The sequence below is a fragment of the Pristiophorus japonicus genome, chromosome 15, assembly GCF_044704955.1.
Source record: "Pristiophorus japonicus isolate sPriJap1 chromosome 15, sPriJap1.hap1, whole genome shotgun sequence".
Taxonomy (NCBI): Eukaryota; Metazoa; Chordata; class Chondrichthyes; family Pristiophoridae; genus Pristiophorus; species Pristiophorus japonicus.
Genome location: NC_091991.1, coordinates 114,697,840 through 114,769,928, shown reverse-complemented (window position 1 = coordinate 114,769,928; position 72,089 = coordinate 114,697,840). Strand labels below are relative to the sequence as shown.

The 72,089-nt window shown below is 47.4% G+C and overlaps 1 protein-coding gene across 1 annotated transcript; it reads right to left on the bottom strand.

The window, feature by feature from the left end:
• Positions 1-33,767: 33,767 nt before the first annotated feature.
• On the bottom strand, positions 33,768-47,674 carry sbk1 (SH3 domain binding kinase 1). The gene is made up of 4 exons (XM_070856695.1): positions 47,619-47,674; positions 45,899-46,095; positions 37,034-37,236; positions 33,768-34,569 (listed from the first exon to the last, which is right to left on the bottom strand). The coding sequence occupies exons 2-4, from the start codon at positions 46,086-46,088 to the stop codon at positions 33,781-33,783; spliced, it is 1,182 nt and encodes a 393-aa protein (XP_070712796.1). The 5' UTR covers positions 46,089-46,095; positions 47,619-47,674; the 3' UTR covers positions 33,768-33,780.
• Positions 47,675-72,089: the final 24,415 nt, after the last annotated feature.

Below are 72,089 nucleotides of genomic sequence, written 5' to 3'. Positions count from 1 at the left end.
TTTATCGGAAACATGGGATTTCCATCCCATAGCCTGTACAGCTCGGACTTTAGCTCCCATATCCCGATCTAATTGGTTACATCGATCCACCAATGCTGCAAAGGTAGTTCCTCTACCTTCCCAGTCCGGTAACACTACCTTAAGCATTTTGGACAGTTCTGGCTTTAGACCTGCCACGAAAGCTGCTTTCAGGGGTCCAAACACTTGTTCATCCATTTCCTCATCCGTATTATTCATACCCGAATGTTCTAGCCACGTGCATCTAAACCGCTCGTCATGCTCCAGGACCTCCTCTGTTCCTTTCTGTTGGCAGGCTGCAATTTTTCCCCAGTCTGTCTTAGCTGGACTGAAGGCTTGCAGCCAGTGTTTAATCGCCTCCCATCCTGCGTCTAATTCTTGCTCATTCTGCCCCAAAGCTTCATCTACCTTGTCGTGCAATTTTCTTCCCTGTGTTTTTGGCACCATTATGGTCAAAATTTGCACTCCATCCCAGGGATGAAGTTGATATATATTTCTTAAGCGGTCCAATTGGTCCCACGTTTTTACTCCCCCTTTCTTTGGATTGGGCAATTCCTTGGACCATTTATCAATTTTCTCTGGGTCTGCCGGATCATGAAATAAGTATTCTTCGTACACCCTTCTCTTTGTTTTTTTGGTTCCGCCCTCATCCGCAGTCTCTTCTGATTTGACTACAACTCGTCTTTTTTTAAATGGGGCAAAGCGCACCCCTAATTCTTCATCCTCCGACACTGTATTGTCGGAGGATTCAGAATCCGTATCTATTCCTCGGTCGTGTCTTCGGGTTTGCGCTTTTAATTTATCCAAACATGGGTACCCTGGGAATTGATCAATACATTTTCCTTTTCCTATTACTGTCTCTTGACCTAATGATTTTTTCCATTCTTTAATTTCACCTTTAAGATCTTTAACTTCCGCTTCCAGCTTTTCAAGTTCAAGCTTTTTCTGTCGCAGCTGTGCACAAACAGCTTGCAATTGATCCTTTGTACTGGTCAGTTCTCGATCATGTTGGGAACGCATTATAATTTCATTCCGGTTTCGGATCTGGCCCATATTCGCTAGGGACCATCTAATTCGCTCCTTATTTTTCATACGGGTCGTTTTTCCCCAGACCCTTTTAATCTCGTCCAAGGACCATTGTCCTTTGGAGGTTCCGTACTTTTGTTCGATCTTAATACAGGTTTTAGATAAGTTGAATTGTTGCTCTATGTATTCTTTCAACTGTTCGAGGATTTCATCTAGCGAAACTTCAGATGGTGCCTGCCCACCTTTAACAGTTGTAGGCAATTCTTTGCTCTTATCTCCTGCTGCCATTATCTCTTAATTCTTTACTGGGGTCTCGAGTTGTAGGCTTGCTAGCCGATCAATAGGTCGGTGATTAATTAACTAACACACCGCCGAAGTTTAGACGTCTATGGGACCTCGAGCCGACTATCAACCAGAGGGTTCGCAAACCAGAGGCTTTCGGAATCGCGTAGAAGGAAAGGCGAATTTAGACTTTTGACCGAGGACTTTTTAAAAAGAGGAGTCCTTACCTCAATATGTAGATCCGATGTCCAAAATTCAGTTTCTTTCCTCAGCGATCCTGTTCGCAGCGCCAAAATTGTTAGATCTCTTAATTTCCAATGAAATACGAACTCCGATGGTAGTTTTAACTTTTTAATCTTGGCAGAGAGCAACAAACTTCTTGGCTTCAAGCCAGATCTTTGTTCTTACTGAGACACATGGTCAAAATGGCTGTATTTTATACCGAGTTCAATTTACAGAAAAGAACTCGCCTTCTTTGACCTTATTGGCTCAATCAATATTCTTTTAACGTTTTAATTGGCTCGCTACCCAAGGTCCGAAAATGTCAAGTTGATTGATGAGTTAATGCAACATGCCGAACTGCATGTAGCAGCCTTGACTTGGGGGTCTGTGAATTTTCACAGTCTGTCTAAATGAGCCTGTTTGAATACTCTATCAAACCCCATCAGAATTTTATACATTTCAATGAGATCCCCTCTCATTCTTCTAAACTCTAGTGAATACAGGCCTAGTCGACCCAATCTCTCCTCATACGACAGTCCTGCCATCCCAGGAATCAGTCTGGTGAACCTTCGTTGGACTCACTCTATGGCAAGTATATCCTTTCTTAGGTAAGGAGACCAAAACTGCACACAATACTCCAGGTGTGGTCTCACCAAGGCCCTGTATAACTGTAGTAAGACATCCTTGCTCCTGTACTCAAATCCTCTTGCAATGAAGGCCAACATACCATTTGCCTTCCTAACTGCTTGCTGCACCTGCATGTTTGCTTTCAATGACTGGTGTACAAGGACACCCAGATTCCTTTGTACATTGGCATTTCCCAAGCTATCACCATTTAAATAATACTTTGTCTTTATATTTTTCCTACCAAAGTGGATAACTTCACATTTATACTGCATCTGCCATGTTTTTGTCCACTCAATCAACCTATCTAAATTGCCTTCCAGCATCTTTGCATCCTCCTCACAACTCACAATCCCACCTAGTTTTGTGTCATCAGCAAACTTCGAAATATTACCTTTGGTTCCCTCATCCAAATCATTTAAAAATATTGTCACTAGCTGGGGCCCAAGCATAGCTGATCCCTGTGGTAGCCCACTAGTCACTGCCCGCCACCCCAAAAAAGACCCGTTTTTTCCTACTCTCTGTTTCCTGTCAGTTAACCAATTTTCAATCCATGCAGTATATTACCCCCAATCCTATGTGCTTTAATTTTGCACACTAACCTCTTATGTGGGACTTTATCAAAGGCCTTCTGAAAATTCAAATACACTACATCCACTGGTTCTCCCTTATCTATTCTATCAGTTACATCCTCAAAAAACTCCAGTAGGTTTGTCAAACATGATTTTCCTTTCAGAAATCCATGTTGACTTTGTCTAATCCCGTTGATATTATCTAAGTGTGCTGTTATCACATCCTTTATAATAGACTCCAGCATTTTCCCTACTACTGATGTTAGGCAAACCGGCCTATAGTTCCCTGTTTTTTCTCTCTTCCTCCATTTTTAAATAGTGGGGTTACATTTTCCATCCTCCAATCTGCAGGAACTGTTCCATAATCTATAGAATTTTGGAAGATGACAACCAATGCATTCACTATTTCCATGGCTACCTCTTTTAGTACTCTGGAATGCAGATCATCAGGCCCTGGGGATTTATCGGCCTTCAGTCCCATTAGTTTCTCCAGCACTATTTTCTTACTAATAATCATTTCCTTTAATTCCTCTTGCTCACTACACCCTTGGTTCCCTAGCATTTCTGGGATGTTATTTGTGTCCTCTCCCATGAAGACAGAACTGAAGTATTTATTTAATTGTTCTGCCATTTCCTTTTTCCCCAGTATAAATTCTCCTGTTTCTGACTGTAAAGGACCTACATTTGTTTTCACTAATCTTTTTCTTTTTACATATTTGTAGAAACTTTTGCAGTCGTTTTTTAAGTTCCTTGCAAGTTTACTCTCATACTCTATTTTTCCGCTCTTAATCAATCTCTTGGTCCTTTTTTGCTGAATTCTAAACTGCTCCTAATCCTTAGGCTTGCTACTTTTTCTGGCAACTTTGTATAACTCCTCTTTGGATCTAATACTATCCTTAATTTATTTTGTTAACCATGGTTGGGTCACTTTTCCTTTTGTATTTTTGCATCAGAAAGGAATGTATAACTGTTGCATTTCATGCATTTGTTCTTTAAATATTAGCCATTGCCTATCCACCGTCATGCCTTTTAATGAATCTTCCCAATCCATCATAGCCAATTCATTCCTCATACCTTCGTAGTTTCCTTTGTTTAGATTTAGGACCCTAGTTTCGGATTGGACTACTTCACTTTCCATCTTAATAAAGAATTAAGATTAAGGATTGGGCCCAGAAGAGGCGAGGGCCAAGGGGCAGCACGGGCCAGCCCACACTGCGATATGTGTGCGCACTAGGTCTGTACAGCAGAGCTGGTCTCCAGGTAGTCTTGGGTAATCCTTGCCACTGGACCAAGACCTAGCTCCGTCAAGCTCGTGTGGTGGCTGATGTGCAACGGCCACTCCCACACCAACCTCTGAGCCACGCATTCATCTCCCTGATTCTATTGATCCTATGCCAATTTGCTCATGGCTCAGGTAATAATCCAGAAATTGTTACCTTTGTGGTTCTGCTTTTCAGTTTAGTCCCTAGCTGCTCAAACTCTCTCAGCAGAACCTTTTTCTTAATCCTACCTATGTCATTGGTACCTACGTATACCATGACAACTGGCTCCTCCCTCTCCCACTCCAAGTTATTCTCCAGCCCAGAGGAGATGTCCTTTACCCTGGCACCGGGTAGGCAACACAGCCTTCGGGACCCACGCTCTCGGCTGCAGAGAACCTTATCTATCCCCCTAACTATACTGTCCCCTACTACAACCACCTTCATCTTTACTCCCTCCCTCTTTATTCCGTAACTCTTGCGATGAAGCCCAGATTCCCCATTACCTTTTTGATCACTTTTTGGGCCTGTGACCTGCCTTTTATAGGCTTATGTGCCTAGCCCCCTGCACACACTGGTGGCACATTAACCGTTTAGCTTTTTCTGACAGAGAGCACACACTCTACATCAAACAGGAACGCTCCCTCTGTGGACCTCTCAGTTTGGAGACTCTGAAACATGTGCATGTCAGACAGCCAACCGAGCAAACCAAACTACTCCTTACGTTCTTGCTTAAAACTACAACTGAACTCTCAACTCGCTCTAGTTTCAAAACTTCAGAATAAGAGAGGAAATCAAGTCCATTAAATCAAAGCAGAGTCTTACCAAGGAGAATATTGAAAAAATCATTTGAATCAGTGTCGAAACAAAGGGTGAATCGATAGCTGGTCAATACCAGAAGCAATAAAACTCTACTGAGTCATCCTAGACTTCAGTTAATGTGTGATCAGATTAAAAAAGTTGTATGTTTTATTGTATTGCCAATTAACTGGTAGAGAGAATATTGATAGTTGGATACTGTATCATTGTACTGCCTGATAACAGAAATATTGATTCCATTATGAAATATACATTAAAATATTGATCATAATTGGAATTGCAATAATTGGAAGTGTGACAGTGGGAGTTTATTAGAATACTGCGGATGGTGACATTCAAATGTCCTTCTTGTGTTTTGGGTTATTTGATCATTTTCCCTTGGAAAAGGTTTGGATATGATTAATGCTAACCTGCTGCTTTTAAATGAAAGTGAGCTCACTAAAGTTTTAAGCCTACTGCACAACCCTGTGCTGGAGTCACAGGAACAAATAGACCATTGATATTTACTGAGCTCTCATTGAAAAGCTTCCTCTTCTATTTACTTTTTCTCATACATTCAATGTTAACCATTTCCACACTCTCTCTTGTGTTTAACTCTTGTTCTGAGAAATAACTTTCCACGCATGGTTCGAAATTAGCTTGTGTTTTCTGCTTAGTCCCAATGGGCTCAATTTTTCCCAAGCCCGTTTTCTGGCGTATTGCCAGAGTTACGCCCGTTTTTCTAGGCCAGAAATGCGGCGGAAATATTTTGCTAAAGTTTCCCCGATGTATAATTCGAATTTGGTGCCACGCAGCGTGTCCAGTCGCCTCGGGGGAGCCTGCTGTCTGCGCCGAAAAAACGATGCTGCACCTTCTGCGCATACGTGACAAAAAAAGTGATGCTTTTGACATCATTGCAATGGACACGCATGCGCAGTACAGATCCTAGTTGGCAATCGGCCATTTTTAAAGAGCCAGTTGTGTGAGGAATGCTGTTGGAAAAATCGGAGCTACAGCAATACAAGATGCAACGCGGTGCAAAGATTTCTTGCAGAATGAAGTGGAGGCACTAGTTACTGTGGTTGAGAACAGATGGCAGGAGCTGGACACCAGCAGAGGTCGCATAAAAGTTCCACCCAAAGAAATGAAGAAACGCTGGAACCAAGTTGCAGAAGATTACTGTGCAGTGGTGACCACCACGAGATCTGGAGGCCAGTGTAAAAAGAAGTGGCAGGACCTTGGTCAAGTAGTTAGTGTAAATAATATTTTCATTTATTCAATGCAATTGCAATTGTAAATGTGACCAGCTGTATATGTCCCACCCAGCAGAAAGACACCCTCTCTAAAAAGTTATGCTTTCATCTTTGCAGAAGAAAGTGGCACACAACAAATGAGAAAGAACCCAAACAGGAGGGGGCCAGGCAAATCTGCAGCCACTGACACCCTTGGAAGAGAGGGTCACTGCTTAGATGGGTCCTGCCTGGAGAAAAGCAACCACCACTGCATAAGCTGGGCCCACACTCGAGGGAGAGGGTAAGTCCTGCAAATTCCACAATCTGGCTTTGCTAAATGTTAAGTACTGCGCGGGCTAGCTAAGCTTCGGTTCCTGGGGATGTCTCTGTCAGCTACACATCGATTGAAGCAATGTGCTATCATTCATCGTAGTCCTTCAAATCAGCGACCTGGCCTGCGTTGTGTGAGCCTACTCATGCTGCCCATCCTGCCCCCTCATCTACTGCTAACCATTTGACTGTGTTCTGTTATATTTTGCAGAACTTGAGGCCGACCCTGATGATGTAGAAGAAAATTCAGACGAGGACCAGCCTGAACAGAATAACATCTTCGAATCCAACCCTCCAGACAAGAACATGGGGGTGAGAGGGAGGAGGAGGGGGAGGGGATGGAGCTGGATGGACCCCCCACTGTTTTACTGACTTTGGAGGAGGTGCCGCTCATTGCGGTGACAGCCCCTTCCATGACTCGTGGTTTGCGTGCTCGTGGGACATTCCATGGTTTACGAATGTTCGAGGCTGCGGGTCCCAGTGCTGTGGTGCAGCGAGGCACACCCAGGGCCCCACTTTCTCAGGCTGCAAGTCCCAGTGGTGGGATGTGAGCCACACCCATGGGGAGGAGGGGAAGGAGAGCTCGACCGTGCTCTCCTGAGGTGCAGTATGTAACAGATGTGGTTCAGATGATAGCAATGAGTGGGGGAGAGCATTGACCTTACCCGATCACTCTTGTACACCAGCAGTGGGGTGGGTGACGAGGTAGCGGGACTGTCGGGAGAAGTAACAGCAATCTCACGAGAAATGGGAATGATGTCGGTGACCATGAGGGAGAGAACATCACAGGTAGCTGATGCGCTGTCAGTGAACATCAGAGAGGGAATGTCAGATGATGCAAACACTATCACTGAACATGAAGAAGGGAATGTCACAGGTAGTTGACAGTTTTGCTCAACATGAGGGAGGGAATGTTGGAGGTCGTTGAGACACTGTTGGGGCGCATGAGGGAGGGAATGTCGGAGTTAGCTGCTGCTATAAGGGAACATGCCCAGACCCTGCGCCCGTTGACAGAATCAACTGCCACTCCCACTCCAATTTCCAGATCAGCCTCTGGAGAGGCCCAATCCGAGCCTTCCACATTGCCACCTGCCACCCTCCCTCAACAGGTGTGTACTACCAGAGATCTTAAAAAGAATAAGCTTGGTACCAACCCCAGAAACACTGTTCCACCGCCTGCGGGCAGGTGTGGAGTCACCAAGACCAAGCGCGGCGGGCAGTCTTAGAATAAAGTGGAGGAGAGATGGGTGCAGCCTTTCTTTGCTGCTGTTGTTATTATTATTGTTACTGTTGTTCTCAAATTAAAAGATTTTTGTAAGTTATGTAAATTTACAAGTTTAAAAGTTAGTCAGTGATCTTAAAGTTTTTAAGTGATCTTAAAGTTTGCAAATGATTGTAACTGAAAACTTTAAAGTTTGATACAAGAATAATTTTATTAAAGTTAACTACAATGAACGGTTTGTTCAACTTTTGAATAAAATATATTTTACATTAAATCTGAATCATTTCCATTATTTGTTTGATTATTAACACAACTTTTGAAGTAAACAAGAATAATTTCCATCATTTGTCCCATTAACACAACACAACATTACGGAACACGTTTAAACAGTAAACATGGTCCTTTTCAATAGTTGCCACTGAGCCTTCAGGCAACAAAGCATTCACGATGAGCTGCTGGCGCAAGGCTCGAACAATCGTTAAAGGGGCACGACGGCCTGCCCTTCTGCGCCGTTGTGCTCCAGATTCAGGTAGTTGCATGACTTCCTCGTCCTCGTCCTCGTCCTTGTCCTCCTCCTGCTCGTCATCTGCATCTTCGTCATCATTATCATCAGCCACTCTCACCTCAGGTGGGTCTTCTACTACCAGCTGCTGCTGCCTCATGATGGCTAAGTTATGCAGCATGCAGCACACAACAGTGAACTGACCGACAATCTCAGGGGAGTATAGCAAGTAGCCTCCGGAATGATCCAGGCGTCGGAAACGTTGTTTCAAGATGCCACTGGTCCTCTCTATGATGATGCACGTCGCAATGTGCGACATGTTGTATTCATAGTCAGCTTCCATCCGGGTTACGCGTAGGGAGTCATGCGCCAGTTGGCGAGGCTGTAACCTTTGTCTCTCTGTAGCCAACTCTGCCCTTCTGCCTGCTGCTGAAACGTGGCACATATAACGCTCTCGCCTAGGATGAATGCATCATGGGTGCTCCCAGGGTATCTTGCATCGACCGACATGATACAATGCATGTTGTCACACACGAGCTGTACATTAATGGAGACTTTTCTGTTCCTGTACATCTCAGAATCCTCCACAGGTGCTCGCAAGGCGATGTGGGTACAATCAATGCAGCCCTGTACCTTTGGGAAGCCAGCAATCCTGTAGAAGCCCACAGCCCTGTCACGCATTGCCTGGGTGGTCATGAGGAACTTTATATCGTCATTCTTCTGGGCATATACTGCAGCTGTCATCTGCTGAATGCAGACATGTGTTGCATGTTGAGAAATGGTGCACACATCCCCATTTGTAGCTTGAAACAATCCGGAGGCATAGAATGAAAGTGCAGCTGTAATCTTTACTTCAACTGACAAAGCAGTCCTCCTGATGCTTCTAGGTTGCAGGTCTGCTTTCACCAACTCACAATTACAACTTCTTTGCAGAAACACAGCCTTCTGACACAGTCTGCATCACTCTGGTGCAGGTACGAATGCCTGTCTCGATATAACTGACGTGGGTAAGGTCTCCTGCCCAGCACCCTACGGGCTCTGATGTTCCTCATGCAATGACATTGAATCAATTCTCTCCTACATAGTACCATCATGCAGAAGGCTCGCACAAGGTATGGCATTGTCAGTATTGCCCCCATAGTTAAATTTTACCTTTGCAAGAAGCTCAAAATGGCTGGAAGGCAGACAAGCATAGGTTCTTTGTTTTCTCTCACCAAGGTCTGTATAGATGGACCACTCCCAGGTCTTGTGACTTCTCCTCCCCCCACCTCCCAACTCATTGCAGTCTTGTGACCTCCCCTTCTCCACGCCCCCCCCCCCCCCCCCCCCCAACTAATTGCAGTTTTCAGAAGGCTTCCGATCAGCACCTCGCTCCCCGGGCTCAGTGCAGAAAGCTTACGATCAGTCGGTACCTCCCTCTCTTCCGCCACCCCCTCCCTCCCCCCTGGGCTTGTTTTCCAGCTGAGCCCCTGTGTCCGGGCGTGGGGACGATACTGCCAGCCAAAGCCATGATCCTCCATTCCTGCTTGAAGACGTTCGGTGGTGGCGTGTAAGTAAGAAAAAAAATGAAAACTTCTGAAATCCCTAAAACTTCCATTTACTGCGTTGACGGGTTTAAAAAAGTTTAACTTTATTATTGATTTTTAGAGTGTTCTTGACTCCCTCCAAAATCTTCGATGAAAAACATGGCATCTCTCAGTGCTGATTTGTCAATGTGCGCTGGTTTCTGCTAACTCACCAGAAGGTTTTTCGGGAGTGGCCAGATATGCCGACCTAGGAGGACAAATTTTTGGCCAAACTGCGAAAAATTATGAAAACCGGTGCAGACATGAGGGAACGCCCTGTTATGTCAAAAAAAACACCTATAAAAATTGTAACTAACTCAGTTACGCTGGAGCAGGTCGCAGGGGGAAACTTTGAAAAAATAAGTACACCAGAAAAAACGACGCAAATGACCCGGGAAAATTGAGCCCATTGTGTTTGAAAAGTTTGTCCTGTTTTATCCAGACTATCCACAGAAATCCTGCAACCATTGGGGAGCATAAGCAGCATAAGCATGTATGCTGGCAACATCCAGCTCTACCTCACCACCACTTCTCTCGACCCCACCACGGTCTCTAAATTGTCAGACTGCTTGTTCTGGATGAGCAGAAATGTTCTCCAATTAAATATTGGGAAGACTGAAGCCATTGTTTTCGGTCCCCACTACGAACTCTATTCCCTAGACATTGACTATCCCTCTCCCCAACTTCTCTCTGAGGCTGAACCAGACTGTTCGCAACCTTGGTGTCATATTTGACCCTGAAATAAGCCTTCGACCACATATCCGCAGCATAACTAAGATCACTTATTTCCACCTCTGTAACATCGTCTGTCTCCACCCTTGCCTCAGCTCATCCGCTGCTGAAGCCCTCATTCATGCCTTTGTTACCTCTAGACTTGACTATTCCAACGCATTCCTGGCTGGCCTCCAACATTCTACCCTACATAAACTAGATGTGATCCAAAACTCGACTTCCGATGTCCTAACTCGTACAAAGTCACGCTCACCCATCACCCCTGTGCTCGCTGACTTACATTGCATTCCGGTTAAGCAACGCCTCGATTTTTAAATTCTCATCCTTATTTTCAAATCCCTCCATGGCCTCACCCCTCCCTAACTCTGTAATCTCCTCCAGTCCCACAACCCCCCCGAGATGTCTGCGCTCCTCTAATTCTGCTCTCTTGAGCATCCCTGATTATAATCGCTCCACCATCGGTGACCGTGCCTTTTGTTGCCTGGGCTCCAAGCTCTGGAACTCCCTGCCTAAACCTCTCCGCCTCTCTACCTTTCTTTCCTCCTTCAAGACGCTCTTTAAAACCTACCTCTTTGACCAAGCGTTTGGTCAGCTACGCTAATTTCTACTTATGCGGCTCCGTGGCAATTTTTTTAAAATCTCATAATACTCCTGTGAAGCCCCTTGGGACATTTCACTACATTAATGGCGCTATATAAATGCAAGTTGTTGTTGTTGTTGCTTGCACCAAGGGCTCACTGTGGCTGTGGGTTTCATGGGTGCCTAAACCCGGATCTGGGTTTTGCAAACCTTGTGTAGTACTGAGCCAAATACTCGCAGGAAGGCCCCAGGGTTGATGCCCAGGCTGTGTTGAGTTAACTGCTCTTGGCTGGGATGGCAGCAGAGCACTATAATTATTCTTACTGTGCCCAGGTTAGGGAGATGGAGGGGAAATCACTCCTGGTTGTACTCCCTGCTAGAAGTGTATGCACCTATGGATTGAGGAAGGACTGGAGTGTCGTTCCTTTCATTTGTCCCCTACCTTCTTTCTATGACATCCTTCTTGCTAGCTTATAGCTTTAAGCTGCATGAAAAATATGAATTAGTTTTCTGCATGAACCTACACTCTACAACTCAGCCTGTCTTTATAACCTCCAGCACACTTCCAGCTTCCTTAGGGAAGCAGCTGATATATTACCAACTGCTTGATGGGACATCAGAACTCCTGTCGACCCGTTGTCACAGCTGTGAGGGGCTCTCAGTTTACCTTTTAACACTCCAACTCTGGTCGTAAGGGATGCACTGCTACAGTTAGCTGACTACAGTGTAATCCCTTTGCTGTGGATTTGTATCTGGGAAACTTTTTAACCAAAACGTGGATTTGTGCCGTACTGCGATCCGCACTCTGACTGCTGACCCAGGTTATACCACCGGTTGGATGTCACTGAGCATCCGATGCCCTTCACACTGACACAAATGCGGTGATCGGCAAATGAAAACAGAAAAGAGCTGTCATTGAAATGACTGACAACACGAGGGTATAGCTGAACTTTGTGCCAGAACAATAAGGAGTGAGGATCAAGTAAATAAACTTGGGGGTGGTTACTGGCCTTTGCTGAGAATCTTATTTTAAGTTTAATTATATCTGCCTGGTTTTGACATTGATCAAAGGTTGTCAATCTCCAGTCAGACTGGGAAAATTAAACTAACTTGGACTTGGAGTGAGATCTAATCAATAATTGATGTTCCCATGCACAGCTTCCTCTTGATCACCATTGCCAGTGAGAAGAAATTCCTCTTGTCCTACTCCATTAATACAGTTCACATATTGTTTATCATTTGGTTCCAATATCAAATTGAAAAAATTAAACACATAAGTTCAGCACTTCCTATAATTCCTGTTATACTGCATTGCAGTGCTGAAGCCTTCCTATATTGCATTCCATTGCTCATTGCTATTACAATGTACTGGAAAGTTGCATTCCTATTACACTATATTAGAGTATTCTGTCACTATTACAGTCTATTGGTGAGTTCCATCCTTATTACAATCTATTGAACAGTTCCAGCATTATTACAGTCTATTGGTCCATCTCTATTACATTGTATTGGAGTACACCATCACTATTTCAGTCAATAAGATCAGTCCACGTTACAGTTTTTGAGAGATCCACACATTAACGTCTATCTGCGAGCTCCATCCATATTACAGTTTATTGGACAGTTCCAACATTATTAAAAAAGCAAAATACTGCGGATGCTGCAATCTGAAATAAAAACAGAAAATGCTGGAAATCTCAGCGGGTCAGGCAGCATCTGTAGAGAGAAACAGAGTTAACGTTTCGGGTCAATGACCATTCGTCAGAACTGGTGAATGTTCAGAAAGAACAGATTCTTAAGAAGCACTAAAAGGCGGAGGGGAAGAAAGAACAAAAGTGAAGGTCTGTGATAGGGTGGAAGGAAGGAGAGATTAGAGAGACAAAAGGGATGATGGGCCGACTTGGAATGGTAATGGCAGGAGTTAGAAAAAGGTTATTACAGTCTATTGGTGAGTTCCACCCTTATTACAGTCTATTGGGCAGTTCCATCATTATTAGAGTCTATTGGTGAGCTCCATCCTTATTACAGTCTGTTAGTGAGCTCCATCCTTATTACAGTCTATTGGTGAGCTCCATCCTTATTACACTCTTTGGTGAGTTCCATCTTATTACAATCTATTGGTTAGTTCAATCCAAATTAGATAAGGAATGGCTAGCATTTAAATAATTACTACATAATTCACAATAAATATACATGCCTTTAAGGCACAACGATCCCATAGGAAAAGTGGTCCAACCTTGGCTATCAAGAGAAGTTTAAGATAGTATTAGGTCAAAGGAACAGGATTATAATGTTGCCAAAAGAGCTGTAAGCTTGGGGTTGGGGAGGATTTTAGAATTCAGCAAAGGAGAACCAAGAAATTGATAAGGAAAGAGGTAAAAGAATATGAGAGTAAATTAGCAAGAGACATAAGAAACAGATTGTAAATGTTTCTATTGTGTTCCAAACACAGATGAGACTACACACAGGGAGGTTAAAGTAACAGTGATCTCAGTCTTTATTAAGACACTCTAGAGTGAGGAACAGGCCTTAGGGACCGGCTTATATACAGTGCTCCCAAGGGATGCTGGGATCCCTTCGGACTTCAGGGGATGCACTCCCTGGTGGTGGAACATGGGAGTGCATGCTTTACAGATACACAACATCACTCCCCCCCAAAGTCAAAGTGAAAACTATTTACAAAGTGAGGCGGTCGGGAGCCTTTCTTTCCCTGGTGGACCGCCTCGGTACAAATGTCTGTTCTGGTGTGTTGGCTGTGCCCTCACTGGGCTGATGTGTTGTTGGCCCTGCAGGGCTGTTGGGTGAGCCTGGCCTTGCTGGGCTGTTGGGTGTGATGGGTTCGATTTCCTGTTCCTGGGGTAGTGTTGTTGATCTTTTGGGTGTGTGTTGTGGGCTCAAAAAAGGTGGTGTCTGCAGTGGGTTGTTCAGGGCAGTCTGTGAACCGCAGCCTCGTTTGGTCCAGGTGCTTTCTGCAAATTTGTCCATTGTCTAGTTTGACTACAAACACCCTACTCCCTTCTTTAGCTATCACTGTGCCTGCGATCCACTTGGGACCATGTCCATAGTTTAGCACATACACAGGGTACATTCAGATCAATTTCCCGTGACACAGTGGCGTGACCATCGTTTACATTTTGTTGTTGCCGCCTGCACTCTACCTGATCATGCAGGTTGGGGTGAACCAGCGAGAGTCTGGTTTTATATGTCCTTTTCATGAGTAGCTCAGCCGGCGGCACCCCTGTGTGAGCGAGTGGGGTCTTGTGCGGTAGCTGAGCAGTACTCGGGACAGGCGGGTTTGGAGTGAGCCTTCTGTGACTCATTTAAGGCTCTGTTTGATTGTTTGTACTGCCCGCTCTGCCTGCCCATTGGAGGCTGGTTTAAATGGGGCCGAGGTGACATGTTTGATCCCATTGTGGGTCATGAATTCTTTAAATTCGGCACTGGTGAAACATGGCCCGTTGTCACTGACCAGTATGTCAGGCAGGCCATGGGTGGCAAACATGGCCCTCAGGCTTTCAATGGTGGCGGTGGCAGTGCTTCCCGACATTATTTCACATTCAATCTATTTTGAAAAAGCATCCACCACCACCAGGAACATTTTACCGAGAAACGGGCCCGCATAGTCGACATGGATCCTTGACCATGGTCTGGAGGGCCAGGATCACAAACTTAGTGGTGCCTCTCTGGGCGCGTTGCTCAACTGAGCACACACGCTGCATTGCTGTAAACAGGACTCTAAGTCAGAGTCGATACCGGGCCACCACACGTGGGATCTGGCTATCGCTTTCATCATTACTATATCCGGGTGTGTGCTGTGGAGATCCGAGATGAATGTCTCCCTGCCCTTTTTGGATAGTACTACACGGTTACCCCACAACAGGCAGTCTGCCTGAATGGACAGCTCGTCCTTTCGCTGCTGGAACGGCTTGATTGGCTCTTGCATTTCAATGGGGATGCTGGCCCAGCTCCCATGCAGTACACAGTTTTTTTTACTAGGGACAGCTGAGGATCTTGGCTGGTCCAAGTCCTAATCTGGCGGGCTGTGACAGGTGATTTATCATTTTCAAATGCTTCCATGACCATCAACAAGTTTTCAGGCTGCGCCATTTCCACTCCCATGGTGGGCAATGGTAGCCGACTGAGAGCGTCCGCACAGTTCTCGATGCCTGGCCTGTGGCGGATGGTGTACTTATACACTGATAGCGCGAGTGCCCACCTTTGTATGCGGGCTGAGGCATTAGTATTTATCCCCTTGCTTTCAGCGAACAGGGATATGAGGGGCTTGAAATCGGTTTCCAGCTCAAATTTGAGACCAAACAGGTACTGATGCATTTTCTTAACCCTGAACACACACGCTAATGCCTCTTTCTCAATCATGCTGCAGGCCCTCTCGGCCTTAGACAAGCTCCTGGAGGCATAGGCGACAGGTTGCAACTTCCCCGCAATGTTAGCGTGTTGTAATACACACCGATTCTGTACGACGACGCATCACATGCTAGCACAAGTCTTTTACATGGGTTATACAATACAAGCAGCTTGTTGGAGCATAAAATGTTTCTGGCTTTCTCAAAAGCAATTTCTTGTTTTTTTCCCCATTCCCAGTTCTCACCTTTACGCAATAACACATGTAGGGGCTCTAAGAGGGTGCTTAACCCCGGTAGGAAGTTACCAAAATAGTTACCAAAACGCAGCTCCGTTACGTTCTGTGGCCTGGGCGCATTCCTGATAGCCTCTGTCTTGGTGTCTGTGGGCCGAATGCCGTCCGCCGCGATCTTTCTCCCCAAAAACTCCACTTCTGTTGCCATGAAGACGCATTTCAACCTCTTCAACCGCAGCCCTATGTGATCCAGTCACTGGAGGACCTCCTCCAGGTTTTGTAGGTGCTCGACGGTGTCCCAACCCATGACCAATACGTCGTCCTGAAAAACCACCATGTGTGGTACCGACTTGAGTAGGCTCTCCATGTTTCTCTGGAAGATCGCTGCAGCCGACCAAATTCCAAACGGGCATCTGTTGTAGATGAACAGTCCCTCGTGCGTGTTGATGCAGGTGAGGCCCTTCGAAGACTCCTCCAGCTCCTGCGTCATGTAGGCCGAAGTCAGGTCGAGCTTGGTGAACACCTTGCCTCCTGCCAGTGTCGCAATTACGTCGTCTGTCTTAGGTAGCGGGTATTGGTCCTGTAGTGAGAAACGATTAATAGTTACTTTATAACCGCCGCAAATCCTGACCGTGCCATCACTTTTGAGTACTGGAACAATCGGGCTGGCCCACTCGCTGAATTCCACTGGGGAGATGATGCCCTCATGTTGCAGCCTGTCCAGCTCGATTTCCACTCTCTCCCTTGTCATGTGAGGTACCGCCCGCACCTTGTGGTGAATGGGTCGTGCCTCTGGGACCAAGTGGATCTGCACCTTCGCCTCGGAAAAGTTTCCAATACCTGGCTCAAAAAGGGAAGGAAATTTGTTAAGAACCTTGGTACATGAGGCCTTATCGATATGTGATAGCGCTCGGATGTCATCCCAGTTCCAGCGGATTTTGCCCAGCCAGCTCCTTCCAAGCAGTGTGGGGCCATCGCCCGGGACAATCCAGAGTGGCAGTTCGTACACCGTGCCCTCGTAGGTGACCTTAACCATGGCACTGCCCAGGACAGTGATGAGCTCTTCCCAGTTCCCAGTTTCGTGTGGATGGGGCTCAGGGCTGGTCTGAGTGCCTTGTTGCACCACAGTCTCTCAAACATCTTTTTACTCATGATGGATTGGCTAGCGCCAGTGTCCAGTTCCATGGCTACAGGTAAGCCATTCAATTTTACATTTAGCATTATAGGTGGACATTTCGTCGAAACTGTGTGCACCCCATGTACTTCAGCATCTGCCTCCTCTCTCTGAGGCTCGAAATTGCTTTGATCCACCATGGACAGATCTTCCTCTGCCACGTGGTGTTTAGCAGGTTTTGCAGAGCTTGCAGCTCATCTGCAAGCTCGTTGGAGGTGCCCCATTGTTCCACAGCTCTTGCAAACATATCCTTTGAAGCAGCATGAATAGGCTGAATGGAAGCCTCCACAATGCCAACAAGGTGTGAATTGCCTTGCATTCATCCTTTATTGTGGACTCTGAGTCATCTGGGTCACCTGAGGCCTGCTGGCAGTTGCAGACTCGTGGTTTCTGCCCTGTACATTTCTGCTCGCATACACAGTTCCAGTTAATTTATAAACATTGCTAGCACTTGTGTGCTGAGAGATTTGTTTGATGTTATCACTGGTGGACATAAACGCCTGTGCTAGCGCAATGGCCTTACTGAGGGTCGGTGTCTTTTCGTAGGATGGTCTCGTGGCCAATGCCCAGTACAAAAAAGTCTCTGAGCATTTGCTGCAGGTAGCCATCAAACTCACATTGTCCTGCAAGTCGCCTTAGCTCGGCGACGTAGCTCGCCACTTCCTGACCTTCAGATCGCTGGTACGTGTAGAACCGATACCTCGCCATCAGCACGCTCTCCCTCGGGTTAAGATGCTCCCGAACCAGTATACACAGCTCCTTGTACGACTTATCTGTGGGTTTCACCAGAGCCAGAAGATTCTTCATGAGGCTATAGGTCGGTGCCCCGCAGACTGTGAGAAGGACAGCTCTCCTTTTTGCAGCGCTTCCTTCTCCGTCCAGCTCGTTGGCTACAAAGTACTGGTCTAGCCGTTCGCCATAGGCTTCCCAGTCCTCACCCTCCGAGAACTTCTCCAGATTGCCCACAGTTTGCTGCATCTTTGCGTTGGATTCGTATACTCGTCGCCAGTTATTGTGTTCCTAACACAGATGAGACTGCACACAGGGAGGTTAAAGTAACAGTGACCTCAGACTTTATTAAGACACTCCAGAATGAGGAACAGGCCTTAGGGGCCGGCTTATATACAGTGCTCCCAAGGAATGCTGGGATCCCTTGGGACTTCAGGGGATGCGCTCCCTGGTGGCGGAACATGGGAGTGCATGCTTTACAGATACACAACAGTTTCTATATGTATGTAAATAGGAAGAAATTAGTGAAAGTAAATGTGGGCCCATTAGAGGTAGCGACAAGAGAAATTATAATGGGCAATAATGAAATGGCAGAGACATTACACATCTCTTCACGGTAGAGGACCCAAAAAATATTCTAGAAATAATAGGGATCCAAGGGTGTTTAGAGAATGAGGAACTTAGAGAAATCAATATAAGCAAACACATAGTACTGGAGAAATTAAAGGAACTAAGTGGCGGCAAATCCTCTGGAGCTGATGACCTGCATCCTAGGGTTTTAAAAGAGGTAGGTGCAGAGATAGTGGATGTATTGGTGTTAATCTTCCAAAATTCCCAAGATTCTAGAACAGCCCCCAAGGATTGGAAGGTAGCAAACATAACCCCGCTATTTAAGAAAGGAGGAAGAGAGAAAAGAAATGAGGGACTATAGGTCGGTTAGCCTGACATCAAAATGCTCGAATCCATTATTAGGGATGTGGTAACATGGCACTTAGAAAATCGTTACATGATTAGGCAGTCAACATGGTTTTATGAAAGGGAAATCGTGTTTGACAAATCTGTTAGAATTTTTTGAAGATGTAACTAGTAGGATGGATAAGGGGGAACCAGTGGATGTAGTGTATTTGGATTTTCAAAAAGTATTTGATAAGGTGCCACACAAGAGGTTAATACACAAAATTAGGACTCATGGGGTTGGAGGTAATATATTGGCATGGATTGAGGATTGGTTAATGGACAGAAAACAGAGAGTAGGAATAAACGGGACTTTTTTGGGTTGGTAGGTTGTAACTAGTGGGGTACCACAGGGATCGGTGCTTGGGCCTCAGCTATTTACAATCTATATTAATAACTTAGATGAAGGGACTGAGTGTAATGTAACCAAGTTTGCTGATGATACAAAGTTAGGTGGGAAACTAAGCTGTGAAGAGGACACAAAGTAGCTGCAGAGAGATATAGACAGGTTGACTGAGTGGGCAACAACATGGTAAATGGAATACAATGTGGGGAAGTGTGAAGTTATCCAGTTTGGTTGGTATGGCAAGAGACTGGGAAATGTTTGCATTCAGAGGGACCTGGGTGTCCTTGTACATGAATCAGATAAAGTTAACGTGCAGGTACAGCAAGCAATTAGGGAAGCAAATGGTATGTTAGCTTTTGTTACAAAGGGATTAGAGCGTGAGAGTAAAGGGGACTAAAATTACCCACCGCCCGAAACGAGTCGCACCTACCATTCTTGAAGTGTTCCGGCCACCCATTGGGGCGGCAAATCTGGAGAAATTCAGCACTTTGTGCTTTTTTATGGAGCGGGGTGGAAGTGGCCTCATCTTCAGGGCGGAAGTGGGGACGGGGCGGAGTGACCGATGCTACACGGCATCAGCGCCGCACTGATGATGTCATTGCGCTGACGCATTACAACGTCCCTCCCCTTCAGTTAAAGGGGAGGGCCTCTGCGAACTCTGCAGCCAGTTCAGTGGCAAACACTGGACCACCAGGGAGGGTTTCGGCCAGGCCAGTGGACATAATTGTTGGCCCTACCTGGCAGTCGGCCGACAAAAAAAAACATGGAGTCGCCGGCAACGCCACCTCCCCTTTAAGGGCGGCCTACACCGCCAAGCCACAGAAGCTGTCGGTGGCATCGACCGGTGGCAGCCGCTCCCGCGGGGCAATTTTCAAAAGGGACAAATTCCCACGGGGCAATTTCAGTAAGGGGTCACTGCCAGTCGGTAAGGGGTCAGCGCGTGCATGACGCGGTGGAAGAACGGGCAGAGCAGTCCTGTACACCACTCCCAAACTGAGGAAGGGCAATTTATAAAATGGTAGCCCCTCAATGGGGACACAGAGGCCAGTCTGCTTTCAGGCGACCACAGGCCTTATAGAAAGGGGCAATTTCAACACCATTTCGGTACAATTTTGGTACAATTATACTGGGCATTTGTGAGGCCATACCTGGAGTATTGTGTACAGTTCTGGTCTCCTTACCTAAGGAAAGACATACTTGCTATAGAGGGAGTGCAACGAAGGTTCACTAGACTGGTTCCTGGGATGATGGGATTGGCCTATGAGGAGAGATTGAGTAGACTAGGCCTATAATCTCTAGAGTTTAGAAGAATGAGAGGTGATCTAATTGAAACATATAAAATTCTTAAGGGGCTTGACAGGGTTAACGATGAGAAGATGTTTCCACTGGCTGGGGAATCTAGGACACGGGGTCCCAGTCTCAAAATAAAGGGTTGGCCATATAGGACTGAGATGAGGAGAAATTTCTTCATTCAAAGGATTGTGAATTTTTGGAATTCTCAGCCCCAGAGAGCTGTGCATGCTCAGTCATTGAGTATCTTCAAGACAGAGGTCGATAGATTTGGGGGAATTAAGGAAATTATTGGACATGGGGATAGTGCGGTAAGGGTGATTTGAGGTAGAAGATCAACCATAATCCTGTTGAATGGCAGAGCAGGCTTGAAGGGCCAAATAGCCTATGCTACCTCCTATTTCCTACATACTTATACTCTTACCTTAACCCTTATTACAATCTAGTGGACAGTTCCATCCTTATTACAATCTATTGGTGAGTTCCATCATTATTACAGTCTATTAGACAGTCCCATCCTTATTACAGTCTATTGGTTAGTTCCACCTTATTACAGTCTATTGGTCACTTCTATCCTTATTACAGCCTATTGGACAGTTCCACCTTATTACAGTCTATTGGTAACTTCTATCCTTATTACATTCTATTGGACAGTTCCACCTTATTACAGTCTATTGGTGAATTCCATCATTATTACAGTCTATTGAATAGTTCCATCCTCGTTACAGTCTATTAGACAGTTCCAGCCTTAATACAGTCTATTGGTGAGTTCCACCTTATTACAGTCTATTGGACAGTTCCATCCTTATTACGGTCCATTAGACAGTTCAACCTTATTACAGTCTATTGGACAGTTCCATCATTATTACAGTCTATTGGACAGTTCCATCCTCATTACAGTCTTAGACCGTTCCAGCCTTATTATAGTCTATTGATGAGTTCATAGAAACATAGAAACATAGAAAATAGATGCAGGAGTAGGCCATTTGGCCCTTTGAGCCTGAATCACCATTCAAAAGGATCATGGCTGATCATTCACCTCAGTACCCCTTTCCTGCTTTCTCTCCATACCCCTTGATCCCTTTAGCTGTAAGGGCCATATCTAACTCCCTCTTGAATATATCCAATGAACTGGCATCAACAACTCTCTGCGGTAGAGAATTCCACAGGTTAACAACTCTCCAAGTAAAGAAGTTTCTCCTCATCTCAGTCCTAAATGGCATAATCCTTATCCTTAGACTGTGTCCCCTGGTTTTGGACTCCCCAACATCGGGAACATTCTTCCTGCATCTAACCTGTCCAGTTTCTATGAGATCCCCTCTCATTCTTCTAAACTCCAGTGAATACAGGCCCAGTCGATCCGGTCTCTCCTCATATGTCAGTCCTGCCATCCCGGGAATCAGTCTGGTGAACCTTCGCTGCACTCCCTCAATAGCAAGAACGTCCTTCCTCGGATTAGGAGACCAAAACTGAACACAATATTCCAGGTGAGGCCTCACCAAGGCCCTGTACAACTGCAGTAAGACCTCCCTGCTCTTATACTCAAATTCCCTATGAAAGCCAACATGCCATGGCTGCTGTACCTGCATGCCAACTTTCAATGACTGATGTACCATGACACCCAGGTCTCGTTGCACCTCCCCTTTTCCTAATCTGCCGCCATTCAGATAATATTCTGCCTTCATGTTATTGCCACCAAAGTGGATAACTTCACATTTGTCCACATTATACTGCATCCGCCATGCATTTTCCCACTTACCTAACCTGTCCAAGTCACCCTGCAGCCTCTTAGCATCCTCCTCACAGCTCACACCACCATCCAGCTTAGTGTCATCTGCAAACTTGGAGATATTACACTCAATTCCTCCATCTAAATCATTGATGTATATTGTAAATAGCTGGGGTCCCAGCACTGAGCCCTGCGGCACCCAACTAGTCACTGCCTGCCATTCTGAAAAGGACCTCTCTATCCCGACTCTCTGCTTCCTGTCTGCCAACCAGTTCTCTATCCACGCCAATACGTTATCCCCAATACCATGTACTTTAATTTTGCACACCAATCTCTTGTGTGGGACCTTGTCAAAAGCCTTTTGAAAGTCCAAATACACCACATTCACTGGTTCTCCCTTGTCCACTCTACCAGTTACATCCTCAAAAAATTCTAGAAGATTTGTCAAGCATGATTTCCCGTTCTTAAATCCATGCTGACTTGGACCAATCCTGTCACTGTTTCCAAATGCGCTGCAATTTCATCTTTAATAATTGATTCCAACATTTTCCCCACTACTGATGTCAGGCCAACCGGTCTATAATTCCCCGTTTTCTCTCCCTCCTTTTTTAAAAAGTGGGGTTACATTAGCTACCCTCCAGTTCATAGGAACTGATCCAGAGTCGATAGACTGTTGGAAAATGATCACCAATGCATCCACTATTTCTCGGGCCATTTCCTTAAGTACTCTGGGATACAGACTATCAGGCCCTGGGGATTTATCGGCCTTCAATTCCATCAATTTCCCTAACACAATTTCCTGACTAATAAGGATTTCCTTCAGTTCCTCCTTCTCACTAGACCCTCGGTCCCCTAGTATTTCCAGAAGGTTATTTGCATCTTCCTTAGTGAAGACAGAACCAAAGTATTTGTTCAATTGGTTTGTCATTTCTTTGTTCCCCATGCTAAATTCGCCTGATTCTGACTGCAAGGGACCTCCGTTTGTCTTCACTAATCTTTTTCTCTTCACATATCTATGGAAGCTTTTGCAGTCAACTTTTATTTTCCCAGCAAGCTTCCTCTTATACTCTATTTCCCCCCTCCTAATTGAACCCTTTGTCCTCCTCTGCTGAATTCTAAATTTCTCCCAGTCCTCAGGTTTGCTGCTTTTTCTGGCCAATTTATATGCATCTTCCTTGGATTTAACACTATCCATGATTTCCCTTGTTAGCCACAGTTGAGCCACCTTCCCCGTTTTATTTTTACTCCAGACAGGGATGTACAATTGTTGAAGTTCATCTATGTGATCTTTAAATGTTTGCCATTGCCTATCCACTGTCAACCCTTTAAGTATCATTCGCCAATCTATTCTAGCCAATTCACGTCTCATACCATCGAAGTTACCTTTCCTTAAGTTCAGGACCCTAATCTCTGAATTAACTGTGTCACTCTCCATCTTAATAAAGAATTCTAACATATTATGGTCACTCTTCCCCAAGGGGCATCGCACAACAAAATTGCTAATTAGTCCTTTCTCATTACAAATCACCCAGTCTAGGATGGCCAGCCCTTTAGTTGGTTCCTCGACATATTGGTCTCGAAAACCATCCCTAATACACTCCAGGAAATCCTCCTCTACTGTATTGCTCCCAGTTTGGTTAGCCCAATCTATATGTAGATTAAAGTCGCCCATGATAACTGCAGTGCCTTTATTGCATGAAACCCTAATTTCTTGTTTGATGCTGTCCCCAACCTCACTACTACTGTTTGGTGGTCTGTACACAACTCCCACGAGCGTTTTCTGCCCTTTGGTATTCTGCAACTCTACCCATACAGATTCCACAGCATCCAAGCTAATGGCCTTCCTTACTATTGCGTTAATTTCCTCTTTAACCAGCAAAGCTACCCCAGCTCCTTTTCCTTTCTGTCTATCCTTCCTAAATGTTGAATACCCCTGGATGTTGAGTTCCCAGCCTTGGTCACCCTGGAGCCATGTCTCCGTAATCCCAATTATATCATATTTGTTAATAGCTGCTTGTGCAGTTAATTCGTCCACCTTATTATGAATACTCCTCACACTGAGGCACAGAGCCTTCAAGCTTGTCTTTTTAACACACTTTGTCCCTTTAGAATTTTGCTGTAATGTGGCCCTTTTTGATTTTTGCCTTGGGTTTCTCTGCCCTCCATTTTTACTTTTCTTCTTTCTATCTTTTGCTTCTGCCCCCATTTTACTTCCCTCTGTCTCCCTGCATCTCCCTGCCATATTAGTTTAACCCCTCCTCCACAGCACTAGCAAACACTCCCCCTAGGACATTGGTTCCGGTCCTGCCCAGATGCAGACCGGTTTGTAGTGGTCCCACCTCCCCCAGAACCAGTTCCAATGTCCCAGGAATTCGAATCCCTCCCTCCTGCACCACTCTTCAAGCCACGTATTCATCTTAGCTATCTTGTAATTCCTACTCTAACTAGCACTGGTAGCAATCCTGAGATTACTACTTTTGAGGTCCTGCTTTTTAATTTAACTCCTAGCTCCCTAAATTCAGCTTGTAGGACCTCATCCCGTTTTTTACCTATATCGTTGGTACCTATATGCACCACGACAACTGGCTGTTCACCCTCCCCCTCCAAAATGTCCTGCAGCCGCTCCGAGACATCCTTGTTCCTTGCACCAGGGAGGCAACATACCATCCTGGAGTCTCGATTGTGGCTGCAGAAATGCCTATCTATTCTCCTTTCAATAGAATCCCCTACCACTATATCTCTCCCACTCTTTTTTCTGCCCTCCTGTGCACCAGAGCCACCCATGGTGCCATGAACTTGGCTGCTGCTGCCCTCCCCTGATCAGTCATCCGCCCCAATAGCACCCAAGGTGGTGTATCTGTTTTGGAGGGAGATGACCGCAGGGAACCCCTGCACTACATTCCTTCCGCTGCTCTGCCTGATGGTCACCCATTCCCTAACTGCCTGAGTAACCTTTACCTGCGGTGTGACCAACTCACTAAACGTGCTATTCACGACATCCTCAGCATCGTGGATACTCCAAAGTGAATCCATGCGCAGCTGCAGTGCCGCAATGTGGTCTGTCAGGAGCTGCAGCTGGATGTCCCAGCCCAGTTACATTGTATTGGAATACACCATCACTATTTCAGGATAGGATCAGTCCATGTTACAGTTTTTAAGAGACCCTTATTACAATCTATTGGTGAGTTCCATCCATATTACAGTCTATTGGAGCAAACTTTGAAATACGATGTGCCTATTGTATTGGAATAAATTCCCCAAATAGTGCACTAGATGTCCAGCTCGGTTACTGTCCATTGTAGAGTTCCTTCTGTTGCAATGTATTGAGGTGCTTGGCTCCTATTCTAGGTTGTGGGCATTATGTTACTCTCACTGTGCAGTGCAATGTACCATTCTCTATGTGGTGTCCTAGTACAATTAAGCCCCACATTATACTGTGCCAAAGTGGTCCATGGTTATTTTGGTACACTGTAATATTGGAACACCATTGTGAAATATTAAACATAACTCATCTCTCTTCTGCAGTATTAGACAATGTATTTGTTGTGTTGTGATAAGAAGACTGAGTCCTGATATGACATATTAGATATTTCATCTCTATTTTACAATATTGGAGTCATGCATTAACATTCTGCTGTTCCATATTGTGGTTATTGATACACTCCATTCTCATTTTGTAATATTTGTCCAATGAATCCCTATTACTGTGTATTACTGTATGGTGTAATGGAATAATGATTCTCTATTACGGTGTACTAGAGCAATGCATCATTATTATAATCCTCACGAAATGGAATACCCACAACTCTCCCATTCCTAATACTGCCAACAAGGAGCTCATTTTGCCTTATTGTGCCATACATTTCTCCTCATTTCCATTAAGGATGGAAAATCACAGGCTGGGACACAATCTCCCAATAACTATTTTAGGCATGCACCAGGAGTGCTGAAGAAGAAAATCTCTCCTGAAAAGCCAGGCTCGGAATCAGCTGAATACAATTTGCTAATATACTCTATCTTTTGCCTTACTTTCATCGGTCTGGGTGACAGACTAACCATTGAGCCTTGGCCATCCGTCTATCACAGTGTATTGGAGTGTACCTCACCTACTTCAACAAAATTGTAATCCAGTCCTATTGTGAAGTATGAGCAATACAATCACATCACACACTCCAGTAGTAGTACAATGCTGTTATGCACCACTAATGTCACAAGGACCTCCTTAAGGTTGGACTGATGTAACAACACAAAGATTTATCAAAGTACTGCATCCCCACTATATGCATTGGAGAAATGCAGCCATATTGTGGGCTATGGGGTAGTATGTCCACGCCATGTGATACTGGGCTATGTTATTGTGCACCTAATCACACCACATTGTACTGATGTATGACTGAAAAACAATATTGGAATAAGAGATCCCTGTGACGGTCTTTTGATGTTCGATGTTTCACCGTGACATTATCCCTGGGGAGGGCACTGTAAGGAGTATTGTTGTGAAAACCACTAGACTTACATAGTAAAGGAGAGCACTGCAGGACTTGTGGTTCCAAAGAGTATGGCACAGTGTGATTAGGGAGGGTACAGGGTACTGCAGTGTGTGATTAGGGAAGGCAGGTATACTGCACAGTATGTGATTGGGGATGGTAAGGATATTGCAGTGTGTGATTGGGGAAGGCAGGTATGTTGCAGTGTGTGATTGGGGAAGGCAGGTATACTGCACAGTGTGTGACTGGGGAAGGTAGGTATACTGCACAGTGTGAGATTGTGGAAGGCAGGTATATTGCACAGTGTATGATTGGAGAAAGTAGGTATAAATCACAGTGTGTGATTGGAGAAGGCAGGTATACTGCACAGTGTGTGATTGGGGAAGGCAGGTATACTGCACAGTGTGTGATTGAGAAAGGTACGGGGTACTGCACAGTGTGAGATTGGGGAAAGTACAGGGTACTGCACAGTTTGTGTTTGGGGAAATAAGGTATACTGCACAGTGTGTGATTGGAGAAGGTACAGGGCACTGCACAATGTGTGATTCGGGAAGGTAAGGTATACTGCAGTGTGTGATTGGGAAAGGTATGGGGTACGGCATTGTGCGAGATTGGGGAAGGTAGATATACTGTACAGTGTGTGATTGGGGAATGTACGGGGTACTGCACAGTGTGTGATTGGGAAAGGTATGGGGTACTGCATTGTGCGAGATTGGGGAAGGTAGATATACTGTACAGTGTGTGATTGGGGGATGTACGAGGTACTGCACAGTGTGTGATTGGGAAAAGGTCACAGAGTGCGTGGGTAGACAGGTCTGCCCACCATCTTCCTTTGCCAATCAGCTGTTTCATTCCTGGCTGCAGCTTGCGAGGAGCCCCAGAAGCAAATGTACAGAGCTGCTTCTAACCCGCTATTTATAGTGTGAGATCACACATTGGAGGGGCAGAGTAGAGCCAACAAATCTATAAACAGCCGCTACTACTGCGATTGTCAAGTGCAGGGCAGCATGGTGCATGTATCGCTGGGCCCTGATCACTGCAGCCAGCACAGGGCTCGAGTTCAGAGATTTTATTACAATTCTACACTGACATGTGACTGAGTCAGATTACATGTTTCTAGCAGGCTGCTCTGCTTAAAGCCTTTTTGCTTATTATCCACTGCCCTATCCCAGTCTATATTAACCACGGCCCTGTCTGTCAAATGGCTTAGTCGCGGTGTACTGTTCCCACTATTCCTCAGTAATATACTTTATAGGAATGAACTGTGTCCATATGCTTCTCTGATCTGGAGGCAAATCAGCATGTTAAAGTTGTGAATATTTTAAAGCCTTGGAATTGTAGAGTTCTCTCTCTTTTTAGCACTCTGGTTAATACACTCGTGTTCAGTAACCCACTTAAAGTAATGACTAATAAATTAGCGGAGACAGGAAGCTGAGTGGAATCCTAAGTACAGGAACAAGAGCAGACGGAAAATTAAACCCATCAGACTGGCAGTTTCACTTTCCCCCAACCTTGCTTTCTGACTTGCCCCGCTTCTCTACCGTGGAGGTGTTTGGCACCAGCGAACAACGTACCATCTACACGGGGAAAAATGTCAAATTTCATGATGTTTTCAAGGTAGAGTTCTTGGCGGACACAATCTAGGTTCAGGCGTCAGTGTGGTGCTGAGGGAGTGCTGCATTGTCAGAGGTGCCGTCTTTCCCAAGGCCCCAGCTATTCAGCTAGTTGTGCCTGGTCGTATTTGAGGAGCAGATATCCTTTCCTCCCCTCCCCCTTTCAGTGCTCCTTAAGAATCTGTTCATTTCGTACACTCGCCAGTTCTGACGAAGGGTCGACCTGAAACGTTAACTCTGTTTCTCTCCACAGATGCTGCCTGGCCCGCTGAGATTTCCAGCATGTTCTAGTTTTATTTCAGATTCCAGCCTCCCGTGGTATTTTGCTTTTGTGTTATAGTGCTGTCCCGGATAACACTCCTCCCTCGCTGTGCCGGCGCAAACTCCCCAAACTCGTTCCCAGTAAAAAGCCAGAACTAAGAACAAAGACTGCGAGAACAAGCTTCATTTCAAACGGAGTCTTTTTATTCTGTTCACATACAAAGATGGAAAGATTCTACACATCTTCAGTCACTGCCGATACTACCGCGAGCAGGTCAATGGCCGCTTTACACTCCACCACCCTGGGGGCTAACACATCAATGGATCATATTCTGCAGATACTACTGTACAATGAGATATGATTGCATATGATTATTATTGCATTAACTGTCTGCAGACAGCACGTGCTCTCTACCCACTGCAAGGCCAGAGGGCTGCCGGCTCCCTGGACCTCACTGACATGTACTATTGTGTAAAGGCAACAGGTTCGGTTGGGGTTTATATTAAATCTGTGTACAGTACTTACAAAGCTCATACATATATTGGGATGTTTCTTATACACTACAAGGTATCTGATACTCGCGGGTGGGAGCCTATACTTGTACGTTAGGGGACTAACAGTCATCAATATTCTCACGCTTTGCAGAAGGCAGTGTGTGGAACAATACTGGTACAAGTCACTGTCTTGCTCAAGATGCCCCGAGTCAGGATTTACTCCCCTTACCAATTGGAGTTTCACCATTTTCACCGACAAAGGGCCTTTGATTTCATTCAGTGCACTCAGGAATTCCGCAGCATTGGCATTGAATGCTAAATGGTTGTAAACCTTCATCCGCACCCACTCCGGTCAATAGTTGCGACACATGACATCCCAGCCGGAAAGTGGCTGGCCACAGATAATTCCTGGGTGAGATGATGATCGGATTAATCCCAAAAGCTCCGTTCTGCAACTTCCACAGACGCGGGAGTTTAGGAGCTCTCCACTCCCAGCCCGGGACTGGTCTGAGGAGCAGCAGGAGAAAGAAAATGGAATGGCATCCCGAGATCTGGATTCATGTTGGTTTTCCCTTCCAAGGAATTGGTTGAAAAATGTGGCCTAGTGCTAGCTCCACGCGTTTTACCAAACTGAAAATTCCTTCAACCAATTAGAACCCTGCAGATCAATGTGAGGTGATTGAACAAACAACAGGCACACACCTCACCACAGGCAATATCAAAACGCGAGTTGTGTTGTGCTGAAGGCAAGGGGTGTCAGTGATGGGGTATGGAGCACTTCTCCATTTCAGGCGTCCATTGTCAACACCAAGAACTTCCAAGCCAGGTACAGCACGGGTTAGACACAGGGTAAAGCTCCTCTACACTATCCCATCAAACACTCCCAGGGCAGATAGAGAACAGTTGTAGTGCTCTGATCTGTCATAGTTGATGAAAGCAGCAGACGGTGAATACTTTAGATCTCTGTGGTACCAGACTAGGGTTACAGTGGGTTCATTGAACAAAGAGGGTTCCACTGAACGTTCACTGGTTGAAATAAATGCACCATGTCGAGAGAAACTGGTGTTCCACCACAGGCAATGAGTTACCTCCATCCCATGGTTTCTCACACCCCAGGGAAGAGTCAATGTCGAGAGGGCTGTACTATTTCACAGCAATATAGGCAGAACTGCCCAAGAATCAAATTAGTTCCTATTTAAAATTTACAGCTAAATTGAATATATGTATTTCCGCTGCCTAACACGACGAGACTGAGGTATGTACATATCACAAACTGAGGTAACAGGAGCATTGTTATACAGGTAAATCTACCACGGCTCTACTCCTAAAATTATTGCATAACATACACACACGTAACGTTTAAGGACCACGGTCCCTAGCAGCAGCACTAATAGTTATAGGCCTGTCTACACAAAGTGCTCTATTTAAAATTATCCTCTTCACTCCGTCAGCAGCACCACAGCCCAGTCTATACAGCAGCGCTGTGTGTGCGAGAGTATGTCCCCGTCTATCCCACAGGGGCTGGTCTGACACCAAGTTCCTGAGGGTCACTCAACCTCCAACGCTACAGCATGTGACTGGGCAACCCAACCACAGTAACTCTCGCAACACCTCCCCCTTCTTTATTCTGTGCGTCTAACATTATACCTGCAATAATAGTATTGTTTTCATATATTTTAAGTTTATAATTGCTACAACCACTAGTAAAAGACGTACTAATCCGGTTAAAAACATCGTTTAATAATCCCAAACTGAACAGAACTCAGACTGAAGTTTATTAAACTTCATGTGCCACTGAGGGACCGGTCTAGACAGAGACAGAGACCGCGCCCCTGGACACGGGCTGGACAGTCAGGCCTGGACCTCATCACCTGACCGTTGCAGGGTCCGGCATTTCTGCTGATTCCAGCAGTGAGCCTCCTGGGGGGCAATGCAGAGAAAAATCACCAGTTGTGAGATTGCGTGCAGCCCTCAGCAGAGACGCTAACTCAGGGCTTCACAGAAATAAAACCCAAACCAGTGTTTGGGACCTTAACTACTGCTCGCCAGTGTTCTTCCGTGCCTGGAAGTGTCAACTGTCGGAGGGCTGGTTAACTCGCCAACACCTCGGCAAATGGCCATTCTGAATGCATGAACCGTGACAGCAGCTATTGGCAAGCTATTCAACCACAGAGGGAGGGGCATCACAGTCAAGCCGTTGTCCACACAATGCTGGAGCAGTCAGGAGCAGGGACGCTGCCACTCCTCACTAAGGCCGGATAAGTCCGCAGTGGATCAGAGATTGAGCGTGGAGCATTCCCGCCCAACCCTGATTCCGATACTTTACTGGAGGTAGCAGGAGGAACCCTCCGTGGCAGCAAGGTTACACTGAACCTGAATACCGAGTGCTCCTGACAGACTGGTCCCCGCGTGAAGGTCTATCACCAACAAATGATAATATCTTAATGCCACGCATTGCAACAGGTGTCAATTCTTCCTGTTATTACCCAGTGGTGTCACTCGACACACTGGGAATGATACAATGTAGGGGAGATCTTACAGTTGACCCCCGGGGGTTTGGGGCAGCGAGCACATATCGGGAATGAGGATGGGGAGGATTGTCTGTGCCTTCCCTGTAAGGGACAGGAAATCCTTCAGGAACCGCGAGCCCCAGTGTACACACACTCCCGCGGTGCAAAGCTCCAAGCCACAAGGGCACCCAATTCATCACTTCAGATCAGTGCCACCGCCAGTACCAGACCTCCACTTCAACCCAGTGTGAGACAGCTCAGAATGCTTGCTAGACTTTGGAATTGTACAGCCTCCAATTGCTGGTGTGCGGGGTAACTGCCGGCGGACTGATTCCATGTTGTAACTTCTATGTACTGCTATCGACTGCTGGATTTTCACAATTCAATTGGGCACAGCAGGAGAGTTTCACACACCCACTGTTACACATGACTGAAATCCCAGTGACAAGTGTTACTATTCCTTGGAATTGGTTGCAACTGTTAAATCTTACAAATGTCTAGCACTAGTAACAGCGAGGGTTATTGATGACGGATGGCTTTAATGAGCGGTGTATTACTAGCAGTACTAAAATGTACTTTACAGGGCTGGAATTAAATATTATGATCCATCTGGCCAGTCCCATTCTGAAACTTTGGCCTCTCTTTTGGTCAACAGGACGAGCCCATAATACAAATGGATAAAGCTCGGCCTACCTTTTCTTGGCGCCACCCTTCACCCCAGTGCCAATCCCATCTCTACTCGCTCTTCTACCAGAGTGCAAAGCCACCCCCCCCCCCCCCCTAATACCAGTGGCCCATTCACAATGCCACCCTGGTGCTCAGTGCTAGCCCCACTCCCACAGATGATGTCCTGGAGCCCTGCACTGGGACGCAACGCCCAGCTTGGTGAATGAGAAGTGGTTGGGGAGGGAGAATGAACATTTAACGACTCTCTCCAATTGAGCAGCAGCAACACATTATTAGTGGGGAGAATCTTACCTTGGGACGAGCTTAGCCTGTGAGTGGCCATTTTATTTGATTGACTTTCCAAGTGCCTGTCTTTGAGAGGGTGGCAATGGTGTGTGTGTGCCCATTGCCAGTATCTGGTAATAACTGGCAATGGGCACACACACCATTGTAATTGGTGTTGGTAATCTGTTGTAGGATTCTGTGAGTACCAGTTTGACTCTGGCTGTGACTGGCAGGGGCATTACCTGGGTTCCTTCACAGATTGATGGTGGGGGGTGGAGGGGGAGCTGCCTGCACACCTGTTTATTCTGTAGGTGTTCTCCAAGCGTTAATGCCCCACGGTTTCATATTGGAGCCAAGAGGCAGAATGGTGGGGTTAAAATTGGTGTCAATAAAAGGTGCCCATGAAGCTGTCACGCAGGCAGCATCTACTCACACACTGAGCTCATCCCAAGGGTACTCCTTCAAGGTCGTGCACTATCACCCCGGCTGTAAGCTGACCAGCTAAAGAACCACCAAGTCCACCATTAACTGTCAAAACTCACGAAGGATGAAAACTACTCCAAGTTAACACGCTCAGGTAAAATTCCAGTTCGATTCGATCAATGTCCTTGAAACATTCAAAGGCAGATGTACCTACTTGTGGGGGAGACCAGAACTAGGGACCATAAATACAAGATAGTCACTAATAAATCCAACAGGGAATTCAGGAGAAATGTCTTGGCCCAGAGAGAGTGGTGAGAATGTGGAACTCGCTCCCGCAGGGAATGGGTGAGGTGAATAGTGTAGATGCATTTAATGAGAAGCTAGATATGCACAAGGAAGAAAGGAATACAAGGATATGCTGATGGGGTGAGATGAAGAGGGCGGGAGGAGTCTCGTGTGGAGCATAAATACTGGCATGGGTCCATTGAGCCGAATGACCTGATTCTGTGCTGTAAATACTTTGCAAGTCATTAAAAACAAAGCTCTGGGTAATTACTAACGCGCTGTGCTTTACATCTTTCTGAAGGCGGCCTGAAGGCCTAGTGGGTAAACCCACTGTGGCACTGAGCCACACAGACCAGAAGGCCCTCTGTCTCACCTGTTCTATGCTGTGGGATCTCCACCCCATTGCTCACCATCGTCCAGTCAGGAACTCTACGCATGTACATGTCAGGGAGCGCACAGGATTAGGCTTGGCTGTGATACCCCTTCGTAATCGATTCGCCTCTTGACACTCACTTGAAGAATGGCCTCTTGGATGTCGTACTGGATCTCTATATTACCAGCTCAGTGATAATTGGTGCTAAATTCGGGACAATGTTGTGCTGCGGGCCCATGACAACTAGGAGCTGGACTGAGTCTGCACAAGCTTATTCCATGTAGGACCCTCACAGCCAAAAGGCAGAGGACAATTTTAACGCCCTCAGCCTGGGGCAAAATTTAAGCCCTGGTCCCAAAGACCAGAGGTCTATGTCTGAGTTCTCCCCCCTCCCAAAAGTAGATTGCATCTTGGAAAGAGTTTGTAAACTTTGTCACTATACACAAGCAGCAGGGGCTGGCTGCACAGGGCACAGTGCAGGTGAGCCCATCTGGTTTCTATCTTGCAAACACGGTGCAAGCTTTCAGTGCCACAGCTGAAGGAGCACGAGTATCACAAGAATGGGATAACAGTGAACAACCCTACGCAAGAATCAGCAGATTAAACACAGATTTCAATTGCAGTGGCGACCATCATCCGACCTTTGCCCTTGTCCTGCCTCCCCTCCAGCCTGCTCCCGGGAGGGTGGGAGCTGGGCTCGATTGAGGCGGACCCGAACCTCGCCCCCGCTGCCTCCGAGAGGAGGCTCCTCCTCAGCGGCGTGGGCATGCAGGGGGCCGCCGCCTCGTGTTTATGCGCCGACGTGGCCGGTTTGTCGGTGGAATGGCTTCGACATCGATAAGAGGGTCTCCTCCTCAACTCCGCCATCAGGTCGCACTTCAGGAAGTAAAAGACGTCCTTGACCGAACATCTCTTCTCGGGATCAACGGCCAGCAGCCTCTGGAACATCCGTAGGGCTCCGTCCGTGAAGCGTTTCCACTGCGAGGGGAAGCCGCCCAGCCGGCCCCTCTGCCACCGCACAAACTCCTCGTAGAAGGTGTCGGATGGCGTGGCAGCCTCCCAGGGGAAGTTGCCGGTGAGCATGCAGAAGATGAGCACGCCGAAAGCCCAGACATCGATGCTGCAGTCGACCAGGAAGCCTTCAGTCCTATTGGCCTGGCAGACCTCCGGGGCGGTGTAGGGGATGGTCCCACTGATGCGCTTGACCCGGCAGCCCACCTTGCGGGTCATCCCGAAGTCAGACAGCTTGACCCGCCTGCACTCCTTGTCGAACAGCAGCACATTCTCTGGCTTGATGTCTCTGTGGACCAGGCTCTTGCTGTGCATGTAGTCGATGGCCAGACCCAGCTGCTGCACACAACGCTTGACAGTGTCCTCGGGCAGACCCACCTACACAGGTAGACAAGAGAGAATGAAGTGTGGCTGGTCCCAGTGCCCACCTCCCCAGCCTTTAACCCGGTCAAGTAAGGTTCTCCCATGGCTGCGCCACCCAAGGTTTCAGACCAGCGGTATATAAACCATTCTCCCTCTTGGGAGTCCAAATGTTTGAACGGCAATTCTTTCATTCACTGCTCAGAGCCCGTCAAAGACATGCAGTGAGCAGAACATCATCTTTTACATGCTGGTGGAACCCAGGCACAGGCAATTAGTGATTTAACTGCACTCCAAGTGCCAACTGGCCTGCAGATATTTCCGGACCACAGTTAATGTTCATTAAGATAAGGGCATTTTACATTCCCTGCAGGATTTCCAACAAGGACAGAGATGAAGTGTTTTATTTTTAACAGTCTAATTGCCATTTGATCTCCTCGGTTCACTGGGTTGATTCCTGAAATGAAGGGGTTGACTGAAGAAAGGTTGAGCAGTTTGGGCCTGTACTCATTAAAGTTTAGAAGAATGAGAGGTGATCTTATTGAAACGTATAAGATACTGAGGGGGCTTGACAGAGTAGATGCAGAGAGGATGTTTCCCCTCGTGGGGGAATCTAGAACTAGGGGGCATAGTTTCAGAATAAGGGGTCGCCCATTTAGAACTGAGATGAGGAGGAATTTCTTCTCACAGAGGGATGTAAATCTGTGGAATTCTCTGCCCCAGAAACCTGTGGAGGCTAGACATTGAATGTATTGAATGTGGAAATAGTCAGATTTTTGAATGATAAGGGAGTGAAGGGTTATTGGGAGCGGGCAGGGAAGTGGAGCTGAGCCCAAGATCAGATCAGCCATGATCTTATTCAATGGCAGAGCAGGCTCAAGGGGCCAAACGACCTACTCCTGCTCCTATTTCTTGTGTTCCTCTTGCTGCATTTTCCTCCTCCCCAGGTTCATTCAGCTGGGATTGTACCCCCTCTGCCCAGCAAACTCTCCAGAATGGTTGGAGCACAAATTACTCTGTGCCTCTATTGACCCGGCTCCACATGAGCCATCAAGAGCTGCTCTTTATCTGGTGCCATGGTCTCTGCTGCCTGCGCTGCAATCACAAGGAGACAACCCATGAAACACTGTAGATAGGAAAGACCCACACACTGGGTCAATGAGTTTGAGGGAATCAAGGCCAAGATTCAAAACCCAAAGAAATGAACTAGAATTATGGAAACACTAAAGTTCTATCAGGGGCTCTCAGTGGGATCCAAACAATCTGCCAAAGGACATAGACAGGCTACGTGAGTGGGCAAAAATTTGGCAGATGGAGTATAATGTTGGAAAGTGTGAGATCATGCACTTGGCAGAAAAAAAATCAAAGAGCAAGTTATTATTTAAATAGAGAAAGATTGCAAAGTGCTGCAGTACAGTGGGACCAGGGGGTACTTGTGCATGAAACACAAAAGGTTAGTATGCAGGTACAGCAAGTGATCAGGAAGGCCAATGGTATCTTGGCCTTTATTGCAAAGGGGATGGAGTATAAAAGCAGGGAAGTCTTGCTACAGCTGTATAAGGTATTGGTGAGTCCACACCTGGAATACTGAATGCAGTTTTGGTTTCCATATTTACGAAAGGATATACTTGCTTTGGGGGCAGTTCAGAGAACGTTCACTAGGTTGATTCCCGGGATGAGGTGGTTGACTTATGAGGAAAGGTTGAGTAGGTTGGGCCTCTACTCATTGGAATTCAGAAAAATGAGGGGTGATCTTATCGAAACGTATAAGATTATGAGGGGGCTTGACAAGGTGGATGCAGAGAGGATGTTTCTACTGATGGGGGAGACTAGAACTAGAGGGCATGATCTTAGAATAAGGGGCTGTCCATTTAAAACAGAGATGAGGCAAAATTTATTCTCTCAGAGGGTTGTAAATCTGTGGAATTTGCTGCCTCAGAGAGCTGTGAAAGCTGGGACATTGAATAAATTTAAGACAGAAATAGACAGTTTCTTAAACGATAAGGGGATAAGGGGCTATGGGGAGCGGGCAGGGAAGTGGAGCTGAGTCCATGATCAGATCAGCCATGATCTTATTGAATGGCGGATCAGGCTCGAGGGGCCGTATGCCCTACTCCTGTTCCTTTTTCTTATGTTCTTTTGTTCTTATAACACACCAGCACTGGAGTTAACAGGACCCTGCAAATGGCGGTACATCAGTACCTCCAACAGCAGCCCATACCTCCTAAAACCACCCTGGCACTTTGCTGTTACTTGTGTGATACTGGGTCCGGGCAGACACCAATACTGACCTCGACAATCAACATTCCCAGTAAAATATTTACAACGAATTAGAAACTGATGCTCACAGCCCCTACTCATGCCCCGAAGGATAACCAATTGCATTCGACATGAACCATCTGCCAGGGCTACAAGACTGGTACAAACATTGTTACATCTACATTCCTGCTCAGAAAGGTTGTGGGAATTGCGTGCCCCTCACCTGGGGAGGAATGATGTCGAACAAATCCCCCCCTGGAGCGTATTCCTGGCCAAAGACATAGCAGTCTTCAGTCTCAAAGACAATGTCAAAGACCTTGATGATGAAGGGGTTGGAGGAGAGGTTGCTTGTTACACTGTACTCTCTCAGGAAACTCTTCAGCTTTGTTTTATTTTTATTCAAAAACTTTAAAGCCATTTTGGTTCCTGCGGAGAGAAAAAATAAAAGAAATGCAGCAACAAGAACAATCATAGAATCACAGAAATTTACAGCACGGAAGGAGGTCATTTCGGCCCATCGTGTCTGCACCGGCCAATAGAGAGCTACCCAGCCTAATCCCACTTTCCAGCTCTTGGTCTGTAGTCCTGCAGGTTACGACACTTCAAGTGCACAACCAAGTACTTTTTAAATGTGGTGAGGGTTTCTGCCTCTACCACCATTTCAGGCAGTGAGTTCCAGACCCCCACCACCCTCTGCGTGAAGAAATTCCCCCTCAACTCGCCTCTAAACCTTCTACCAATTACTTTAAATCTGTGCCCCCTGGTTCTTGACCACTCTGCTAAGGGAAATAGGTCCTTCCTATCCACTCTATCTAGGCCCCTCAATTTTATACACCTCAATAAGGTCTCCCCTCAGCTTCCTCTGTTCCAATGAAAACAAACCCAGGACACATGAGGCTAGCCCGGGCAGCAAAGAGAAGTGACAGTGAGAGGAGTCGGTGGCGGCTTGGGGAGCTCATTGTCCTTAACATCGAGTTACAACAAATCGCCAAGCCTCAGAGTGGAGACACATGGCTAGAGGCGCCAACACTTTCTACAATAGGTACAGAGCCGAGGGAAAGGAAGTGCAGCAGCAGTGGCAATTAGCACAGCAGATGCAGGCTGCATATCCCCAGGGGAAATCATAGACAGTCTGTCGGAGTGGAGGATGACTTGCTTCCACACTAGAAATGAGTTCTCAGGTGACTGAAGAGTCCAATGTGGGACCTACAGTCTCTGTCACAGGTGGGGCAGACAGTGGTTGGAGGAACGGGTGGGTGCGGGGCCTGGGTTGCCGTGCGCGCCTTCCGCTGTCGACGCTTGGCTTCAGCTTGCAATCGGCGAAGAGACTCGAGGTGCTCAGCGCCTTCCCAGATGCTTTTCCTCCACTTTGAGCGGTCTTGGGCCAGGGATTCCCAGATGTTGGTGGGGATGTTGCATTTTTTCAAGGAGGCTTTGAGGCTGTCCTTGAAGCATTTCCTCTGCCCACGGACTCGCTTGTCGTGTCGGAGCTCCGAGTAGAGCGCTTGTTTTGGGAGTCTCGTGTCAGGCATGTGGACGATGTGGCCCATCCAGTGGAGCTGATCGAAGCATTGACCACGCTCTATGCTAGGGATATTGGCCTGAGCGAGGACGCTGATGTTGGTGCATCTATCCTGCCAATGGATTTGCAAGATCTTGCTGAGGTAACGTTGGTGGTACTTCTCCAGTGTTTTGAGGTGCCTGCTGTAATAGTCATGTCTCGGAGCCATATAGGAGGGCGGGTATCACCACTGCTCTGTAGACCATGAGCTTGGTGCCGTGTTTGAGGTCCTGGTCTTCAAACACTCTGTTCCTCAGGCAACCGAAGGCTGCACTGGCACACTGAAGATGGTGTTGGAACTTGTCGTCGATGTTTGCCCTTGTTGACAGCAGGCTCTCGAGATATAGAAAATGGTCCACGTTGTCCAAGGCCTCGTCATGGATTTTGATAACCGGGGGGAAGTGCTGTGTGGCTGGGGCAGGTTGGTGGAGGACCTTTGTCTTATGGATGTTTAGTGTGAGGCCCATGCTCTCGTACGCCTCGGTGAAGGTGTTGACGATGGCTTGGAGTTCGGCCTCCGAGTGTGCGCAGACGCAGGCGTTGTCTGCGTACTGTAATTCGATGACCGAGGATGGGACGACCTTGGATCTGGTCTGAAGGCGACGGAGGTTGAACAGATTCCCACTCCAGCGGGGAGCTTGCTGAGGGTGAGATAGAGCATTGCAGTAAGGAAGATCGAGAAGAGCATTGGTGCGATGACACAGCCTTACTTGACCACGGTCCGAACAATGGATCCATTGATCAGGATCACAGCTTGCATGTCATCGTGGAGCAGGCGGAGGATGGTGACAAACTTTTGAGGGCAGCCAAATCTGAGGAGAACACTCCATAATCCTTCATGGTTGACAGTGCCGAAGGCTTGAGAGGTCGAAGAAGGCCATGTACAAGGGTTGGTGCTGTTCCCTACATTTCTCTTGTATCTGCTGCATGGTGAAGATCATGTCCATTGTGCCCCTTAGTGGGCAGAATCTGCATTGCGACTCTGGGAGGAGCTCTTCAGCCACAGGGAGAAGGTGATTGAGGAGGATTCTTGCGGTGACTTTCCCGGTGGTCGACAGCAGGGAGATTCCTCTGTAGTTACCGCAGTTGGACCGGTCACTTTTCTTGATTACAACGTCTCTGATGCCTGGTCCCTAGCATGATCTCCTCCTTCCAGATACGAGAGAAGAGGTCCTGAATCAGCGCCAGTAGTGCTTCTCTGCCATGTTTTAGTGCTTTGACGGGGATTCCATCTGTTCCTGATGCCTTGTTCTTCTTCAGTTGTCGGATGGCCTTTACAACTTCATGCCGGACTGGGGTTGAGTTGAGATGGTGGCGGGTGGCATGCTATGGGATGGAGTCGAGGATATCATGTCGAAGACAGATTCTTGGTTCAGGAGATTCTCGAAGTGCTCCTTCCAGCGGGTACTGACTGCCTCTCTGTCCTTGATGAGCATCTCTTCGTTCTTGGCCAGCAGTGGGGTAGGGCCTTGGGTACTTGGACCGCAGGTCATCCTGACTGCATTGAGGAACGTCGTGGTTGTCGGCTAGCTGCTGGATACATTGTGCTTTCTCCACCCATCTCTGTCCTTTAAGTTGCAGGTTTTCTGTTGGTCCTCGGCCTTCAAACGTCTGTAAAGCTGCTTTCTTGCCCTTGAGTCATGTTGCTGCTTCCAGTCCAGGAATCTTTGCGCTTGTGGTATATTAGCTCCTGGATCTCCTGGTCGTTCTCGTCAAACCAGTCGTGGTGTTTCCTGGTCAAGTGACCGAGCAGCTCTTTGCAGGTGCTAATTATGGAAGCCTTGAGGGCAGACCAGGCACTGTGGACACTCTGTGTCTCTGGGTCACTGGGAGTCATCAGGTTGGTAGTGAGGCGCTGGCTGAATAGGGTTTTCTTAGCACGATCTTTGAGTGCTCCAGCATTGATTTTCATGCGGCATTGTCTTCTGTTGCCTTTGCTGTTTTGGGGCAATGTTGATGGTGATGACAGAGCAAATTAGGCGGTGGTCCATCCAGCAGTGATGCGCACATCTTTGCGGTCCTTCACTCGGATAATGACGTAGTCTAGCAGATGCCAGTGCTTGGAGCTAGAGTGTTGCCGTGAGGCTTTATGTTTGTCCTTCTGACAGAACAGGGTATGGTTATGACAAGGGCATGTTCTAAGCGTCTCGTCAGGAGGAGGGTGCCATCGGAGTTGGCTTTCCCTACCCCCTCTCTGCCGATCACACCTCCTCTGTTGTTGAAATCGCCAAGGAGGATCAACTTGTCGCTCGTTGGGACTTGGGACAGGGATTGTTTGAGACTGGAGTAGAATTCCTGTTTGGTCTCGTCTGTAGCTTCCAGTGTTGGGGCGTATGTGCTGAAGACTGTAGTGCTCTGGTTCTGGGCTAGGGTGAGCCGAAGAGTCATGAGGCATATGTTTATCCTTCTGGAGACAGCCCACTGGCTCTTTTTTTACAGCGAAGCCAACCCCATGGAGGCAGCGTTCTGCTTCTGGTTTACCTTTCCAGAAGAAGGTGTAGCCACCACCTTGTTCTTTGAGCTGGCCTTCCCCTGCCCTCGGGTCTCGCTTAGGGCGACGATGTCAATGTCGAAGTGCCCGAGTTCCTGGGCAACGATAGCGGTTCGGCGTTCCAGCCTGTTGCTGTTGGGGTTGTCCATGAGGGCCCTGATGTTCCAGGTCCAGAACTTCATCTTAAAGTGTGGAAGATGCCCTTGCGTGAATTCTTTTAACATGTGGTGGCCGTTGCACACCAGCAACCACACGGGCTTGACAGTCCAGTGGCAAGGGGACCCAAGGTGACTGGAGACCAGGCTCTGCTGTTGGGCCTAGTTCATGCACACATGCATACTCCTACTGTCCTCCTTCCTGCTTCCCGCAGGACCTCTCTTCCTGGGTTTCATAGGATGCAATGGCGGCTTCACGAACTGTGCTGCACCGCACCTAGGCCATGACCCGCTGCTCGCTGCTTCTGATCTCCAGGCCTCGTCGATCGCAAGACCTCCCGCTGCCCTCCAACCTCCCGCTGCCCTCCAACCTCCCGCTGCCCAGGGGAAATGCCACCCTCAGCATTCACAATATACATTTCATAGGATACTTAACTCCAAAGGCGAGCTAACTCTGCACTATTTATGCAGGCAATGCACAATGGACAATGTACTGTAGGCACTTCAAAACACTGGAGAAATACCACCAACGCTGCCTCCACAAAATCCAGCAAATCCATTGGCAGGATAAACACACCAATGTCAGTGTTCTCGCTAAGGCCAACATCCCCAGATTCGAGGCATTGACCACACTCAATCAGCTCCGATGGGCGGGCCATATTGTCCGCATGCCTGATACAAGACACCCAAAACAAGCACTCTACACTGAGCTCAGTCATGGCAAGTGAGTCCCAGGAGGGCAGAGAAAACGCTTCAAGGACACCCTCAAAGCCTCCTTGAAAATATGTATCCCCACCGACTCTTGGGAATCCCTGGCCCAAGACTGCTCAAAGTGGAGGGGAAGCATTTGAGAAGGCCCAGAACACTTCCAGTCTCTTCGTCGGGAGCACGCAGAAGCCAAGTACAAATCAAGCACCGCACCCACCCATCCCTTGGACCACCACCTGCCTCACCTGTGACAGAGACTGTAGATTCTGCATTGGATACATTAGTCACCTTAGAACTCAAATTAGTGTGAAAGCAAGTCGTCCTCGAATCTGGGGGACTGCCTAAGAAGACAATTTATGCAGGTGTCAGAGAGAAGTAATATTATCAACACATCACAAAACACTTCCCACAACTTACTTTGAAATTGCAGTGACTTATGTATGGAGAAACACAGCAGTCATTACACACCAACACCACCCGACAAACAGCAGTCAGCTGAATGACCACTTAGCACAGTTTTCAGTAACATTTACTGAAGGAGGAATATTGGCCATGACACCAGGCAAACTCCTTGCTCTTCTTTGAATAGAACCAAGGGACCTTTTACATCCAGCTTGATGTCTTATCCAAAGGTTGGTGCTCCAACAATGCAGTGCTCCCTCAGTACTTTACAACAACTTGCATTTATATAGCACCTTTAACATAGTAAAATGTCCCAGAGGAGTGTTATAAGACAAAACAAATAAATTTGACATCGAGCCACATAAAAATAAATTACGGCAGAGGACCAAAAGCTTGGTCAAAGAGGTAGATTTTAAGGAGCGTCTTAAAAGAAAAAAGAGAGTTAGAGAGATGGAGAGGTTTAGGGAGGGAGTTCCAGAGCTTGGGGCCCAGGCAACAGAAGGCACGGCCACCAATTATTGAGCGATTATAATCAGGGATGCTCAAGAGGGCAGAATTAGAGGAGCACAGACATGTCAGTGAGTTGTGAGGCTGGAGGAGATTACAGAGATTGGGAGGGGGGAGGCCATGGAAGGATTTGAAATTAAGGAGCTACTGAAGTGTCAGCAGTAGATGGGGCACAAGTGACACAGGTTCCTTTTGACTTGCTGTTTATGGATGGAGTGGAGTCCCTGTCTACAAATGGTGTACGAGAGCTTGAACATGAGCAGCCCATTCCCATACACAGCAGTCAATTTGCAGAATGACTTTTGATTTGAGGATCAATGTTTGTGTGCAGCTCCTATGAAGACAGCCGCACCTTCTCCTCCATGCTTTCCCTCCATCCATTCCACACACTTTACATTTCAAACTCTCTGCTCCTGATTGACCCCACTCCTCACACAGTGCGGCACCAGTGACAGCCTTGCTCAGGGTTATTTTCCACTCCGGTGCCTGATCTACTGATGCAAGCAATGCTTTCAGGCACGGTCCCGGCCTGCAAGGCCATCAGCAGGCCAGGGCCATTAGAGGGAGCAGCGTGCGGTGGCAGACTACTGCAGGGAGCAGCGCGTGCTGCTGCAGGAGGGCGATGGCTGACTGCAGTGCGGGCAGGTACAACAGAAGCGGCGAGGTCGGAGAAAAGGAGCAGCGAGAGATTGTAGAGGGATGTGATCGGGGCCCAGAAGAGACGAGGGCCCTTGGGCAGCACGGACCAGCCCACACTGCGATATGTGTGCGCACTAGGTCTGTGCAGCAGAGCTGGTCTCCAGTCGTCTTGGGTAATCCTTGCCACTGGACCAAGACCTAGCTCTGTCAAGCCCGTGTGGTGGCTGGTGTGCAACGGCCACCACACGTTTAAAAAATCCACGCACAGGTATCTTCCACCCTTCAGGATGTAGTTCGGGATCTGGAATATCATTGAAACACCTGTGAACTCATCCATTTTATGCGTGGAAGCAAGTCATCCTCGTTTCGGGGGACTTCCTATGATGATGCTTTCAGGTATCGTGGGGTTAATGCAAGAGGCCGAGTGGAGTTTCAGAGTTAATGAGAGGTGGCTGGAGATGTGGGGGGGGGGGGGGGGGGGGGTTAAATATGGAAGCTCCAGGCAGTGACTTGTCTTCACAGGGTTAATTTCCAGCACTCGCCAGACTCAGTCATGGCTGCAGCCACCCTGGGAAGAAGCTCTAACTGACCTACTTACAGTGTCCACCTTACACTGGTGGAAAATAGGCTAATTAAAACAAGCTGAAGAATAGGCCAATTCATAACACAGCCGACAGCAGAGAGCTTTGATTCTACGTTCCTGCTCTCTGACACTGCCTTTCAAACACTCGGAGAACTCTCTTGCCAGCTCCCTTTGTTGGGCGGCCAGCTCCCTGCAAAGAGCGGCCGCCAACAATGAACTCGGTGGAGGCGGGAGTGCTCAGAGTGACACTGAGGGGACAATGAAAGCACCCTCGCTGCATTAAACACAAGCTCTTTGTAACCGAGACTCTGAACACAGGACACACACTGATCGCGTTCCGTCTCTCGGCTTTCTCCCTCAGCTTTCTAATGAAATGTGCCGTGTTGCTTAGCAACAATTGAGAAGTGAGAGGCGAGGCATTAAAAGTGGTTTCAGCTCTAACCGCTGTTTGGAAGACCCCGAATGTCCCGGGTGTTAAACTCTAACCCAGTGCAGTCAGTGTGTCCCAATACTGACCCTTGCGCTCGGCCAATCCAATCCACACACACTCCAACAACAGACAGATCAACCCGACCTACCCACCATCTCTCCCCACCTCACCCACCCTCCCTCTCGCCAGCTCCCCACCTCACCCATCCACCACTCACTCACCCACCCACCACCCTATCCCTCCATCGTACTCTGTTGTCCAACTGCAGAGCTTGTCCACCCGACTTGTAGAACAATTTGTGTTGCAAAACACCACAGCACCAAGCACAGCCAGCACAAAGCCCCTATTGTGAAGCTGTGTGTTCCAAGCTAGTGGATACAAGGCCGATATACAGACAGTGACAAAGAGTGCGATAGAGCAAGAAAGAGAGAGAGATACATGCACGCACAGAACCCACGGAAGGCAGTTACTACCGCTCCCTGAACAATGAGGACAGATTCTACAACACTGCAGCCAGCACTGCCTAATCCCTGCAGTTAGTTTCATTTATTCCCCATCCTAAAACTACCAAGGTTCCAACCCAGGGGTTTCTGGCCCGGTGTTTGCGCTCAAACCAAATGAGCTGCACTTTATGTGTGACTTAAACAGGGAATAAATCTGTGCATCCTTCTACTCTGCTCAGTGGAATATTCTGTAATAGTCCCACTGGTGTTCCCTTGTCCCGGAACAATTTCCAACCCATCCACTCCCCCTTTCCCTGCACCAGCTCGCAGACCCTCTTTTTCCCCCTCCCTTCTATCCTCCCTCCAGGCCGCTGGCTTATTTGCATCTTCAGTGACTCCTTTCCACTCTCACTCACTTCCCAGATGAGGCAGAGTACAGCTTGTGCTCCAGAAGGCAGGCTCTGACCCAACCTTGTGGTTCCCTCAAGGTTCAACCCTGCGGGAGAGGCACAGCTGAAATGGAGAGCTGGCTGGACAGGCATGGTATTTACCCACAGCTGCAGATCTGGCTGGTGGCCAGAGGCCTGTGTGTTATGTGCAGATTCAGCGGTGTTTCCAAACTGAATTTCCAAACCGTGTCCTAACTCGCACCAAGTCCTGCTCACCCATCACCCCTGTGCTCGCTGACCTACATTGGCTCCCGGTTAAGCAACAACTCGATTTCAAAATTCTCATCCTTGTTTACAAATCCCTCCATGGCCTCCCCCTCCCTATCTCTGTAATCTCCTCCAGCCTCACAACTCCCCGAGATGTCTGCACTCCTCTAATTCTGCCCTCTTGAGCATCCCTGATTGCAATCGCTCAATAATTGGTGGTCGTGCCTTCTGTTGCCTGGGCCCCAAGCTCTGGAACTCCCTCCCTAAACCTCTCCACCTCTCTTTCCTCCTTTAAGACGCTCCTTAAAACCTACCTCTTTGACCAAGCTTTTGGTCATCTGCCGTAATGTCTCATGTGGCTCGGTGTTAAATGTATTTGTTTTGTCTTATAATACTGCTGTGAAGGCCTGGGGATGGTTTATTACATTAAAGGCACGATATAAATATAAGTTGTTGTTGTTGAGTTGGAGGGCAGCGCGCACTGTGCGCCGTCACACGGTTGCCTGGAGTTACCTGCCACTTTGTGAACGACCAGCTCCACTTTGCCGTACGTTCCCTTTCCCAGCTCTCGGATGAAGTCGTAGTGTTTGTGGATGTCGGAGGCAGACAGGCTTCGCACCGCCATCGCCGGCATGTCCTCGGTGACGCCCACCATGCTGCACGAAGGTCGGGTCTGCTCCTGCTCAGTCCCACAGACATTCATCCTAGCACTGAAAACAAGCCCCAAAAACAACAAGGGGTTACCAGAGTACCCAACAGCGAGAATAAGCAGCGTAGGAACTGTCTACAGATTATAAACCCCGTAATGTCGACGCAGATCTCAACCCTCCCTCGTTCGATCCAAACTTCTTCCTTTAACCACAAGAACAACTTCATTCGGGGGGAAAGCGCTGAAGTTTCCAGGTGGGTCAGTTTAACTTTGGGCGGTATCGAATCAGCCGTCCATTAAGCATTACGCCCGGAACGGAAAATCAGGCATGGTGGATTTGATATCAACCATTTTACAGCAGTGCCCCGAGTTACAGTTAACCCCTTGGTGTCGGATGGTAATGGAGTGAGATTGTGGGTTATCAACCAACCCACAATCACATTATTTGAAAGCAGGTGAATTACAATCCTCAGGGTGGCAGCCAATGGTCGCAGCCAGACTGAAGAAAGGAACTATACCTGGAACACGCCTATCACACCCAAAGTCTTACACACCCAATGAATTATTATTGAAGTGCAGTCACATAGAAAATAGAATCAGTAGTAGGCCATTCGGCCCTTCAATACGATCATGTCTGATCCTATCCATTGTAATGGAATCTTTTATGTCCACCTGAACAGGCAGACCCGGGGCCTCGGATTAACATCTCCTCTGAAGGAAGGCACCTCCGACAGTGCAGCACTCCCTCAACACTGCACTGGAGTGTCAGCCTAGGGCTTGAATCCACGGCCTTCTGACTCAGGGGCGAGAGTGTTGCCCACGGCAGACATGCAAGGATGGGGGTTCAAACTTAACAATAAATGTTAGCAATCTCAGTGGGTCAGGCAGCATCTGTGGAGAGAGAAACTTCCTTTGCTGTGAAGCACTTTGGGATACCCCGAGGATGTGCACGGCGCTACATAAAGACAAATGCTTTTTTTCCTTTGCCCAGCCGCTGTTGGGTGCCTCCTGTAACTGGCTCCGAGGAGGTGGCACTGCCTGCTGTACTCCAAGCCTCACCGTCCATCCTGCCCCCGCCCTCCCCTGCAGCCCTCCGCCCTCAGAGAACAACATGCAATGATGGAGCTCAGCCACACAGGGGGACACTTCAGTCTCAGCACCTCTCGACTTGGCACAGCCCAGACTGGGAGCCAACACTCCGCAGCCTGTCCGGACAAGTCCGGATCAAGTCCCAACACCACTCGGCCATGTGTGGGGAGGAGGTTTCAGTATCCAATTGTTTCTTGAATTATGTCCAAGAGTTTCCCCTCTTCCTGGAAGTCCATTCCACGCATTGTGCAGCGAGCTTCCCGACACCAAATGACTGTGTGTTCCACCGCAGCCCACACGGAGCTCGGATGCCGGGAAATCTCCTTTGTCCGCCGAGCAGGGAACAATAGTACCCACACAACATGGCACCACAAGAAAAGTACAGCTCTGGGAGAGAGAGAGAGAGAGGGCTGCAGCTTAGATCGTTTGCACACAACACAAACAGATTCTATCTCGGTCACAGAAAGGTACAGCAACTTCATATTAATGAATTACCACCAAAAAAGAGACAGTCAGGTGGGCAGCCGGGTTGCGAAGCTGGATTCCCTCCCTCTGTCTCTTTCTCTCCACTTCACTTACAATCTCGGAGGACGTGACATAATTCTATTCTTTGCGTCAGCCAGGTTCTTCGAGAGGATTTGAAATTCAGCACATCCATCAACCAGCGACCGATATAATCAGCTCCATTAACCCTCTCAGCCTCTCAGGAGCTTTTCATTTATTTATTTTAACAGCGCTTTCCCTCATCCCGGTTTTTGCGCCCACCCCTCCTGAAAGCACCGACTTGGTACGTTGTGGGTGCGGGCCCTGTGGATGCTGGCCGCTCTCCAGCACCTCGCCCAACGGCCGATGATCAGGCGTTAACTTGGGCTAGTGCAAGTCAACAGGACATTCGACCACGGGAGGAGTCACAGCCAAGCCCGAGACTGTACTCACCCACTTTGCACATGCACACAGACACAGACACACACACACACATACTCATACACACACGCAGGCACACACAGACACACACACAGACATACACACACGTAGGCACACACAGACACACACACACATAGGCACATACACACACGCGCACACACACACGCACACACACGCAGGCACACACACAGACACACTCACATGCAGACACAAGCAGGGAGCTCAGTCTAACAATCGGGAATGGGAACCCTGGCCTGTTTCCCCACCCCCTCAAGCCCAAAAGCACCAAGGGCGGTTGTAGAGCTCAACCCCAGCTAACTCAGAGCACACCTGGAACCTCCTGATCTGCATGGCTCAGTGTTATACGGGATGGTGCCATTATCTATCAGGAAAGCTCTTACCGCCCTTTGATAACAGGACACTTGGAGCATTTTCTTTCAGAATTCCTCTTACTCCAGGGACGCGAGCACAAAAATCTAGGCTCACACTCCAGTGCAGTGCTGAGGGGGCGCTGCACTGTCCGAGGTGTCGTCTTTCGGATAAGACGTTAAGACGAGGCCCCTTCTGCCCGCTCAGGTGGACGTAAAAGATCCCATGGCACTATAAGTTGGCTGCTGCGTTTCCCACATTACAACAGTGACTATACTCCAAAAGTACTTAATTGGCTATAAAGCGCTTTGAGATGTCCGGTGGTCGTGAAAGGCGCTATATAAATGCAAGTCTTTCTTTTTCTTCTTATGTTACACAGGCTGAGCCATGGATCCCCTGTTTAGATTCAACGCCACTCGCAGTTCCACACTACACGCCCCTGCATTCACTGGCCTCACTGCACTCCTGCTAGTTTCCTGCTTGCACATCATTGCAACTTGTGCATGCTGTGCTACGGCAAAGTTCACCCAGGTTCATGTTCGGCTACAGGCTCTGAGCACCGCTGGGACACCCGCTGTCTCATTCAAATTCAAATTTGATAGATTGCTTTCAGAAAAATGATACCAGAACGGAGAGGCAAGGAGAGGATGAACAGGCCGGGGCTCTTTTCTCTAGAAACGAGAAGGCTGAGGGGTGACCTGATAGAGCTCTTTAAGATTATGAAAGGGCTTGATAGGGTAGACGGAGAGAAGATATTTCCACTTGCCGGGAAAGACCAACACTAGAGGTCATAAATATAAGGTAGTCACTAATAAATCATATAGGGAATTCAAGAAAAACTTCTTTACCCAAAGAGTCATCATCATTATAGGCAGTCCCTCGGAATCGAGGAAGACGTGCTTCCACTCTAAAAATGAGTCCTTAAGTGGCTGAATAGTCCAATACGAGAGACACAGTACCTGTCACAGGTGGGACAGACAGTGGTTGAGGGAAAGCTGGGGGTGGGACAGATTTGCCGCACGCTGTTTCTGCTGCCTGCGCTTGATTTCTGCATGCTCTCGCCGATGAGACTCGAGGTGCTCAGCGCCCTCCCGGATGCACTTCCTCCACTTAGGGCGGTCTTTGGCCAGGGACTCCCAGGTGTCAGTGGGGATATTGCACTTTATCAGGGAGTCGCCTTGTAACATTTCCTCTGCCCACCTTTGGCTCGTTTGTCGTGAAGGAGTTCAGAGTAGAGCGCTTGCTTTGGGAGTCTCGTGTCTGGCATGCGAACAATGTGGCCCGCCCAACGGATCAGTAGTGAGAATGTGGAACTCGCTACCACAGGGGGTGGTTGAGGTGAATAGTATAGATACATTTAAGGGGAAGCTGGATAAGCTCATGAGAGAGAAGGGAATAGAGGGTTATGCTGATAGGGTGAGATGAAGAGGGGTGGGAGGAGGTTCGTGTGGAGCATAAATGTCGTCACAGACCATTTTACTTGTGTCAGTTGTGCCTCAGTAGGATACTCACCTCGGAATCAGAAGGTTGTGCATTCAAGTCCCACTCCAGGGACTTGAGCACATAAATCTAGGTTGACACTCCAGTGCAGTGCTGAGGGAGCTCTGCACTGTCAGAGGTGCCGTCTTTTGGATGAGATGTTAAACTGAGGCCCCGTCTGCTGTCTCAAGTGAATGCAAAAGATTCTATGGCACTATTTCGAAGAAGAGCAGGGGAGTTATCCCCGGTGTCCTGGCCAATATTTATCCTTCAATCAACATAACAAAAACAGATTATCTGGTCATTATCACATTGCTGTTTGTGGGAGCTTGCTGTGCGCAAATTGGCTGCTATGTTTTCCACATTACAACAGTGACATTTCAAAAGTTCTTCATCGGCTGTAAAGCGCTTTGAGACGTCCGGTGGTCATGAAAGGCGCTATACAAGTACAAGTCTTCTCTTTTTCCAAGTCTTTCAATGTTAACATAGAGTCTACAGCAAAGTAGATTCTATGTAAAATAACATTTTGCGATACAGTGAGTAATTTGAGACATGATGTGTGGCGAGTGCAGCATACTTGGGAGGAACAGGTGGCTTTGGACCTTCGGTTTCCAAGGCTCTCCATCACTGGGAATGTCCTTGCCTCATGTCTGGGTTTGCTTGGAACTAATTGATAGAGATTGATTGCCGTGATTAGTCACCAACTCCATTATCATGCGAGTACCAGGATGGGAGAAGGTGAACTAGACGGACTGCACTCTTTTTCATTGATTTGTTCCTCTGTTTGAGAGGCACTGGGGGTGCTGGAGAGGTGGGGCAGGAGGACAGGGCCAGATGGATTGCAGGAGATGAAGTACCTGTTCTCACAAACTGCCAGGCAGCCACCTCAAGCAAAGTCTACGAAATAGGCCCCTGTCCACCCTTGGAGTGGCAGAGAAGTGCGATACAGGGAGACAGAGAGAGAGGGGGAAAGGAAGCTTGTGTAACCAAAGGATACGAGGGGAAACAAGGAAACTGCCACAACCTGGGCAGCAAAAGGCCAGCAAGACCTCAGTCACGTCAAACAGGACAATTAAAAAAAAAGAGTATAGTATTAGGCAGTCCCTCGTATCGAGGATGACCCACTTCCACACCAAAAAGGGATGAGTTCACAGGAGTTTCAATGAGGGACCGGACGTTCCAGGTCCTGAACTACATATTGAAGGGTGGAAGATGCCTGTGCGTGGATTTTTTTAACATGGGCTTGACAGAGCTAGGTCTTGGTCCAGTGGCAAGGGTTAACCAAGACGACTGGAGACCTGCTCTGCTGCACGGACCCGGTGCGCACACATGCTCCTACTATTCAGTGTGGGCTGGCCCGTGCTGCCCCTGGGCCCTCGCCTCTCCTGGGCTGACAAAGCCAGCAAAGTGCAAGCCATCAGGTTACTTTCAGTAATCCGACACCTTTGTAAATTTCACCAGCTGCAAATGAGTTTGACACCATCGCCTTGAAATGTGATTGAACTCACGGGCAGTAATTGACTCGTCGCAAAAGGCCACTGCTTGCTGCGAGTACAGGTCAAACCATGCCGGCGTAAAACTGTGCTGTTCCAGAGCCTTTGAAGTTTGAACACCCAGTGCTCCCCTCCCCCTCCTGCGAGGCACCGATACCAATCCCATTCCTCCCACTCTGCTCACAGCTTCTTCGACCGTGTCCTCCCTATTTCCCTCGGCAGAGGGGTCAACAACAAGGGGGCATAGATTTAAAGTAATTGGTAGGAGGTTTAGAGGGGATTTGAGGGGGAATTTCTTCACCCAGAGGGTGGTGGGGGTCTGGAACTCACTGCCTGAAAGGGTGGTAGAGGCAGAAACCCTCACCACATTTAAAAAGTACTTGGATGTGCACTTGAAGTGCTGTAATGTACAGGGCTATGGTCCAAGATATGGAAAGTGGGATTAGGCTGGGTAGCTCTTTTTCGGCCGGTGCGGACACAATGTGCCGAAATGGCCTCCTTCTTGATGAAGGGGTTTGACTTATAAAGATAGGTTGAGTAGGTTGGGCCTATGCACATTGGAGTTCAGAAGAATGAGAGGTGATCTTATCGAAACATATAAGATAATGAGGGGGCTCAACAAGGTGGATGCAGAGAGGATATTTCTACTCATAGGAGAAACTAAAACTAGGGGACATAGTCTCAGAATAAGGGGTCACCCATTTAAAACTGAGATGAGTAGGAATTTCTTCTCTGAGGGTTATAAATCTATGGAATTCTCTGCCCCAGAGAGCTGTAGAGACTGGGTCATTGAATATATTTAAGGCGGAAATAGACAGATTTTTGAGTGATAAGGGAATAAAGGGTTATGGGGAGCTGGCAGGGAAGTGGAGCCGAGTCCATGATCAGATCAGCCATGATCTTATTAAATGGTGGAGTAGGCTCAAGGGGCCAAATGGCCTACTCCTGCTCCTAGTTCTTATGTTCTTCTGTTCTGTAAATTTCTATGATTCTCTGATTCTATTCCTGCTGCTGGGACTTTGTGCACAGCACGGCACAGACACAACCACAGTCAGGTAACTAAACCCTTCCAAACCCCAGCGCTCACAACCACGGCACTAGGACAAGGGGACTTGGGTTCAAACCACTGAAAGGTACATTTAGGTTTGAACAACCTCTTCACATAAAAAAGTGATGAAAACATTCAATGGTCTTCTGGGGAATGGAGGCAAAATAATCTGGAATGATTTAAGAAACAGCTGAATGGCATGATGCGGGGGTGGGGGGGTGTGGGGGTGGGGCGGATGGAACTGTAAAGGTCTCCCTCAATGGATTATTCCTGGGATTCGGGGTCACTGGTGAGGCGAGCATCTATTGCCCTTCACTCGTTGCCCTTGAGAAGGTGATGGATTAACTCGGATGGGCTGAATGCCCCTCCTCTTCCACATCCATGAGAGCAGACGAAAAAGTGGGCTACCTACTAAGCCACGACTGACACTTTAAAGTAAGTTAAGCTCTTCCTCAATAGTGAGACACTACACACGACTTACACATTCCCACTCCGCACTCAGTATATATTCACCAGTACACAATCTAGTCTGACACTTGGCATTACACTTATCTTTAAGTCCAGTTAAAGTGAATATTGAAACAATAACTTGTATATATATCATCATCATCATCATAGGCAGTCCCTCAAAATCGAGGAAGACTTGCTTCCACTCGAAAAATGAATCCTTAGGTGGCTGAACAGTCCAATACGAGAGACACAGACTCTGTCTCAGGTAGGACAAATAGTCGTTGAGGGAAGGGGTGGGTGGGATTGGTTTGCCACACGCTCTTTCCGCTGCCTGCGCTTGATTTCTGCATGCTCTCGGCAATGAGACTCGAGTTGCTCAGGGCCCTCCTGGATGCACTTCCTCCACTTAGGACTGTCTTTGGCCAGAGACTCCCAGGTGTCGGTGGGGATGTTGCACTTTATCAGGAAGGTTTTGAGGGTGTCCTTGTAACGTTTCCTCTGCTTTATATAGCTCCTTTAACACAGTAAAATGTCCCACGTCGCTTCACAGGAGTGTTATCAAACAAAATTTGACACCGAGCCACATAAGGAGATTGGGGCAGATGACCAAAAGCTTGGTCAAAGAGGTAGGTTTTAAGCAGCGTCTTAAAAGGTGGAGAGGTAGAGAGGCAGAGAGGTTTAGGCAGGGAATTCCAGAGCTTCGGGCCTTGGCAGCTTATTGGTTACATGGCAGTTTCACTGGGGATATATTGAGATGCAGGGATAGCAGACTCTCTTTGACCAAAATCCATCTATAAGAACTGTACTTTTGTGTTGGGGGGTGATCAGATCAACAGATTCCCAATTTACATACAGTGGCTGTACTTTGTAAACGCTGATTGTCAACCCATTGGGCAAGGAGGTCGCAGGTTTCATTGCTGGCTTGTGTGGAAACATGTTCAAACGTGAAGCCTAGCCCAGAGGGTGCAGTGCCAGAGTGTCTGTGGAACAGGACCCCAGTGAGGAATCAGCACCGTCATAAGAAGCAAGAAAACAGAGGGGATAAACATTCAGGAGAGAGAGCCAAGGCAGCAAGGGGGAAGGGCTGAAAACTGGCAGTCTCTGACAACGAACAGCTCAAACTCTAGGCACCCTGTGATATACTATAAATACACAGAAACCTGCTACAGCCTCAGGAAATCACATCCAGAATTGTTGATTGTTCGAAGTCATCTGTGCCAACGGAGACAGTGACTTCAAACTGAATAAAAACATCTCCTAAAATGAATGTCACAACTCTGGCAGGTAGTAGACGCACTGGAACGATTTCAAGCCTTGATCCCACGGAAAGGACCCGCGAGGAACCCTTCAGAGCCCCAGCCATTCTTGTATTGGCTAAATGTAATCTAAAGCCCCGAGTGCTCGCTCCCGAGTACCTGCAGCGTGAGGGGAGAGAGAGCGGAGTGGCTGCAGTGGCTCAGCTCGGGCGGGGGCAGAGCACGGTACATTGCCCTGTGTGGGTCAGGCTGTGGTCCCCACCATCTCTCATTGCCCACTCTCCGGGGCTCAGACTCACCTGCAGGTCCTGGACACCTGAGCCTCTTCCACATGCTCCCTCTCCCTCGGCCCGTCCAGCCTTTCCTGTCTGTTGCCCAGTTGGAATTTGGGAGTCTCCTTCTCTTGGGGTGGGGTGTGGGATGGTTGCAGCCCCCCTCTCCCGATTCACCAGCTTCTGGTCACCGAGCCTCACATCTCAGCCGCGGTCCTGTTACTGATTCCTCTCTCCCTCCCTCTCCAGTGTTCAGGGCTGCTCCACTTCACTTTTCCTCCTGAATGTCTCTCTCTGTGCTGGGATAAAGTTCAGACTCTTCCTCCCCTGCAGGACTGATACAGCCCCTGATGCTGTTCCTGCCACTGCGGCCACACCGCGCTCTCTCTCCTCTCTATCTCTCTCCCTCGCTGTGTCCTGGGCTCATTCACTCACATCGCGCTCAAAGCGGCTCCGCCCCTCGCCGGCTCCCAGAGCCCATCCCATTCATAGCTCAATCTCCACACTGCCGGGTCCTAGAGCCGATTCCATTCATAGCATAGTCCCCACACTGCTGGGTCCTAGAGCTCATCCCATTCAAAACACAATCTCCACACTGCTGGGTCCTCGAGCTCATCCCATTCAACACACAATCCCCACACTGCTGGGTCCTAAAGCCCATCCCATTCTAGGCACAATCCCCAGCTCCTCCACACTCACGGTTGCCAACTCTGGTTGGATATATTCCTGGATGTTTCATCACATGACCGTCCACCTCATCAAGTCAAACTGTCTTGATCCCACCTCCGATACTTTTATGAGTAAGAAACGAAAGTACTCGAAGAAAATAAAGAAAAACACACCATGTTTTTATTGCTCCAACGAGTTTTCTTCTGTGTTGCTCGCAGCAGTGTCCTGGGAATGTGCCTTTAATTCCTGGAGACTCCAGGCCAATCCTGAAGGATTGGCAACCCTATCCACACTTCTGGGTCCTAGAGCCCACTTGATATAAACCATTAAGTTCCCACCTAATTCACATTGCTTTGTCCTAGAAAGTATCTTCTATACAGCACCATGTTACTGAACCCAATCTGTATGGGCTCTGTACCCTGGATCATCAATGCCATTTTAGCTTCACCCTTAGCTAGTTCAACATCATTCATGTCATTTTTACCCTTCCTATGTCCAACACTTTACAGTTGTCCAAAACTCTGATGCCCATGTCCTAATTCGCACCAAGTCCCGTTCACCCTTGATCTCGCTGACCTACAGCAACACCTCAGTTTTAACATTTTCATTCCTGTTATCAAACCCCTCCATTGCTTCGCCCCTCCTTATCTGATACCTCCTCCAGCCCTACAACCCCCCCCCTTGCCCCCAAGATCTGTGCGCTCCTTCAATTCTGGCCTCTTGCACATCCCCAATTTTTATCACCCTACCATTGGTGGCCATGCCTTCAGCTGCCTAGGCCCTAAGCTCTGGCATTCCCTTCCTAAACCTCCTTTAAGGCACTGCTACCTCTTTGATCAAGTTTTTGGACCCCTATCCTAATATCTCCTTATGTGCCTCGGAGTCACATTTTGTTTGATAATTGCTCCTGTGAAGCCTTGGGACGTTTTTACTCTGTTGAAGGTGCTATATAATTACAAGTTGTTGTTGTTATCTGTATTAAATTTTATCTGCTACTATTCTGCCCATTTTTATATTTTGTCCCTTCCGGGAGTGGAACCTTTCAGCAGGAGATTTAATGAATAGGAACAGTCTCTGATAGAGTAGAGAGTTAATTGTGTGGAAGGAATGGACGATGAGCTGGAATACCTTTTTTAATGACCTTGAAGCTGCCTTATCTTTTTCTCAGTGTCACACTTCTAGTCCCTTGAACTTGTCTTGATTCATATCACTGAATCTTGGAGCTCATGTAATAAGAATTAGGAGCAGGAGTAGTCCATTCGGCCCCTCGAGCCTGCTCTGCCATTCAATGGGATCATGGCTGATCTTCAACCTCAACTTCACCTTCTCACCCTAACCCCATATCCCTTGATTCCCTTAATGTCCAAAATCTATCGATCTCTATCTTGAATATACTCAACGACTGAATCTCCACAGCCCTCTGGGGCAGAGAATTCCAAAGATTCACCACCTTCTGAGTGAAGACATTTCTCCTTATCTCAGTCCTAAATGGCCAATCCCTTATTCTGAGACTGTGAACCCTGGTTCTAGACTTCATGGCCAGAGGAAACATCCTCCCTTCATCTACCCCCCTGTCAAGCCCTGTAAGAATGTTGTATGTTTCAATGAGATCACCTCTCATTCTTCTAAACTCTAGAAAATAGATGTCTAGTCTACTCGATCTCTCCTCATAGGACAATTCCCCCAGCCAGGAATCAGTCTGGTGAACCTTCGTCGCACTCCCTCTATGGCAAGTATATCCTTCAATAGGTAAGGAGACCAAAACTGTACACAATACTCCAGCTATGGTCTCACCAGGGCCCGATATAATTGCAGTGAGGCATCTTTACTTTTATACTCAAATCCTCTTGTAATAAAGGCCAATATACTATTGCTTTCTTAATTGCTTGCTGTACCTATATGTTAACTTTCAGTGATTGGTGTACAAGGACACCCAGGTCCCTCTGAACACCAACATTTCCCAATCTCTCACCATTTAAAAAATACACTGCTTTTCTATTTTTCCTACCAAAGTGGATAACTTCACATTTCTTCACATTAAATTCCATTTACCATGTTCTTGCCCATTCACTTAGCCTGTCTAGATCCCCTTGAAGCCTCTTTGCAACCTCCTCACAATTTACATTCCCACCTAGCTTTGTATCATCAGCAAACTTGGATATATTACATTTGGTCCCCTCATCCAAATCATTGATATAGATTATGAAAGCTGGGGCCCAAGCACCGATCCTTGCAGCATCCCACTAGCTACAGCCTGCCAACCCGAAATGACCCATTTATTCCTACTCTCTGTTTTCTGTCGGTTAACCAATCCTCAATCCATGCTAGTATTACCCCCAATCCCATGAGCCCTAATTTTGTTTAATAACCTCTTGTGTGGCACCTTATCGAATGTCTTCTGAAAATCTAAATACACCACATCCACTGGTTCCCTCCTATATATTCTACTAGTTACAACCTCAAAATATTCTATCAGATTTGTCAAACATGATTACCCTTTCATATATCTGTGTTAACTCTGTTCAATCCGATTATTATTTTCTAAGTGCCCTGTTACCACGTCCTTAATAATAAATTCTAGCATTTTTCCTATGACTGATATCAGGATAACTGGTCTGTAGTTCCCCATTTTCTTTCTCCCTCCTTTCTTAAATAGCGAAGTTACATTAGCTACCTACCAATTTGCTGGAACCATTCTAGAATCTATGGAATTTTGGAAGATGACAACCAATGCATCCACTATTTCTATAGCCACCTCTTTAAAAACCCTAGGATGTAGGCCATCAGGTCCAGGGGATTTATCAAATTTCAGTCCCATTAATTTCTCCGCTACTATTTTTTTACTAAAACTAATTTCTTTCAGTTCCTCATTCTCACTGGTCCTTTGATTCTCCACTATTTCCAGGAGGTTTTTTGTGTCTTCTTCCATGAAGACAGACACAAATTATTTGTTTAATTTCACTGCTATTTCCTTATTCTCCATTATAATTTCTCCTATCTCAGCCTATAAGGGACCCACATTTACTTTCGCTAATCATTTCCTTTTTACTTACCTATTGAAGCTTTTACCGTCTGTTTTTATGTCTCTCGCTAGTTTACTCTCATTTTATTTTCCCTTTCTTTATCAATTTATTGGTCCTTCTTTGCTGAATTCTAAAATCCTCCCAATCCTCAGGCTTATTGCTCTTTTTGGCAACATTAAAAGCCTCCTCCTTTGATCTAATACTATCTTTAACTTCTCTTGTTAGCCACAGTTGGACCACTTTACCTGTGGGGTTTAGGCATTGCTAGCCTGGGAGTTGATCTTATTCATGCTACTGGGTCTTGGCGCTTCAGGCAAGTCTTCAAATTAGAATCTATTCCACGCTACAGTTAATCTGGTTTACAATCCTGCGGCCCAACTTAAACATGCCACAGAGTTCTGAACACAACCTGAACTGGACTGAAACAGAAAGGGAGACAATTGTGAATTAGGAAATTTCACACCAAAAACTCAAACATCAGTAGTGAACACTTGAGAGCATCTTTATAGGACAAATGAATGACAAACTCAAGGGGCATATTCAATGTTCATCTTACATAAGAACATAAGAAATAGGAGCAGGAGTAAGCCATACAGCCCCTCGAGCCTGCTCTGCCATTCAATAAGATCATGGTTGATCCGATCATGGACTCAGCTCCACTTCCCTGCCCGCTCTCCATAACCCTTTATCCCCTTATCGTTTAAGAAACTGTCCATTTCTATCTTAAATGTATTCAATGTCCCAGCTTCTACAGCTCTCTGAAGCAGCGAATTCCACAGATTTACAACCCTCTGAAAGAAGAAATTTCTCCTCATCTCTGTTTTAAATGGGCAGCCCCTTATTCTAAGATCATGCCCTCTAGTTCTAGTCTCCCCATCAATGGAAACATCTTCTCTGCATCACCTTGTCAAGCCCCCTCATAATCTTATACGTTTCGATAAGATCACCTCTCATTCTTCTGAATTCCAATGAGTAGAGGCCCAACCTACTCAACCTTTCCTCATAAGTCAACCCCCTCATCCCTGGAATCAACCCAGTGAACCTTCTTTGAACTGCCTCCAAAGCAAATATATCCTTTCGTAAATATGGAAACCAAAACTGCACGCAGTATTGTATTGTATGGGATAGGTTCAACTTTCATCTGTTGGGGAGGGGTTGTTATTCTCCATAATTAAATGACCTGCAAACAAAATCATAATGTTATGTAATTATTTAGCTTTGAAGCAATCAATTTCTGAGAATACGATGTTGTTAGCTGACAATTAATTACAGAGAAGGATTTTGGTTAATGAAGCTTTTAAAGAGCAAGCCACGTGGAATTACATAGGATTACATCGGATATACGACACAGAAACAGGCCATTCAGCCCAACCAGTCCATACTGGCGTTTATGCTCCACTCGAGCCTCCTCCCATCTTTCCTCATCTAAATCTATCAGCATAACGCTCTATTCCCTTCTCCCTCATTTGCTTGTCTAGCCTCCCCTTAAATACATCGATACTATTCGCTTCAACCACTCCCTGTGGTAGCGAGTTCCACATTCTCACCATTCTTTGGGTAAGAATTTTCATCTGAATTCCCTTTTGGATCTCTTGGTGACTATCTTATATTGATGGCCTCTAGTTATGCTCTTCCCCACAAGTGGATACATTCTGTCTGTATCCACTCTATCAAAACCTTTCATAATTTTAAAGATCTCTATTAGGTCACCCCTCAGCCTTCGTTTTTCAAGAGAAAAGCGATCCAGCCTGTTCATCCTTTCCTGATATGTATACCCTCGCATTTCTGGTAACATTCTTGTAAATCTTCTCTGTACCCTCCCCAGTGCCTCTATATCCTTTTTATATTTTGGCGACCAAAACTGTACGCAGTGCTCCAAGTATGGTCTAACCAAGGTTTGATTCATAACTGCACTACTTTTCAATTCTATACCTCTAGAAATAAACCCTAGTGCTTGGTTTGCTTTTTTTATGGCCTTGCTAACTTGTGTCGCAACTCCATTTGCCAATTATTTGCCCATTCTGCAAATTTATTAATGTCCTCCTGTAATTTGTTGCAGTCCTCCTCAGTATTGACTATCCCCCCAATTTGGTGTCATCCGCAAATTTAGAAATTGTGTTTTTGATTCCAAAGTCTAAAGCGTTAATATAAATTGTGAACAGTGGTCCCAGCACTGGTCCTTGTGGAACACCACTACCCACCTTCTGCCACTGTGAATAGCTACCCTTTACCCCTACTCTCTGCTTTCTGTCTTAAAGCCAGCTAGCTATCCATTCTGTACTTGTCCCCTGACTCCGCATTCTCTGACCTTGTTCATCAGTCTATTATGGGATACCTTATCAAAGGCCTTTCAAAAATCTAGATAAATTACATCTACTGCATCACCATTGTCTACTCTCTCTGTTACCTTTTCAAAAAATTGAATAAGGTTGGTCAAGAAAGACTTTCCCTTTTGAAATCCATGCTGACTATTTGTTGTTATATTTTTGGTTTCTAGATGTTCTTCTATTTTCTCCTTTAGTAGGGATTCCATTATTTTTCCTACCACCGATGTTAGACTGACTGGTCTATATTCCCTGGACATGTTCTATCCCCCTTCTTAAATATAGGTATTACGTTAGCTATCCGCCAGTCCTCTGGCACTACACCTTTTTCTAACGAATTATTAAATATGTGCAGTAAGGCCTCTGTTATCTCTTCCCTTTTAAAATGCGTGGCTGCAATCCAACCGGACCAGGAGTTTTATCCTCTTTGAGTTTGATTAATTTATTTAATATATCCCCTCTTTTTGTTTTAAATGTACTTCTCTCATTACTAATCTCAGCATCCAATGTTATGTCCACCGTTCTATCTCACCTGGTAAATACTGAAACAAAACAATGATTTAATATTTCTGCCATCTCTCTATCATTACTTGAAGTATCCCATCTATCCCTTAATGGCCCTATTCCCATCCCAACCTTCCTTTTTTATTGATGTGCTTGTGAAATATTTTACTGTTTTGTTTCATGTTCCTTGATAATTACATTTCATAGTTCCTCTTTGCCTTCCTAATTGTTTTTTTGACTTCTCTCCTAATCCTTTTGTATTCTCCCTCATCATACACTCCGCTGCTGTCTATGTACTTAATGTATGACTCTTTCCTTACCCTCTATTGTTCCCTTATGGCTTTATTCGTCCCTGGAGTCTCATTAGTGTTTAGTTTGTTCTTTCCTTTTAGCAGAATATATTGTTCCTGCACTCTGTTGAACACAGTTTTAAATGTTTCCCATTGCTGCTCTACAACTATTTTATTGTTTACTTTAAAATTAAAGGGGGGGTCACACTCCAAAACCTTTTCAGGTGACCCCTTTTTTTTTTCTGAGGGTACCAAATCACAAATTATACAAGTGCCCCTGACTAAAAGGGATGGTGGGGTGGGTGGGGGGGGGGGGGCATTAAAACTGGCAAACATAGACAAATTAACCTTTAGACAAGTGGTTCAAATTAAAATTTGGCTGCCGGGGGTGATGATGCACTCCAGTCCCTCCAGCGCACATCTCTCGCGGAAGGTTGCGAGCGTACCGGTGGACACCACGTGCTCCATCTCCAGGGACACCCTGTAACCGCGTAAGAGAGGCAGGCAGTCAGGCTGAATGACACCCTCGACTGCCCGCTGCCTGGACCGGTTAATAGCCATGCACAGGGGCAGTCCTACGAGGAGATCCTCCGGCTTTCCCGCTCCCCTCCACGCCGGGTGCCCAAAGATTAGGAGCGTGGAACTGAAGTACTGCCAGAAATTGTGGAGCAGCCTCTTCAAATAATGGAAGGTACGCATCCCAGTACAAAGCTCGCCGGGACCAGGTGCAAAGCAGCCAGAACCCAGCTTGTAAATACCAGTGTCCAGACCCTGTGGTTTGGGCTTTGTGCGCCACCTTGTGTCTCTTTCCTGTATGTACAAGCCCCAAACTGACCTCGGACCTTGTTACTCACATGCTGATCAGCTCACTGCATACTCACAGGCCCGAACGGTGGAATAAAATAGAGAGGATCGTCTGTGGCATGTTTAATACAAATCAAAGATAAACACTCTCTCGGTGGTTATCAGGTCCCCTATTACCTATAAATGTCAGGTACTCAGAAAAGGTTGATAAATTTATAGATTATAGATAACTGGCCAGCCATAAGTATAACTCAATCGAGTTTTTTGATGAAGTAACAGAGAGGGTTGATGAGGGCAATGTAGTTGATGTGGTGTACATGGATTTCCAAAAAGGTATTTGATAAAGTGTCAGATAATAGGCTTGACAGCAAAGTTGAAGCTTTAGAATAAAAAGGACAGTGGCAGCATGGATACGGAATTGGCTAAGTGACAGGAAACAGAGAGTAGTGGTGGACGATTGATTTTCAGACTGGAGGAAAGTATACAGTGGTGTTCCCCAGGGTTAGGTTCTTGGACCACTGCCTTTATTGATGTATATTAATGACTTAGACGTGGGTGTACTGGGCACAATTTCAAAATTTGCTGATGACACAAAATGTGTAAGTATAGTGAACAGTGAGGAGACTAGGGAAAGACTTCAAGAGAACATATTCAGGCTGGTGAAATGGGCAGACACGTGGCAGATGAAATTTACTGCAGCAAAGTACAAAGTGATACATTTTAGTAGGAAGAATGAGGAGAAGCAATATAAACTAAAGGGTACAATCCTAAAGGGGATGCATGAACATAGAGAGACCTGGGGATATTTGTGCACAAATCGTTGAAGGTGGCAGGACAGGTTGAGAAAATGGTTAAAAAGGCTTAGAGGATCCTGGGCTTCATAAATAGAGGCATAGAGTACAAAAGCAAGGAAATTATGATGAACCTTTATAAAACACTGGTTCGGCCTCAACTGGAGTATTGTGTCCAATTCTGGGCACCACACATTAGGATGTGAAGGCCTTAGAGAGGGTGCAGAAAAATTTTACAAGAATGGGTCCAGGGATGAGGGACTTCAGTTACGTGGATAGACTGGAGAAGCTGGGCTTGTTCTCCTTAGAGCAGAGAAGGTTGAGAGGAGATTTTGATAGAGGTGTTCAAAATCATGAGGGGTCTAGACAGAGTAGATAGAGTAGATGTTCCCATTGGCGGAAGTGTCGAGAACCAGAGGACACAGATTTAAGGTGATTGGCAGAAGAACCAAAGGCGACATGAGGAAAAAAATTTTTTACGAAGCGAGTGGTTAGGATCTGGAATGCACTGCCTGAAAGGGTGGTGGAGGCAGACTCAATCATGGCTTTCAAAAGGGAGTTGGATAAGTACCCGAGGGAAAAAATATTTGCAGGGCTACAGGGAAAGGGCGGGGGAGCGGGACTGGCCGAGAGCCGGCATAGGCTCTACGTGCTGAATAACCTCCCTCTGTGCTGTAACATAGAAACATAGAAATTTACAGTGCAGGAGGAGGCCATTTCGGCCCATCGTGTCCGCGCTGGCCGACAAAGAGCCGCACAGCCCTTGATCAGCAGTCCTACAGGTTACATATAAACCTATGAACAATGATGGAAAGGCAAAGAGCACCCAGCCCAACCAATCCGCCTCACCATAACTACGACACCCCTTATACTAAAGCATTCTACACTCCACCCCAACCGGAGCCATGCGAAATCCTGCAAGAGGCAAAAAACAGATAAAAACCCAGGCCAATTTAAGGAGAAAAAATCTAGGAAAATTCCTCTCCGACCCATCCAGGCGATCGAAACTATCCCAGGAGATCACCCTGGCCGTATCCTATTCCCTGCAGTATTTACCATTATATCTGCTCCGTCCAACAAAAGGTCATCCAGTTTAATCCCAATTACCAGCTCTAGGTCCGTAACCCTGCAGGTTGTTGCACTTTAAGTGCCCATCCAACCATCTCTTAAAAGTGGTGAGGGTTTCTGCATCCACCACTCTTCCAGGCAGCGAGTTCCAGATCCCCACAACCCTCTGCGTAAAGAAGCCCCCCCTCAAATCCCCTCTAAATCTTCCACAAACCACCTTAAAACTATGCCCCCTCGTAATAGACACCTCCACCAATGGAAATAGACCCTTACTATCCACTATGTCCAGGCCCCTCAATATTTTGTACACCTCAATTAGGTCTCCTTTCAACCTCCTCTGTTCCAATGAGAACAAGCCCAGCCTATCCAATCTGTCCTCATAACTAAGATTCTCCATTCCAGGCAGAATCCTAGTAAATCTCCTCTGCACCCTCTAGTGCATCAGTTCCATCCTATAATACGGGAACCAGAACTGTATGCAATACTCCAGCTGTGGCCCAATCAAAGTATTATACAATTTAAGCATAACCTCCTTGCTCTTCTATTCTATGCCTCGGCCAATGAAGGCAAGCATTCCGCATGCCTTCTTAACCACCTTATCCACCTGGCCTGCTACTTTCAGGGATCTGTGGACAAGCACTCCAAGGTCCCTTTGTTCATTTACACTATTAAGTGGCCTACCGCTTAATGTGTATACCCTTTCCTTATTAGCCCTCCCAAAGTGCATCTCACACTTCTCTGAATTAAATTCCATTTGCTACTGCTCTGCCCACCTGACCAGTAGATTGATATCCTCTTGCAGCTCATGACTTTCCTCTTCATTATCAACCACACAGCCAATTTTAGTGTCATCTGCAAACTTCTTAATCATACTCCCTATATTCAAATCTAAATTGTTGATATATAGCACAAAAAGTAAGGGTCCCAGTACTAAGCCCTGCGGAACCCCACTGGAAACATCCTTCCAGTCACAAAAACATCGATCAACCATTACCCTTTGCTTCCTACCTCCAAGCCAATTTTGGATCCAATTTGCCACTTTGCCCTGTATCCCATGGGCTTTAACCTTCGTGACCAGTCTACCATGTGGGACCTTGCTAAAGTCCATATATACTACATTGTACGCACTACCCTCATCCACCCTCTTGGTTACCTCCTCAAAAAATTCAATCAGGTTAGTCAGACACGATCTTCCCTTAACAAATCCATGCTGACTGTCCCTAATCAATCCTTGCCTTTCAAAATGCAGATTTATCCTGTCTTTCAGGATTTTTTCTAATAATTTTCCCACCAGAGGTTAAGCTGACAGATCTGTAATTACTCAGCCTATCCCTTTCTCTCTTCTTAAACAAGGGCAGTCCTCCAATCCTCCGGCAGCATACCCAGATCCAAAGAGGAAAATGATGGTCAAGGCCTCTGTTATTTCCTTTTTTACTTCGCTCAACAGCCTGGGATGCATTTCATCTGGGCCTGGGGACTTATCTACTTTCAAAGCTGCTCAACCCCTTAATACCTCCTCTCTCACTATATTTATTTCATCCAGAATATCCCACTCCTCCTCGATAGCAGTATCTGCATTGCCCCTTTTCTTTGTGAAAACAGATACAAAGTATTCGTTAAGAACCCTTCCAACATCTTCCGTCTCCACACAAAGATTAGCCTCATGGTCTCTAATAGGCCCTACCCTTTCTTTAGTTACCCTCTTACTCTTAATATATTTATAGAGCATCTTAGGGTTTTCCTTAATTTTACTGGCCAAGAATTTCTCGTGCTCTCTCTTAGCATTCCTAATATCCTTTTTAATTTTGCATCTTAACTTTCTATATTCCTCTAAAGATTCTATAGTATTTAGCCGTTGATATATGTCATAAGCGTCCCTTTTTTTCTTAATCCTCCCCTATAAGTCCCTAGACATCCAGGAGGCTGTAGAATTATTTTTCCCAGCCTTTTTCTTTAAGGGCACATGTTTGGCCTGAGCCTTCCCGATCTCCTCCTTAAATGCTTCCCACTATTCCGACACTGATTTACCCACAAATAGCTATTTCCAGTCCACTATGGCCAAATCACTCCTTAACTTAGCAAAATTAGCTTTTCCCCAATTTGGAACTTTTATTCCAGGCCTATTCTTGTCCTTATCCATAACCAACTTGAATCTGACTGAATTATGGTCACTGACACCCAAGTGCTCTCCCACTAATACCCCTTCAACCTGCCCAGCTTCATTCCCCAAAACTAAATCCAAGATTTCCCCCTCTCGTGTTGGGCTTGCTACATACTGACTAAAAAAGTTCTCTTGAATGCATTTCAAGAATTCTGCACCCTCTATACCCTTCACACTAAATTTATCCCAATCAATATTTGGACAGTTAAAATCCCCTACTATTATTACCCTATGGTTTTTAGACTTCACAGCAATTTGCCTACATATTTGCTCCTCTATCTCCCTCCCACTGTTTGGCGGTCTATAATACACGCCCAGCAGTGTGATCGCCTCTTTTTTATTTTTCAATTCGATCCATATGGCCTCATTTGATGATCCCTCTAACATATCATCCCTCCTCACCGCTGTAATAGTTTCTTTAATCAGTACCACAACCCCCCCCCCCCCCTTTTTAACCCCCTCTCTATCCTGTCTAAAAATCCTGTAGCCAGAAATATTGATCTGCCAAACCTGCCTCTCTTTCAGCCATGTTTCTGTAATGGCTATAATGTCATACTCCCAAGTGTCTACCTCGCTCTTAGCTCATTTGCCTTATTCACTATACTCCTTGCATTAAAGTATATACCATTCAGCACAGGAAGACCTCCTTGCTTACTACATACTAAGCCCTGTTTCCTCTGTCTTACAGATTCGCTTTCTAGATTCTTGCTATCCAATTTCTGCTTTACTTCCTTCCCTTTTGAATTCGTTCTCAGGTTTCCATCCCCCTGCCAAGCTCATTTAAACTCTCCCCAACAGCACCAGCAAAACTCCCCGTGAGGATATTGGTCCCGGTGCTGTTGAGGTGCAACCCGTTCCGATTTGTCATCACCATCATCATCATCATAGGCAATCCTTCGGAATCGAGGAAGACTTGCTTCCACTCCCAAAGTGAGTCCTTTGGTGGCTGGGCATTCCAATATGAGAACCACAGACCCTGTCACAGATGGGACAGATATTCGTCGGGGGAAGGGGGGAGGGGTGGTGGGACTGATTTACCACACGCTCCTTCCGCTGCCTGCGCCTGACCTCTTCACGCTCGTGGCGTTGAGATTCGAAAAGCTCAACGCCTCCCAGATGCACTTTCTCCACCTAGGGTGGTCTCTGGCCAGGGACTCCCAGGTGTCAGTGGTGATGTCGCACTTTACCAGGGAGGCTTTGAGGGTGTCCTTGTAACGTTTCCACTGCCCACCTTTGGCTCGTTTGCCATGAAGGAGCTCCGCATAGAGCAATTGCTTAGGGAGTCTCATGTGAACTATGTGGCCTGCCCAGCGAAGCTGATCGAGTGTGGTCAGTGCTTCAGTGCTGGGGATGTTAGCCTGGATGAGGACACTGATGTTGGTGCGCCTGTCCTCCCAGCCTTTGGCCGCTTGTGGAAAAGAGTGTTCGAAGACAGGCTCTCAAACCATCACCAAGCTCATGGTCTACAGGGCTGTGGTAATACTCGCTCACTTGTATGGATCAGAGTCATGGACGAAGTACAGAAGACACCTCAAGTCGCTGGAGATATATCACCAATGATGGCTCCGCAAGATCCTGCAAATCCCCTGGGAGGACAGGTGCACCAACGTCCGGTTTGTGCAGGTCCCATCTCCCCCAGAAGCAGTCCCAATGCCTCAAGAATTTAAAGCCGTCCCTCCTACACCAACTTTCCAGCCACGTGTTCATCCTCGCTATCCTTTTATTCTTATACTCATGAGCACGTGGCACCAGTAGTAACCCAGAGATTACTACCTTTGAGGTCTTACCCGTTAATTTTCTTCCTAGCTCCCTGAATTCTTCCTGTAGCTCCTCATCCCTCATTTTACCTATGTCGTTGGTCTCGATATGGACCACGACATCTAGCTGTTTACCGCTCCACCACCAGGATGCCCTGCGTCCGCTCTGTGACATCCTTGACCCTGGCACCAGGGAGGCACAAAACCATTCAGGAGTCACGTCTACGGCCGCAGAAATGCCTGTCTGTTCCCCTAACTATAGAATCCCCTATCACTAGAGCTCTTTTGTTCTTCGTCCCTCGCCCTGTGTAGCTGAGCCACCCGCGGTGCCTTGGAATTGGCTCTGGCTGCATTCCCAGAGGCACCATCGTCCTTAACGATACTCAGAAGTGAATATTGGTTTGAAAGCGAGATGGACTCGTGGGGGGACTCCTGCGCTACCTGCCTAACACACTTACTATGTCACCCACTTTCCCTCCACCTGCTCGCTTTTAAGTTGCGGGGTGGCCACCTCCTGAAACGTGCTATCCACGTAGTTCTCAGCCTCGGAGCTCGAGCAGTTGAAGTTGGAGACACCTCCTGCACACATGGTTGTCTAGGCTGCGCAAAGCATCCAGGACTTCCCACATACCACAGGATGTGCACTCCACAGGACTGAGCTGCACTGCCATCCCTCTAGTTAGCCTTATCTAGTTTAAAATCTACTTAAAAAGAAATAGAGAAAAGAGAGCTACTTACCAACTCACCTCACCAACCTCTGAGGCCTCCCTAACTCCCGGTCTCCAAACTCCCGACTCGCCGACCTCACAGGGCCTACCTATTCGCCGACCTCCCAACTCACTGACCTCCTGACTCGCTGACCTCAAGGCCTTACCGACTCGCTGACCTCAGGGCCTTACTAACTCACTGACTTCAAGGCCTTATTGACTCGCCGACCACAGGGCCTTACTAACTCGCCGACCTCAGGGCCTTACTAACTCGCTGACCTCAGGGCCTTACTAACTCGCCGACCTCAGGGCCTTACTGACTCGCTGAACTCAGGGCCTTACTAACTCACTGACTTCAAGGCCTTATTGACTCGCCGACCACAGGGCCTTACTAACTCGCCGACCTCAGGGCCTTACTAACTCGCCGACCTCAGGGCCTTACTGACTCGCTGACCTCAGGGCCGTACTAACTCGCCGACCTCAGGGCCTTACTGACTCGCTGACCTCAGGGCCTTACTGACTCGGCGACCTCAGGGCCTTACTGACTCGCTGACCTCAAGGCCTTACTGACTCGCTGACCTCAGGGCCTTACTGACTCGCCGACCACAGGGCGTTACTAACTCGCCGACCTCAGGGCCTTACTAACTCGCTGACCTCAGGGCCTTACTAACTCGCCGACCTCAGGGCCTTACTGACTCGCTGAACTCAGGGCCTTACTAACTCACTGACTTCAAGGCCTTATTGACTCGCCGACCACAGGGCCTTACTAACTCGCCGACCTCAGGGCCTTACTAACTCGCCGACCTCAGGGCCTTACTGACTCGCTGACCTCAGGGCCGTACTAACTCGCCGACCTCAGGGCCTTACTGACTCGCTGAACTCAGGGCCTTACTAACTCGCCGACCTCAGGGCCTTACTGACTCGCTGAACTCAGGGCCTTACTAACTCGCCGACCTCAGGGCCTTACTAACTCACTGACCTCAGGGCCTTACTGACTCACTGACCTCAGGGCCTTACTGACTCGCTGACCTCAAGGCCTTACTGACTCACTGACCTCAGGGCCTTACTGACTCGCTGACCTCAAGGCCTTACTGACTCGCTGACCTCAGGGCCTTACTGACTCACTGACCTCAGGGCCTTACTAACTCGCTGACCTCAGGGCCTTACTGACTCGCTGACCTCAAGGCCTTATTGACTCGCCGACCACAGGGCCTTACTAACTCGCCGACCTCAGGGCCTTACTAACTCGCCGACCTCAGGGCCTTACTAACTCGCTGACCTCAGGGCCTTACTGACTCGCCGACCTCAGGGCCTTACTAACTCGCTGACCTCAGGGCCTTACTGACTCGCCGACCTCAGGGCCTTACTAACTCGCTGACCTCAGGGCCTTACTAACTCGCCGACCTCAGGGCCTTACTGACTCGCTGAACTCAGGGCCTTACTAACTCGCCGACCTCAGGGCCTTACTGACTCGCTGAACTCAGGGCCTTACTAACTCGCCGACCTCAGGGCCTTACTAACTCACTGACCTCAGGGCCTTACTGACTCACTGACCTCAGGGCCTTACTGACTCGCTGACCTCAAGGCCTTACTGACTCACTGACCTCAGGGCCTTACTGACTCGCTGACCTCAAGGCCTTACTGACTCACTGACCTCAGGGCCTTACTGACTCACTGACCTCAGGGCCTTACTGACTCGCTGACCTCAGGGCCTTACTGACTCGCTGACCTCAGGGCCTTACTGACTCACTGACCTCAGGGCCTTACTAACTCGCTGACCTCAGGGCCTTACTAACTCGCTGACCTCAGGGCCTTACTGACTCGCCGACCTCAGGGCCTTACTGACTCGCTGACCTCAGGGCCTTACTGACTCGGCGACCTCAGGGCCTTACTGACTCGCTGACCTCAGGGCCTTACTGACTCGCTGACCTCAGGGCCTTACTGACTCGCCGACCACAGGGCCTTACTAACTCGCCGACCTCAGGGCCTTACTAACTCGCTGACCTCAGGGCCTTACTGACTCGCTGAACTCAGGGCCTTACTAACTCACTGACTTCAAGGCCTTATTGACTCGCCGATCACAGGGCCTTACTAACTCGCCGACCTCAGGGCCTTACTAACTCGCCGACCTCAGGGCCTTACTGACTCGCTGACCTCAGGGCCGTACTAACTCGCCGACCTCAGGGCCTTACTGACTCGCTGAACTCAGGGCCTTACTAACTCGCCGACCTCAGGGCCTTACTGACTCGCTGAACTCAGGGCCTTACTAACTCGCCGACCTCAGGGCCTTACTAACTCACTGACCTCAGGGCCTTACTGACTCACTGACCTCAGGGCCTTACTGACTCGCTGACCTCAAGGCCTTACTGACTCACTGACCTCAGGGCCTTACTGACTCGCTGACCTCAAGGCCTTACTGACTCGCTGACCTCAGGGCCTTACTGACTCGCTGACCTCAGGGCCTTACTGACTCACTGACCTCAGGGCCTTACTGACTCGCTGACCTCAGGGCCTTACTGACTCACTGACCTCAGGGCCTTACTAACTCGCTGACCTCAGGGCCTTACTGACTCGCTGACCTCAAGGCCTTATTGACTCGCCGACCACAGGGCCTTACTAACTCGCCGACCTCAGGGCCTTACTAACTCGCCGACCTCAGGGCCTTACTAACTCGCTGACCTCAGGGCCTTACTGACTCGCCGACCTCAGGGCCTTACTAACTCGCTGACCTCAGGGCCTTACTAACTCGCCGACCTCAGGGCCTTACTGACTCGCTGAACTCAGGGCCTTACTAACTCGCCGACCTCAGGGCCTTACTGACTCGCTGAACTCAGGGCCTTACTAACTCGCCGACCTCAGGGCCTTACTAACTCACTGACCTCAGGGCCTTACTGACTCACTGACCTCAGGGCCTTACTGACTCGCTGACCTCAAGGCCTTACTGACTCACTGACCTCAGGGCCTTACTGACTCGCTGACCTCAAGGCCTTACTGACTCACTGACCTCAGGGCCTTACTGACTCACTGACCTCAGGGCCTTACTGACTCGCTGACCTCAGGGCCTTACTGACTCGCTGACCTCAGGGCCTTACTGACTCACCGACCTCAGGGCCTTACTAACTCGCTGACCTCAGGGCCTTACTGACTCACTGACCTCAGGGCCTTACTGACTCGCTGACCTCAGGGCCTTACTGACTCACTGACCTCAGGGCCTTACTAACTCGCTGACCTCAGGGCCTTACTGACTCGCTGACCTCAAGGCCTTATTGACTCGCCGACCACAGGGCCTTACTAACTCGCCGACCTCAGGGCCTTACTAACTCGCCGACCTCAGGGCCTTACTAACTCGCTGACCTCAGGGCCTTACTGACTCGCCGACCTCAGGGCCTTACTAACTCGCTGACCTCAGGGCCTTACTAACTCGCCGACCTCAGGGCCTTACTGACTCGCTGAACTCAGGGCCTTACTAACTCGCCGACCTCAGGGCCTTACTGACTCGCTGAACTCAGGGCCTTACTAACTCGCCGACCTCAGGGCCTTACGAACTCACTGACCTCAGGGCCTTACTGACTCACTG

Excerpts from the sequence above, each read along its gene's own strand:
- sbk1 (XM_070856695.1), bottom strand. The coding sequence starts at position 46,088 with ATGAATGTCTGTGGGACTGAGCAGGAGCAGACCCGACCTTCGTGCAGC. Across the intron at positions 37,237-45,898 it reads GGTCGTTCACAAAGTGGCAG|GAACCAAAATGGCTTTAAAG; the intron begins GTAACTCCAGGC and ends TTCTCTCCGCAG. Across the intron at positions 34,570-37,033 it reads TCGACATCATTCCTCCCCAG|GTGGGTCTGCCCGAGGACAC; the intron begins GTGAGGGGCACG and ends CTACCTGTGTAG.